General features: G+C 41.1%; 2 protein-coding genes across 2 annotated transcripts; one reads left to right on the top strand and one right to left on the bottom strand.

Annotated features, from left to right (window-relative positions):
* The first annotated feature begins 4,588 nt into the window (after positions 1–4,588).
* Positions 4,589–24,460, top strand: LOC148043457 (cytochrome P450 2J2-like). Its single transcript, XM_087726100.1, has 9 exons — positions 4,589–4,799; positions 6,203–6,365; positions 9,108–9,257; positions 12,972–13,132; positions 14,508–14,681; positions 19,952–20,093; positions 21,035–21,222; positions 22,245–22,386; positions 23,766–24,460. Exons 1-9 carry the CDS (start codon positions 4,641–4,643, stop codon positions 23,951–23,953), a joined length of 1,467 nt encoding a protein of 488 aa, XP_087582226.1. The 5' UTR covers positions 4,589–4,640; the 3' UTR covers positions 23,954–24,460.
* A 3,527-nt stretch (positions 24,461–27,987) lies between these two features.
* On the bottom strand, positions 27,988–44,273 carry LOC148043456 (cytochrome P450 2J5-like). The gene is made up of 5 exons (XM_087725104.1): positions 44,112–44,273; positions 43,160–43,301; positions 35,536–35,723; positions 30,984–31,125; positions 27,988–29,053 (listed from the first exon to the last, which is right to left on the bottom strand). The coding sequence occupies exons 1-5, from the start codon at positions 44,262–44,264 to the stop codon at positions 28,863–28,865; spliced, it is 816 nt and encodes a 271-aa protein (XP_087581230.1). The 5' UTR covers positions 44,265–44,273; the 3' UTR covers positions 27,988–28,862.
* Positions 44,274–60,948: the final 16,675 nt, after the last annotated feature.

Raw genomic sequence — 60,948 nt, 5'->3', positions numbered from 1 at the left:
TTGATTGTTGATCTAGTAGTACCAAAGGTGATTTTTTTTTCAAGAGGCAACTGGAATTTCTTTGGGGTAACCATGACCTGGATGACTGAGAATCTCCATAGACATGTTGATCTAATATTAATCATGGTCTTAATCCCTGCTTAAAACCCGCCATCCTAGGCCCAATGTTTGGGAAGCCAGGCTCTGCCTGTCACAAGCCAGGACAAAGCGTGAATGATGGAGGAGTAACACCTCCTTAAAAAACCTTGGTCCAGTGGCTCTGGCTGGTAGCACCTCCTAAGGGCCCCTTTCCAGGATTACAGGAGAAGACAGCCAATGGTTTTGAAAGCGGAAGAGGGATCTACGTCCCAACGGCAGATAAAGCAACAGAACCATCTTCTAGGAAAGGGAAACTCTAAGTGCAAATCTCCACTGCCTTGCGGCTCTATCCACTACTGGGAAAGGCTTCAGGGGTCAACCTCCAGGCAAAATCCGGAGCTGGAGTCCCGGAAGCAGTTCGTGACTGTGTACAACCACATTCTGGTAACTCTTGTGATACAGCTGGAACCAATCATATCTGCCATTCCCTTGGACTATTTCAGCGATGTGGAGAGGGGGGGAAATCTGCTGCTTGGATAACAACCTATCCCCCTTATTAATCTACCCAGGCCTCGTGCTCTGGAGAGGATACTCCAGCTTTGCATAGAGCCAGAGCACAACACAATGGTCACTTGCCAATGCAATCCCTGCTTATCTGGATGTTGTTTGCTACTAAGGAGGTGTTTTGGTGTTTTTGTTTCCTTTTTTGTTTCTCTTTTGAATGGTATATGCATGTTGTTTATCTCTATGTGGCTGTTGATGGCTGATTTGTCTGAATGCCAGGCTTCCAATAATTTTTTGATGTTTTTGGTCTTAGCTTGATCTAGAATGCTCATGGTTTCCCAATTGAAACTATCATAAACCCGATAATGACGTTACGTTCGCATATCAACAATCAAAAGAAAGAGAGAAAAAGAGCCATAGTTTAGTAAAGCAGAACTACCTAAGGGATCATTTGAACTAGAAATCAGCACCCAGTTACACTAATGCACAAATTGGTTACGAACAGCCTGGAGGCAAAGGCACATCTAACGATGGGAGAGATTGTGGCCTATTTTCATAGACACGTGCACATGAGTTGTATGGATAAACCAGCAAGATATTCAATTAGGTAAAGAGAACAGCTTGTATTCAATTGCCTCCTGTGCTAATGAGGTCAGGATTTGGGTACAAAATGATGGTGCAGGACTACAACATAATCCAAAGGGCTCCTTTGGGGAGGGAGATGGGTGGCATATAAATTTAACAAGTAAAACAAAATAAATAATTGGGGTTCTGAAAGAACAAGAAGGCAGATTTCTACAAAAGCATATATTTGAGGAATATAATTTCTATTGATTATCCAGAATTCTATTCAAGTATCTCTTACTAGCTTATTATCCTTGGCCTACTAAAAGTTTGATGGCTGAATTGAGAGTTTTAGTTTCCCTAGGATAGTGTTTTATGTAGAGGAATAGCAGAATAGCTAACCCGGTGCTCTATTCTTCATTAATAAATTACTCCATTTGGGACTGCCCAACATTAAACCATAAATTAGTCACATATACTTGCCAAAAAGGCATTAAAAGTTTTCAACCTAATCTTGTGAAGCTTCTTCTCCAGTAATATTATATTGCAAACTAGAACATACAAAACCTTTGCTAGACCAATTCTCGAATACAGCTCATCTGCCTGGAATCCGCACGGGATATTGGATAGTAATACAACTGAGAAAGTCCAGAGGTATTTCATGAGAAGAGTACTCCATTCCTCTACTCACAACAACTTCAGCAACAGAGTGGTCACTGCCTGGAATGCACTACCTGGTTTTGTTGTTACATCCCCAAACCCCCACAACTTTAACCTTAGACTGTCTACTACTTGACCTCATCCCATTCCTAAGAGGTCTGTAAGGCGTGTGCATAACCACATCAGCGTGCCTACACCTACAAGTCCATCTGTCAACTTCTAAAGCATTGCCATGACTATTATCAGGCTCGCATGGAAGGGGAAATTCCATGCATGCCTTTGGCCGGAGTCGGATCTCATGTCTACAGCCTAGTTGGAGAATATGAATAATGATGCAGGACAGAAGGGAGGGGACACAGGGGTAAAATTCAAATGCCATTAAGCGACAGAAGTTTTGGCTCCACAGGAGTCCACGCTAGAATGTCGATCCTAATAAATGATTGGATTTCTTTTGAACTTTGTCTCGAGGCTTGTAAATTAATTTGGTCATCTTCTGGGAACTTCACACTATCACATGGTCCAATCTTCCACTGCCACACTGGCAGCTTCCACCCATCCAGTCCCAACCAGGTGCAGAGACAAAGGATGGCCTTGAGTTTCTAGGAAGAGGTACTGATGACAGACTCAGTAATTCCTCTGTAGAATTTAGCACTGAAATCGGTATTTTAAGATATTTATACTTCCATCATATTTAAATGACACCTCCCTTTAATTGAATGAATGGATAAATGTGAAATCTGAATCCAATCAATTGAGTCAGTCCTGAACCCATTTGGTGCTCTTTGTCATTATCTCAATCTTCATCATTAATTGTTTTCCAATAACCAATTCCATGGCACAAGGAATGAGTATGCAGGAAGATACATCATCAAGTCATTCCTATCACAGATTTTGGATGAGTTTTGGACTTCAGGACCTCTTTATCTCAAATATTTATTTATCCACAATAATTGACACTGTCAGAAGCCAGGACAAGACACAGTTCCTTTAATAAGCTACTAACAGGTGATACACATCTTTCCTCAACAATAACACAAAAATTACAAATAAAAAATATCTTTCTATCTTTCTATCTTTCTATCTTTCTATCTTTCTATCTTTCTATCTTTCTATCTTTCTATCTTTCTATCTTTCTATCTTTCTATCTTTCTATCTTTCTATCTTTCTATCTTTCTATCTTTCTATCTTTCTATCTTTCTATCTTTCTATCTTTCTATCTTTCTATCTTTCTATCTTTCTATCTCTATCTCTCTATCATCTACTTCCTCCCCCCCAAATAAGATCCATTGGAAAATAAGCCCTAGCATGATTTTTCAGGATGCTTGTAATATAAGCCCTTCTCCAAAAATAAGCCCCAGTTAAGATTGTCATCCAGATGGACACATTCAATACCATATTTCCCTAAAATAAGACCTAACTGGATAATAAGACCTAAGGTGTCTTTTGGCGCAAAAATTAAGATAAGACGCCCATCTTATTTTTTGGGAAACATGGTCTTTATCTATTATTTATCTATCTTCAAATCATTCATTGTTGATCTACTGCACAGATTCAGAGATAATTCTGAAAGAGAACAAAAGTCTGATTGTATAGTAAATGGGTCACACCACCACTCACACACATAGCTCCACTCACATGAATTTTGCGCAAGTGGCATGTGCTTGTGGGTAAAGCTTCACAAGTGCCTGCAGCTCATGTGGGTGAAGTCACACACATGAGCAGAAGGCACCTGCATTCGCAATCCAGTCATGTGAGCAGTGGGAGCTTGCATCTTCCACTTGCACAGAACTAGCCCCCTCCCTCCCCATGCCTGGTTGCCAAGATGGAAAGGTTGAAGACCATACTATATGGATGCACTCTGTTAAGCTTGATTTAGAGTTGCCCATAACTGCATGTAGGCATCAATGCAGACCTATACAGCAAAGGGATTGATAGGTAAGGGTAGGTTGCAGATGGCAGCAGACAGACTGATGCTCACACCCCCAAATCCCATCTGTGTGTTGTACAAAGGTGTGCATCTTGCATGCTGATTGGTTGATCTAACTTCATGTTCTATGCTTTGTGGTTTGAGTGCCCTCTAGCTGGAAAAAACATTCAAAATGTATAAATGCAACAGCTATGCAACCAATTCTGACTGACAGGTGCATATGTTACCTGATGTGCAGAAAAGAGAAGTCCAATCCAGCTTTTAGTCTTCTGCCTAACCATGAACACCAACTAGCAGTCACAAGACATGATGAAAACCCCTTCTATTCACAACATGAGCAGGCTAAATCATAGTTTCAACAACAAAAAACTATGATCATCTTAGACCATGCCAAACCCCTAAATACTAGGTAATTCCTAGAAGCTGCATAGTCAAACAAATCAGCTATCAATAGCCACACAGAGATAAACAAAATATACATATCATAGAGAAACACTGGGGAAAAAAAGCTAAGAAGGAAATAAAAAGGTCAGAATACTATACTCCGAAAGAGTATCCAGCATCCAAATAAGCATCGGTTAACACATGACAAACGAACAGAAAACAATGCCTAATTATGTTACTGCCACAGAGAAAACCCAACCCCCTTCATTACCGCCATATATATATATATATACAGAGAGCTATACTCATGTTGTTGCCCAACTGGATAATGAAATATCTGCAAGCAAATATCTAAACTCAGAGGAGGTCAGGAACTCCACAGCTCAACCCTGAGCTACAGCACAGGTTGCCAAACAGAAAAAGGAAGCAGAAACAACTATAAGGCAATCAAGTAATCAGAGGGAACCCAGTTCCTCTCAGTATATTAGAAAGAATCCAGGAACCGACAAGAAGAAAAGACAGCATGATAGAAATATCAATAATTTTACTTTCTCTGCTGATTCTGCTCTCCTTGAAACAGTGGTGGTCCCGGAGACACTTCCCACCAGGTCCTCTTTCTTTTCCAATCATTGGAAATGCATGGGCTGTGAAGACAAGAAATAATGAAGACATTTTGAGGAAGGTATTTATTTCTCAGAATAGATCCAATAATTAATTAACCAAATCAATTCTACTTTATTTTCTTTCGCCTCTGATGATCTCCCAAGTTGGTTTGCTAGTAAAAGAGTCTGACACTGTATTAATATTGTAATAACTTGATGAATAAGAACGATGCTGATCAAAGTTAAGATGTACTTCTCAGCTTTTTAGAGTTGGGTTGAGATCCAGGAATGCAGAATCCATTTGAATTTTAGAAAACAGTTCCTAATTTTAAAGGTAATTTGAGAACGGATTGTGAGATGTGGTTAAGCAGAAGCCTCGACAGCCGTCTTTTGGGGAATTCCCTTAATTTGGACTTCTGAACTTAGCATTATATTCAGCGGTTCCTTTCAGTGCTACACATCTATTAGAGAGAGATAAGCATAATCTTGTTTCTATTGGCTAAAACATTCCCAAGGTTAAAAAAATAGCTTCCTTTAATAAAAATAAGAGTAAATATGTAGCAAAGCAAATTACAAACTTTATTTAGTGTCTCATGTAAAATAGGATAATAGTAACTCAAAGATAAACAAAACTGTGCTAAGGAAATAAAATAGCAATAGCAGTTAGACTTATATACCACTTCGAAGTGCTTTATAGCCCTCTCTAAGTGATTTACAGACTCAGCACATTGCCCGCAACAATCTGGGTCCACATTTTACCAATCTTGGAAGGGTGAATCATCCTTGAGCCTGGTGTGATTCCATCTGCCAAAGTGTTGGCAGCTGGTGGTCAGCAGAAATAGCCTGGAGTAGTGCACTCTAACCAATGTAGCTCAGATGAAATGAAAGGGTCTCTTTATCATGATTAAAACTGTAAGCTAATTAAAGTGATAGAGCATTCCTCTTAAGTTGGGGCAGGCAAACTTTATGGACTTACACATCTGATATTGTTCAAGAACTGCTTGTGCTTAAAGCCATATGAATATATATTATATACTTAGGTTGTGAATGTATACAGATGAAATTTGTCTCTCTAAACCAGTATCACTTAGAAGTGAGCTCTGACCTCTGTTTATGTTGAGGTACCCCATAAAATTGCATTCATCGGTGCTGAAATATATAGACTCAATCTTGTAGAAGTCACAGGTCAACTCTTCATGCTTCCCTTTATTCAAAAATTTCTTCTTATTTTCCTCCCCAAAAACTAAGGTACATCTTATACTCTGAAAAACATGGTACTTCTTTTCCCCCTAATAGTCCATATTTATTTTCTAGTAAAGTATCAGAATTTTAGGGGGGAGAAACAAAACTGTTAAGGGTGGGGAAAATTGAATATGAAAATAATTCTCTGAATTGGAGAATAGAGAAAAATAGATGGCAGCAAAGTAATATTTGTTTTATTTAATTGTGATTTTTTTCTTCCCGTTTCCGATTTACTTCACAGCTGGCCAGGAAATATGGAAATGTATACACATTTTGGTTGGGGAATCAAGCTATAATAGTGCTGTCTGGATTCAAAGCTGTAAAAGAAGGTTTGTTTAAATATGGAGGAGAATTTGGAGGTCGGGCTGAAACTGCTTTCTTTTCATCCCAAGGAAAAGGGAGAGGTAAGTTGCAGAAAGTAAGGAATGTCAGCATTCTGTTTATGCCAGCCCTACTAAAAAGATTGCAGGAATATGGTATGTATACTCTAGTAAATGAGATGTGGTGGTTCAGTGGCCAAGACAGCTTGTTTATTAGAAAGGTCAAAAGTCAGGTGGGTTTGAATCCCTAGCACCGCGTAATGGAGTGAGCTCCCGTTACTTATCCCAGCTTCTGCCAATCTAGCAGTTTGAAAGCACGTAAAAAAATTCAAGTAGAAAAATAGGGACCACTTTGGTGGGAAGGTAACAGTGTTCCGTGCACCTTTGGCATTGAGTCATGTCGGCCACATGACCACAGAGACGTCTTTGGACAGCACTGACTCTTCATCTTTGAAACGGAGATGAGCACTGCCCCTAGCACATATGTGCAAGGGGAACCTTTACATTTTCCTTTACTCTAGTAAAAAGAAGGACTAGGGTTGATATGACAGCAGTGTCCAATATTTGAGGGGCTACCACAAAGATGAGGGGGATAATCTATTTTTTAAAGCACCAGAAAGCATAACAAGAAACAATGGATGGAAATTAGCCAAGGAGAGAAGCAACCTAGAACTAAGGAGAAATTTCCTGAAAATGAGAACAATCAACCAGTGGAATGACTTGCCTTCAGAAGTTGTGGGTGCCCCATTACTGGAGGCTTTTAAGAAGAGACTGGACAGCCATTTGTCTCAAGTGGTATAAGGTCTCCTACCTGGGCAGGAGGTTGGATTAGAAGATCTCCAAGGTCCCTTCCGTTATTCTGATAGATAAATCAGTATCAACTCTACTTTAAGAGCAAATCTATAATCTATTGGAATAAATAATAGAATCTTGTAAATCTGATTATACTATACTTCCCTCTTTTTCAGTCAGTGAGGAAGGTGTTTGCCTGATCTACTTCTGAATATTATCATAATGATTCAGATTCAGATTCAGAAGTTTATTTGTATGCCGCCGACAATGATCTCATTGTCTTAGTGAATGTTTGTGTTGTTTTTGCATAGTTCTCTCAAGGTCACTTCTGCCCTGACCTAGGCTTGCTCATAAAGCATAAATCACCCACTTAGTCCCAAAACCCTCTTTTATTTAAATGACTGTGAATTATGGTCATTCACAGCCCGTAATGATTCACAACCAGTCTGTGAAGAGTCCAACAGAAATCTGCCACAGTCTTTCAGAGTAATGCTGATAAGCACCCACCTTTATCTCCCTTGAAATGCTGCCAGAGACCTAATTGCCAATTAGTTTTGCAAGGCCAAACAGAGCACAGAGTCAAACAGAGCCTCTCAGAGTTTGAACCGACCAGAATGAACAAAATTGCTTCAAAACCTTTAGAGATTGCACTATGTGTTTCTGGGAATGAAAAAGTCACACATTCAAACTGGTTATCAATGTATAAATACTGTTCATACAAATACTGCCCATTGAGTTACCTCAGACAAATATATGGAGAATGACAGCAAAGGTATCATTTTCATCTATTAATTAATTTAACATATAAACATTGCTTACATCTACTTTTTCCATATAATAAATGAAAACCAGATTATCCAAGAGCATCAACTTGATCATTTTGTTTATCAAATTGATGTTGACTTTTATGCGCATATAGATTTCCTCCAGGAAAGTATCAGCTTAGTTTGAAAAAAACCAATGTATTCTCTGTGGCCTTATTGATACCAAGAGATTAGTCAATAATGGAAAGATAAATCTATGGCTCCGAAGACTTGCTATTATTGCATCTTTTGACAGAATCGTCTGTACATGCAGATTATGCAGCGTGATTATAGCAAAATATGATTATCTTTTATTGAAATTTACATACATACATACATACATACATACATACATACATACATACATACATACCAGGGGTGGGTTCCTGCCAGTTGTAACCTTTTCTATAGAAGAGGTTTCACAAATCTACCATGCCATTTAGAACCAGTTCCAGCTTCCTTCCCCCCCCCCCCGCCCATCTGCACCACACTAGGCCTGCCTGCCGCTCACTAATTGGCTGGCTCACCAATCACCCCACCCGCCTCTAAGAGTCCTATCTAAGCCTTAAAGTCTTAAAGCTGTCAAGTTTGAACCCACCTGAGGGTTTTTTTCTAAAGGGTCTTGTAACTTGACAGCTTTAAGACTTGTGTGCTTCAAATGCCAGAGTTTCTGAGCCAACATTTTGGTTGCTAAGCAAGAGTGTTGTTAAGTGAGTTGCACCACATTTTACAAATTGGCCACGCCCATCCAGTCACATGACTGCCAAGCGACTCCCACTCGGTCACATGGCTGCCAAGTCACTCCCACTCGGTCACATGGCTGGCAAGCCACTCCCACAAAGCAGACCACACCTACAGAAAAGGTTCTAAAAAAGTTGAAACCCACCACTGATACATACATACATCTATGCAAGAGCTGTGGTGGTGCAGTGATTAGATGGAATATTGCAAGCTAATTCTGTTGATTGCCAGCAGTTCCATCTTAATCGCCTAATGGTTGTCTCAGCCTTCCATCCTTCTGAAGTCAGTAAAATGAAGACCTAGATTGTTGGGTCTATAAACCGCTTGGCTAAAAAGCCCTATGAAGGGATATTTGAGTCTAAGAGCTATTGCTATTGTACAATCATGTATGATCTGTCACAGCGATGGTTACTTCTAATATGCTAATTTGTCCTTTAAAAAAAATGAACGTAATCATTAATAATTTCTCCTTGATTTATTATGTCTTCAGGTATTGCGCTTGCAAATGGTCACATCTGGAAGAAGCAGCGACAGATTGGTAATGCTTCTTTGCGGCTGCTGGGACTAGGCAATAAAATGATTGAGCATCAGTTTAAAGAAAATGTCCAGCAACTTATAGAAATGTTTGCATGTACAGAAGGTAGGTAACATTAGCAATGAAAGAGCTCATAGGGTAACTAATTGGGTCTCTGTCAAATAAAGCAAGATTGACTCCATAAAGCATAGACACCAGGATGAAGAGCAGGTACAGAAGGCAATAATAATAGAATCAACTAAACCAAATAATTTGTTTTGTTCTGTTTTGTTCTGTTTGACTCCAAGAGAATCAGTGGTGGGATTCAAAACTTTTTACTAGCTGTTCTGTGGGTGTAGCTTTGTGGGCGTGGCTTTGTGGGCGTGGCAGGGGAAGGCTACTGCAAAATCCCCATTCCCTCCCCAGCCCACTCACCTGCTTTCCAGCTCCGTTCTCCTGTTCAGGGCAACAGAAGAAGATCAGCTGGGAGGATGAGAGGCAATGGGGGAGGGGCCAGCCTGTTTGCCGGTTCTCCAACTACTCAAAATTTCCGCTACCGGTTCTCCAGAACCTGTCAGAACTGGCTGAATACCACCTCTGAAGAGAACGAATAGTGGACAACCATAATAAGTGATAAGTGTAAGAAACCAAGCCAAATCTATAAAAATTAAACCTCTTATTATCTTCCATACAAGCAAACAGGAAATGCCATGACATCAGTTCCTCCTTCTGTTTCCTTCTTTGTTTTCTGACTGGACTGTCTCGTCTGCTAGCTAGACTGTCCCTCTTGCGTTGTATGTTATACAGACTGAGAACCAACACACTTAGTGAAACTCAGTTGTGTCAGTGACGGTGGTTCAGCAAACATCAACCTTGTCTCTGTGCAGGTAGAGGTAATGCAAGTAGAGTTATAACTAATGCCTGAACAATTGTAATTCCTGAACTAGCTCTGATGATGTTACTTAGTTTGGGGAATGAAATATCTGCAAGAAAACAACCCAGCTCAGAGAGAACCGTAAACCTTTTTATTTTGTAGGCATATAGTGATGTTTACGCTATACAGTTGCCAATCTTGCTTAGGACAAATCCATACCTCTTTGACACTAACTGTTATTTAGAATTATGCCTCCCCTTGCATTTACGTTCTCCCACTGCTGAGGTTTAAAACAGTATTTTTCCTAATATTCTGACTTAAGATACCATGTGCAAGAAATGAAGGTGGTGTTGATGTGTATTGGGGAGGAGACCTGAACTGTAGGTATTCCAGTTCCTTTAGTCTGATCCAAGAATTATTTGTCTACCCCACCTCACATTTCATATTAGAATAACAGATTTGCAAGGAACCTTGGAGGCAGCGATGAAATCCACTTACCTTCACTGCCAGGTTGCAAATGTGAGCCCGCACACATTCAAACATCATTTTTCTGCTCTTATTGCCTATGTAGAGAACTGCCTTGCAGCTCTTAAAGTGACCCACTCTTTGCTTGAAGTGATGGGTTATAGGAATGAATATCTACAGTGCTGCTCTAAAGAATATTCTAAGCATTAGTAGAGCTGTGTCCCACCTGGTTGTTTAAGATTTCCTGGGAAGCAATGTATGGTTGGATCCAGGGCAAAGGTGGCTTGCTCCTGGCATTGCTGCCAGTTTGCTTCACGCATGCCAGATTGTGTGTGCAGTTGAGTGCAAATTGTTCTGTGCATGCACAGAACATGAACTAATGATTAAAAACCTAGCCAACAACCAGGGAACCGGTTCGAGGGCGTGGCCAGCCTGCCATCTCTACCGGTTCGTCAACCCAATCCCAATTTCCACTACCGGTTTGCCTGAACCGGTGCAAACTGGTAGCAGCCCACCTCTGATCCAGGCAGTGGTAATCAGTTGTTTAAAGCTATAAAATTCAATGTCTCTCAAAACTGTTTGTGTGTGACATTTATGAAGCTTGGTTTCGTACCTCTGCAACAGAATGGGGAGCTCATTTTCCATCATAATCCACACATTCACTCATTACCATACTGTATAAACAGAGGGAGAGAATCAAGATCATGTGAAGGGTTAATACCACTTTATAACACCTTGGTAAAGCCACACTTGGAATACTGCATTCAGTTTTGGTCACCACAATGTAGGAAAGATGTGGAGACTCTAGAAAGAGTGCAGAGAAGAGCAACAAAGATAATTAGGGGACTGGAGACTAAAACATATGAAGAACAGTTGCAGGAACTGGGTATGTCTAGTTTAATGAAAAGAAGGACTAGGTGAGACATGATAGCAGTCTTCCAATATCTCAGGAGTTGCCACAAAGAAGAGGGAATCAAACTATTTTCCAAGGCACCTGAGAGTAGAACAAGAAGCAATGGGTGGAAACTAATCAAGGAGAGAAGCAACTTAGAACTGAGGAGAAATTTCCTGACAGTGAGAACAATTAATCACTGGAACAGAAGTTGCCTCCAGAAGTTGTAAATGCCCCAACACTGGAAGTCTTTAAGAAGATATTGGATAGCCATTTGTCTGGAATGGTATAGGGTTTCCTGCCTAGGCAGGAGGTTGGACTAGAAGACCTCCAAGGTCTCTTCCAACTCTGCTATTGTATTGTATTGTATTGTATCTATTCTCAGTTACTTTGAGAATTTTGGGTGTCAAAATACACTACTGAAATTGAGATTGGCTTATCTATGGGTGAATTTATCCATGAATATATATGGTAATATTTTCTAAAAGTACATGTTAAAAAGTACAGTATTTTTCGGAGTATAAGATGCACCAAGGTTTTGAAGGAGCAATTTAAAAAAAAAAAAGTTTTGGCCTTCTGCAAACCTCCCAAAAATGGCCCATTTTTCGCGAAAACAGGTCCATGAATAGCCGTTAGGAGGCTTGTAGAGTGTTCCTGGGCAAAATTGAGCAAAAAAAATGACCCTTTTTTGTGAAATCGGGCTTGTTTTCTTGTCACAAAAAGGGCATTACGAAGTTTATAGAGTGCTCCTGGGGGTTGGGGAGGGCAAACCTGAGCAAAAATGGGCCGTTTTTTCCTCATTTCTGCCCTCCCCAGCCCCCAGAAGCTCTCTGAAAGCCTCCTACAAGCTATGCACGGCTGTTTTGGTGATGGGGGCAGGGTTTCAGGAGGCAAAAAATGCTGTATTCAGTGTATAAGACGCACCCAGATTTTCAGCCTCTTTTTTGAGGGGGGGAAAGGTGCATCTTATACTCTGAACAATACGGTATGTATTCTGTATCTACTTGAGTATAAGCATATCTGAGGAGAAGGGGACCTTTATGAAAACGCCATGAAAATTGTGTCACTATGGATAAGCCAATTGTGAAAGAAATAGAAGAGGACAAGCTGTAGCAATCTGGAAAAAAAATGATATCATCATCAGTGCAATTATGCAAAAATGCAGTTATGCGTGGCAGTTGGAAGGGAGACCCTTCATATTCTGTATACAATTTGTCAGGTCTGGAATTTTAACTGAAGGAATGCCAATCACAGACCTTGGAGGGTTAAAGGTAAGAGCTGTATGGGCAGCAGCAGACTGATTTATTCCGGATTTTAATACGGGTGGGCACTATATTTACAATGGCACGATTTCCTGCCAGCTCCATGATGGGATGGGTGTGTAGCAAACACCTAGGTGGATATGATTTTAGTTACTTAGGCCCTTGTGTGATAAGTTGCTTTGCAAGTAGAAATTCTTGGTCTCTTATCTGAAAATTGATGCATTTTTTGTGACTTTCTATAAAAATGAATAAATTGTCTTGAGACTCCAGTTGTCCCTGAGTTCTCTTTACAAGTTCTCAGTATTAACAGGGGAAGCTGAATTAATGATATTTATTTTCATCTTCAGGGCAGCCATTTGATCCTTCAATTCCACTGATCAATTCAGTCGTTAATGTGATATGTGCTTTTAGCTTTGGGTACCAGTTTGCACTTCATGATCAAAGCTTCCGGAAGTTAGTTGGAAACATAACAACTATTACAAGACTAACAGGCGGAACTTTTCATATAGTAAGTGATCTTTAATACTAGAGCAACTAGATCTCTAATTCAGCTAGAACAGGGGTCCTCAAACTTTTTAAACAGAGGGCCAATTCAAGGTTGCTCAGACTGTTGGGGGGCTGGACCGGCTGGGTGGGCATGTCTAGATGGTCATGTGACTAGATGGGCATGGCCAATTTAACAGTCCATTGAACAATGCACACAAATTAAACTTTAATTTGTCTAGTTCCTGGGGGTGTTTTATTTGCTTTTGTTTGCATGTTGCTCTTTTGGTTGTCTTTTCTTTTTACTAGATCGTTTTTTCAGTTGTTTAGGCGTCTAGTGGTCCACTTCAGGAAACTCAGTTTTGCAGCAATTCTTCTCAGCCCCAAAGAGCTTGAAAAATATCCCTCCCTTCCTCCTTCCCTCCCTCCCTCTCTCCCCCCTCTCTCTGTATCTCTCTTTATCTATCTTCTGGAGACGGGGGAGGTTAGGGTGACAAACCCTAACCCATTTTTTTTTGGCTCCTGGGACATCTGTGCATCCCATTTTTCACCTCCCCAACCTCCAGAATGTCTCTGCAAGCCAAAATTGTTGGCCTTATCTTTCATTTCCAGCCTGCAGGGCTTTCGAAGTTAAGTCCTGCACTTGGCTGAAAGGTGGGCGGGGCAATATGGGCAGGGCAGCCTCATGGTCCTGCATACACCAGATTAATGGCTTCGGAGGGCCACATGTAGCCCATGGGCCATAGTTTCAGGACCCATGACCTAGAGTCACTTCTGGCAAGATGGATATCATGCAAGTTTCATAAATAAAGAGATGATAGATAGATGGATGGATGGATGGATGGATGGATGGATGGATGGATGGATGGATGGATAGATAGATAGATAGATAGATAGATAGATAGATAGATAGATAGATAGATAGAAGACAGACAGACAGACGCCTCTCTTAAGCGGTTTACAGAGTTAACATATACCCTCCCCAACAAGCTGGGTCTTCATTTTACCAACCTCCGAAGGATGGAAGGCTGAGTCAACCTTGAACCTTTTGAGTTTCGATCTGCCAAATTGCAGGCAGCTTGCAGTCAGCTGAAGTATCCTGCAGTACTGCATTCTAACCACTACACCACCATGGGCGCTTGGCAACTGACTCTCATTTACAGCAATTACAGTGCCACAGAGTCATGTAATCACATTTTGCGATCTTCTAACAAAGAAACAGAATGGGCAGCTGGATGGCTGGCTGTGCAAGCCCTTAATAAGGGCTTATTTGGGGGGGAGGGTGTAAGGCTTATATAAGGTGCATGCATAAAACATGTTAGGTTGTATTTTCAAGATGAATCTTATTTTCGGTGACACAGGATAATATGAAGTGATGGGTTTTTATTTTTTATTTTTAGCTTTATGAATCAATCCCGTGGTTGATGAAACATCTTCCAGGGCCTCATCAGAAGGCTATGGACTCTGCCAAATCGATCCTTTCATTTGCAATGCAGGAAATAGAAAGTCACAAGCAATATTCTCTGCATGAGCCACAGGATTTCATCGATTTCTATCTACTACAAATGGAAAAGGTATTTTGCCTATTTACATATACATTTATTTATTTTTTTGTTTCTCATATCAAGTTCTGCCACCCATTTTTCATTAGGATCATGATGCGATATATATTTGGAAGTTTGTATTCATAGAATGCATTCAGAATTTTCTTATTATTTGGGGACTGCGGATTGTTATGGACAACAGGTGATGGCTGTGGAATTCAAATACAGGGCATAAAAAAAATCAAGGCTCACTATAGGGTTTATTGGACATAATGGAGGGGCTCTTCTCCAGGGTCTATGACAATTCGCCACAGCCAATTCCCCTGGCTAACTCGCCACTGCTATCTCGCTGCAGGACAGCTTGCCATGGTTATCTCACCACAGAACAACTCACTGCTGGACAAGAGTTACACTAATACCAAAGAAATGGTAGAACACAATTGTCAAAGTACTGAGGATTTAATAGCTGCCAGCTGATGAAAGGTTGTAAGCTGTAATCAGCTAATGCAATGTAAGGCAAAGCTGGTTCAGTGAGGATGATTCAGCAATAGAAGCATAGCCTCTTTCAGACTCTGATGGGAGGTCCACACAAGTCCATATATAGGGGACTATTAGAGGAGAGTTTCTCTCCCTCATCTTGTATTCAGTTCTCTCCTTGGGTCTGTAGTGAATGGTAAGGAATTTATCTCCTGCATGGATATGCCTGTATACAGTTGTAAATAAACCGCTGTTAGTTGCATAAAGATTCTGTGCTGTGTTATGCTCCAGGTTTTATCTCCTAATACTAGTCACGCTGCCAAATAATCTGACAACAATCATTAAAGGATACAAAAGAAAGGACAGAGCGAAATATGAATGGCAAAAATTAAAATATTTATTTTATTTTAAATAATTAGGTAGAATTATTCAATTGTCCCACCACAAGTTGCCATGGCAAGTTGTCCTGCAGTGAGTTGGCCAGGATGAGTTGGCCAGAGCAAGTTCCCCTCCTCGAAAAGAATACAACTTACAACAGTTCTCAACTTACAACAGTTCACTTAGTGACAGTTTAAAGTTACAATGGCAGTCTAAAAATGACTTATGACTGTTTTTCACACTTACAACCTTTGCAGCATCCCCGTGGTCACGTGATCAAAATTCAGACACTTGGCAACTAGCATGTATTTATGACAGATGCGGTGTCACACCCAGGGTTATGTGATCACTTTTTTGACTTTCTTACAACCAAAGTCAGTGGGGAAGCCTGATTCTCTTAACAACTGTGTTATTAACTTAACAACTGCAGTGATTCACTTAACAAGAGTGGCAAGAAAGGTCATAAAGTGGGTCAAAATTCACTTAACAAATGTTTTGCTTTGCAACCAAAATTGTGGGCTCAATTGTGATTGTTAAGTCAAGGAAAAACACAAGTGCAGATAAAGAAATGCACTCATATGTACATTTCAGAAAGGAGGGGGAAATGGTGCACATGTGCATCAGTGGTGGGTTTCAAAATTTTTAGAACCTCTTCTATAGGTGTGGCCTGCTTTGTGGGAGTGGCTTGCTGGCCATGTGACCAGGTGGGAGTGGATTGGCAGCCATGTGACTGGGAGGGCGTGGCCAACTTGTAAAATGTGGTGAAACTCACTTAACAACACTTGCTTAGCAACTAAAATGTTGACTCAGAAATTCTGGCATTGAAGTGTGCAAGTCTTAAAGCTGTCAAGTTACAAGACCCTTGCACCCCTAACTCTTTAGGGAAAAAAACCCAGGGGTGTTCAAACTTGACAGCTTTAAGACTTGTGGACTTCAACTCCCAGAACTCTTCCTCTTGCTCTTCATCTTGATGATGTGCAGACGGGCGAGGGGAGGGAGTTGGAACCAGTTCTAAACAGCATGGTAGATTTGTGGAACCTCTTCTATAGAAGAGGTTAGACCTGACAGGAACCCACCCCTGGTGTGCATATTCCTAAGTAAGAAAGGAATAGATCTCAGATTGCTTCAGGCCCTTTTGTTTTCTACAGAGAACAATGGTCTTAGTTAGAAGAAATATCTGTATCTTAAGATTCAAGGGTTGCTAAGGGAATGTTCTGATAAAGCTTTACCACGGGGCCCTGTCAGCTGCAAGGCCACATTTTTTATGTCTCAATTCTATTAAACAGTCCCAGTCACCTGGGACTATGTCTCTTCCACATGAGACATAGGACATAGGACCATTAGATGTGTGATAGAAGATTAGAGAGAGCAAAAAAAAAACCTTTAATCAGACAATACCAGGGCTTGGAACAATAGGTGGTCCTTGTTTAAAAACACTAATTTAGCCACTGTTCAAAGTTACAATGGCACTAAAATATATGGTACTTAGTGCTAGTCCTCACATTCTGGCTGTTTCAGCATGCCTCTGATCACATGATCACCATTTGCAATTTTCTATGCTGGCTTCCAGAAAGCAAAGTCAATGGGGAAGCTGGTAGGAAGTTCCAAATGGTGACCAGGAGATGTATTTAACTGCGGCACGAGATTCACTTACAATGGGAACCCAAAGTGCTGGAACTGCCTTCCCTAAGCAGCACAGTTACATGACACTGCCCAGAGGTGGCATACAGCCAGTTCTGACAAGTTCTGGCGAACCAGTAGCAGAAACTTTAAGTAGTTCGGAGAACCGGCAAACAGGCTGGCCCCGCCCCTGCTGCCTCCCAGCTGATCTTCTTTTGTTGCCCTGAATAGTAGAACGGAGCTGGAAAGCAGGTTAGTGGGGTGGGGAGAGAATGGGGATTTTGCAATAGCCTTCCCCCAGGAGTGGGGAGGGAATGGGGATTTTGCAGTATCCTGCCCCTGCCACGCACATAAAGCCACACCCACAGAAGTGGTAGTAAAAAAATGTGAATCCCATCACTGGGCTGCATCATTTAGTGGTGAAAATTCTGGACCCAATTATTGTTCCTAATCAAGGACTACCTACAGACAAGAACAGTCACCAAGTTGTTGCCCCTCTAATGCTGACTGGCTGAGGAATTCTGGGAATTGAAGTCCACAAGTCTTACATTTGCCATGGTTGGAGACCACTGACTGCTCTAATGTATAACATCTTTTAACCGCTGTTGTGCATTCCTGTAGTTCTTGCTCTTGCTCTGCGCTTCTAGATTTGATATTTTAAACTGGTTCATGAAATTCTCCAGTGCTGAAATTCTGGATTGTTACAGCTAACTTTTTATGGCATTGTCTTTGCCATAAAAATTGTCATTGTTATAGACCTTACAAGGGAATGCATAGACTTTTTGTCTTCTTTTAAGTTTTAAGTTCTGTCTTGTTATGAAAGTTTTACAATATGCCAATAAAGTCTTACAAACTTTATTTGCAACTATTGAATAAAAATTAATGCTTGAATTACTACAAGTCAGAAACAGATGGTAGTATTCCTCTGTAGCTCTGACGTGTTCTCCAGCATTTGTTCTTTCACTTCAGGCAATCAGACATTTCTGAGAAAAGGTTGTGTTACTTTTTTTGTGAAATGGAAGCCTCTGGTGAGTACTTATCAGTGCACTAACAATGCCCCACCACTGAATTTTTGACTGCCAAAGGAGTCCCTCTATTGAAAATGCTAGTCCTTTATGATAACAACTGCACCGATGAGTACTGTGCATTGCTGGGCCAAACAGTGTAAATATGGTGAGGAGCTGCTTATGTGGACACATAGGTAAACACATGTCCAGATGTGGAACAGAAAAAAAAGTATTTTTAGATGGTCTTTGGCAGGAATGGGTTGGTGCATTTTTATGGCTGTTCTTGGTGGCTTTCAATACCATCAACCATAGCATGCTTTTGGATTGGCTTTGGAAGCTGGGAGTTGAGGGCATGATTTTGTGCTGGTTCACCACATTCAGCTGAGGCCCGTCCAAAATATTGTTGATAAGGAGTAAAAGGCCTGTCCCAATTTGTGGGAATGCCATAGGGCTCAGTGCTGTCTCGACTCCTTTTTAACATCTACATGAAGCCATCACTATGGGATGAGGTATCATCAATATGCAGATGTTACCCATGTGCACTTCTTCTGTGGATGCCCTTTGACAATGTTTGAAGACTGAGGAGGTCTGGATGGGAAACCACAGGCTTCAGGAGGGTACGGACCTGTTTTGTGCCTGGAGGTTTACCATTTTTAACCTTGGACAGAGTCAATGAATAATTTGGGGGTCCTCTTGAACTCACGATTCCTGCTTGGGAAGATGACAATTGTGCTTTGCTCAACTTCATGTTGTATTCCAGTTCTAATCTTTCCTGGATTTAGAGGTCCTTCTTTCTGACACTCATGCCCTAGTCACCTCTTGAACAGACTACTGCAACGCACATTACACTGGGTTACCCTTGAAGAGTATCCCGAAGCTCCAGTTGGGGCAAGCAGTTTTGGGCATTCTGACAATGTATATGTAACATCTCTGCTATGAGAGCTGCATTGGTTACCATGTTGCTTCCAGGTCCATCTGAGGTGTTGCTTATTGCTTTTAAAGCCCTTCATGTCATGACAAGAAGTCTGGTCCATATTCCATTGACCCATTCCACCCAGTCAAGCATGGAGTATGTGTGTCTATGAGATTCTCAGTCATCCAGGTCATGGTTGTCCCAAAGGTGTTTTTTCAAGAGGCAACTGGACTTGTTGGTTTTTCTTTGAAGACGTTTCACTTCTCATCCAAGAAAAACCAGGAAGTCCAGTTGCCTCTTGAAAAAGCATCTTTGGGACATGGAGGGTATGTTGCAAACCCCATTGGTTGCAGAATTCTGACTGGCAAAGACTAGACAAACAGCCTTCTCCATTATTGCTCCCATACTGTGAAACGTCTTGTGCCCAGAGGTGGGGTGAGCACCCCACTCTTTTGGCCTTACAGAAGAATTTCATGACCTGGTGGTGCCAAATGTCACGGGGATCTAAAGTGGTATGCTTGGGAATGGGGGTGGGCACTCCTGCCTCTTTTATCTTTTTGTAATTCTTAACCTTTTAAATCCTTTTTTTAAACTCTGTTTTAATCTTGTTTTTAATTGTGGTTTTTATTTTTTTATGGTCTTATTGCAAACCACCCACTTAGATGAAATGGGCAATGTAGATGGAAGGAAGGACGGAAGGAAGAAAGGAAAGAAGGAAGGAAGGAAGGAAAAGAAAGAAAGAAAGAAAGAAAGAAAGAAAGAAAGAAAGAAAGAAAGAAAGAAAGAAAGAAAGAGAAAGAAAGATGATAGATAGTTGGAGGGATGTTATTTGTGGCTAATAACATTAAAAATATTGAAGGAAGCCTAGAATTTATTGTAAGTTGAATTTCTCATTTTAAACATAGAGCAAGGATGACCCCAACTCTGTCTATAGTGAAGAGAACCTGGCTTGCTGTCTGCTTGAATTTTTTATTGCTGGAGTAGGATCAACCCATTCCAACCTGATGTGGGCAGTGCTTCTCATGGCAAACCATCCCAACATCCAAGGTGAGACAACTTTGAGTAGTGGGAACAATGGCCAGAATGGAAAATACACAGGAATTCTTTGACATCTCAATAATTACTGAATGATGAACTTAATCTTCACAATAATACTCTATGGAAATTTGGAACATATAATAAACATTATCAGTTTTGAAAATTAAAAAAAATCTGATTGTATAATTAAAAAAATTAAAAAAATATTGTACAGCATTGCTGTAGTAATTCTATATAGGTAGTCCTTAACCATAATTGACCCCAAAATTTATGTTGTTAAATGAAACATTTGTTAACTGAAATTTGCCCCATTTTTCAACATATCTTGCCCCAGTTGTTAAGTGAAGCATTGTTAATTTAGTAACCCAGTTGTTAAGGGAATCTGGCTTCCCCATTGGCTTTGCTTGTCAGAAGACAGTGACGATATGATCCTTGGACACAACAACCGTCATAAATATAAACCAGTTGTCCAGCATCTGAATTTTGATCCTATGACCATGGAGATGCTGCAGAGGTTGTAACTGTGAAAAATGGTCATAAGTCACTTTATTCAGTGCTGTGATAACTTTGAATGCTCCACACTCAATTGCAGAAATATGACTTCAGCAACAGAGTGGTCAATGCCTGGAATGCACTATCCAACTCTGTTGTTACATCCTCAAACTCCCATAACTTCAACCTTAAACTGTCTAGCATGGACCTCACCCCCTTTCCTAAGAGGTCTGTAGGGGGCGTGCATAAGCGCACCAGCATGCCTACCATCCCTGTCCTACAGTCCCCATTTATTCGTACATATTTCCAGTGTTCATGTCCATGTTTATACTTATACTTGTTATCTTGTACATTTTTGACAAACTAAATGAATAAATAAAAGTAAAGAGATTATTCAATTATAAATGGCATCATTCAAATGGATTTGCCTTTCTCTCTTCTCCCCCACCCCTCCTCAGAAAAAGTCCACAAGGAGATTGAAGATGTCTTTGGTGCTTCAGGATCAATCTCCTATGGTGATCGGCACAAGCTGCCCTACACCAATGCTGTGCTACATGAGATCCTACGAGCAAAATATAATGCATTTGTACCAATACCCAGACTATGCCTAAGAGATGTGAAGATGCGGGGTTTCCACATTTCAAAGGTAGAGAAAAGAGAACTGTCCACTTGGAAGCTGCAAAGTTATGTCTGCTCAGGAATTCAAACCGTATGCACAAAAATAACTTAAATATGGTTTTCTTTGAATGTTTTGAAGATATTAGCGAAAACGTCTTCAAAGAAAAACCAGAAAGTCCAGTTGCCTCTTGAAAAAGCACCTTTGGGACAACCATGACCTGCATGACTGAGAATCTCCATAGACATTTTCTTTGAATGGGTTTAAACTGACAAATTGAACCATTTCAAAAGTAAACTCCTAAAAATTTTACAGAAAAATCTCAGAGATTAAGGGCCGAACCTAAGAGACCTATGGTCAAACTGTTTGCTATTCCTCCTTTTGTCATGTCTCCCCACTGGTTGTGGAATATCACCTACTTATTCTGTTGCCACCATATGTTGCCACCAGGTGGCCAACCAATATGTTCTTTAGGTTTCAGAGATAACAGGCTGAAATGAGGCTGAAATGCCGAAAAGTAATTGAATGAGCAAATATTAGGAGAGTCCCAGAGATGAAGATATACTATTCCACGTCTCTACCACTTGCCAACAGCCACAAGAATGGCTGGAGATGGACCTCCCTTGACTTTGCAGTTGCAAAGCACTGTTCTAGGACTTTGGGTCTATGCCAAACTTCCAAGTGGCTATGGAGTTTTGCCACCTTCTTTTTTTTACAAAAAAAAATTATATATATAAAATGTCAAATCAATGCGTGAGCAGTGGGACACCTGGGTGCTATCCATTCCAGCACAAACAAAACTAGTCAAATTAAACCTTATTATACATTCAATTCAACTTGTAAAATTCCCATGATGAAGAAAAATCTCCATTCTGCAAATTAGTCTTTGCATTAAAAGGAAGTTTTTGAAACGCTGAGAGGGAGGAAGAGGGGGAGGAAGAGTCATGGTGGTCTATTGCCAACAAATGCTTCCTCGACAAATCTCTTCTACTTTTTGCACATTATGAAACCACTTAAGTTAATTTTTCCTTTCTGTTCTGTTGTTATTGAAGGGGAGCATTATTGTGACTGATATACGCTCTGCCCTTCTGGATCCTGAGGAATGGGAGATACCTGAAGAATTCAACCCAAATCACTTTTTAGACAAAGATGGGAAATTTCATGTTCCAGAAGCGTTTCTGCCATTTGGTGCAGGTAAATCCAACTATTCAAGGCAGTTTGTGATTAAGAGGCAATTTTTAATGTTTTTTTCAGGAAATTTAAAACCATTCTTTTCCTTTTCATTGATTGCCAGAACTTGAAACTATGGTCTCATCTGAAGCTCTGTTTCTTCTCATTTGAGATGTGATTGAAGTTTCTAGTAGCTTTACATTGTGGACATGTGAATAGTTTATTGCAAAGAATGACATTACCTGGACAATACATGTACCGGGTGAAATCATTGTGGCCAGAACCTAGAGCAAAGTTGGCCTGAGTCCCAAATGGAATCCAAAAACCATGATTGCTTGGTCTGAAAAAGACTTCTGGGCTGTGTTATTCCACTGTATTTGCTCTAGTTTAACCCGTGTTGCCTTAACTTGTGAGTCAGAATGTAAAGTGTTAATAGCTTTTGCATTCTAGGCCAGTACAACAGCAGAAACTGCTTGACTGGATTGCACTGGTGCTTTCGTGGCTCACAAGTGGTGGCCTGATAAACATTCTGGTTGTCTGATCCTAGAAAGAGTGCAAAGAAGAGTGCAGAGAAGAGCAACGTCATCTTTTTTTTCCCTGCCCTTCTTCCAGTTCCTCAGTATCTGCTTTGTATTGTGGCAACCAAAACTGGATATAATGGTCCAGATGTGGTCTGACCTGTTCAGTGCAGAGTGGAACTATTACTTCCCATGATTTTAACATCATACCTCTCATGATGCCCTCCAGGTTAGCACTGGCTTCTTGGCAGCTGCCGTACACAGCTGGTATATAAATCTGTGGCCAGAATACTCAGATTCTTCTTCAAAGTACTGATGCAAAATTAGTTCCTTTTCCAGTTCTTTTTTTTTCTGACAAAGTAGTCCTTTCATGTTTTGAAAGTGGTAGCACTCTCTTTTACAGGGGTTAGGTTAAAATATTAAGAAAATTATTTTTCCGCTTATATGGCTTAGATCATATAATTTTGAGGGGTTCGTATAATATTACAATAAAGTGTAAACCAACCCATTATACATTCAAAGCCAAAGTTGGCATGTTGTACAGTGCATTTGCAAAGTTTTTGAACCAGAATTTGGGCATTTCCAGACAACAAACTTTTTTGCCTTCCATCTCTTCTGTTTCCAGATTCATACAAGAGAAAATGTGTGCTTTGCTATTTGGACCATTTAAACATGCATTTTCGTATTGAGATACCATGAGCATATCTTGGAGGGGGCATGTCCTGTTTTGAAATGCTTTCTCACATTCAGCAAAACATCAGGAGTATGTCAGAATATCCTTAACAAATGCTCACCATTTGTTTGCTACAGATTCATCTGGTGCCAAAGTGTTATTTCAGTAAAGATTATAATCTCTTTTCTGTCCTTCCCATGTCTGTTCCACAGGGCAGCGTAGCTGTTTAGGAGAAAAGTTGTCAAGAATTGAGGTGTTCAACATAGTAACCAGCCTGCTGAGGACCTTCCATTTGCAGCTGCCCAAAGGAATTAAAAAGCTTAATGACAAACCTATAGTAGGCATGGGACTAGTTCCACATCCTTATAAAATCTGTGCTATTCCATATCAGATGTCATAAAATTCATTATTTGATTATTAGTATCTTTCCTTTTAATTTTTAACTTTAATGTTTTTTCTTTAATATTTGTGCCCTGTCTTGAAATTAATTCATTTTGTTATATTCTAAAACTACTTTATCCAAATGGCTGCTTGCATACAATCAACTAAGCTTCTTCAGGTTTGCCTTTGGTTATGCTTTTTGTAAAAATAAATATCTTGCTTTCAATATACACACTTTCAGTTGTGAGGGTAAATCAATTTTCAGTTGAATGGAACAGTTTAAGACAAACTGAAACAGAAAGAATTGGCCTTGCAATGTCTGTCTCACAGGGACCTATTGTAAATTTCTCTCAGAACATTTCTATGAGATTCCCTTAATCTCAAGATGTAAAGGTTTCTTTCTTCACTAAGGCTTTTAAAAAAATAGAAAAGGGTAGGAAGTAAACAGAAATATATTGTGTTTTTATGAATGTGTACTATTTGTACCAATGTACTATTACTTGTGCAAAATGTTCTCTATCTTTCTGAACTGCATAAATATGAGTGCATCTCTTTGTTGCCAAGGCATTTTTGCCTCAGAGAAGACATTCCAGTGAAGACATTCCCACCTCCCAATACATACTCTTTAATAAACATTCCAGTGAGCCTTGATCATTTTCTTGTGGTCCGTCATTTTCATTCCATGCACTTATTTGTATACTTTCTTCTTGTGCAATGACAAAACTTCACACTGTGTTTCAGGTGTGGTCTGACCATGCAGCGTAGAGCAGAAATATCACTTCCTATGATCTCACTATCATCCCTCTTTTCATCCAGCCCAAGATGAGAAATCTTTTAAAATTACAGGAATAAAGCAGTGTCATTAGCACCTCACTATGCCAATATAATGACAATATAAAAGATTTGGAAGCTCTGCCACTGAAAGTCAAGGAATTCAATGAAACAATAAGACTATGATTATGTGAGTAGGGGAGACTGAGAATAAAAATAGAGTGAAACGGACTCCATTTCATTTTAACTTCCCAGAGGCTGTTGGGAGGAGCTGCTGGCGGTGAGTGGGGGAGACTGAGAGGGAGTATAGAGGACAAAGGTAGCGGCCCATGTGCAAATCATATAACAATAAACCAAAAATAGCAATAATAATACATTCAGGGTTAGTGCGATTGATATTGTGATTTTATTTTATTTCAAAATGACTGGCTTAGTTCAGCGCAATATTTGTTTTGCGGCTGTCTTTCGCAATACTCTTTTCAAATTTGGATACTGTCTTGTTTGTAAACAAATTACTAATCTACATGAACAGGTCACCTATCTAGAATCTCTAATCTGTGCTCTCCAAGCAGAAATTAGGTGCCCAATTCAGCCATTCCACTCTATTGAGCTGCCATGCTAGCAGCCCCCCTACCATAAAGATCCTGCCATAGAAGGGCAGTATGGACAACTGTGGGATCTGGCCGGGTGAGAGCTGTGAACCACAAATACAAAGCTTTCGCTGTATCTCATCATAACAGATGCAGTGCCCCTGCTGACCTTAATAGGAACACTAAAGTGACAGGTCAAGGTAGTTGTGATAATGATAACTCAAATAAGGAGCGGATCGAGTTCCAAGATGAAGAACTTACTTTGGAAAGGGGAAAGTGTGAAACAGGTATTAACATCAGTCACACAAGAAGAGCAAGGTATCCAAAAAGAGAAGCCACCTTCTGGCTGGTGATTCAATTGTAAGGGATGTAAATTTAGGAAAGGATATGGAGGTTCTGAAAGAGGTCAGGTGTCTGCCAGGTGCTACTGCTAGCAGAGACTAAAGGCATATTCTTAAGATAGTCAGGAATGCCAGTAAGGACTATGATGTTAATGCTATTATACATCTTGGCACAAATGATCTGTCCCCAAAAGATGTACTTTCTGTGCAGAATGATTTCCAGAGCTTGGGGTATGAACTTAATAGTATAGGTTGTAGGCTTATCTTTTCAGAGATTTTACCAGTATATAAGGAACAAAAAGGGAAAGTCCAGCATGTAGCGGAATTTAATGTGAGGCTACATCTATTGATCTGGAAGGAACCACTGAGGTCATCAAGGTGAACATCCTGCTAAATTCAGGAATCCAAATCAAGGAAATTCTGCAAATTGTCTACCCACCCTCTTCATGGACACATTCTGAAAAAGGAGCCCTCTGCCTCTGATCAATTAGTTCCACTATTAAACTGCCTTTATCATTTAGATTTTTTTTTCTAAAATTCAGACAGAATCTGCATTTATAGAACTTAAGCTTATTCAGGAATGGTTTGTTTAATGATCACTCTCTATTTATTAAATTATTTTCAATATTAAAACTTTTTTAAGGTATTTTAGTATCAAAACCTATTGGTCCGTAACCATGGTACAAAGAAAATAATATATAGGTAATCACCTCCAGCTATCATCCTATTTTATAACAGACAGTAACTGAAATTTATCATTTGCTTTACATTTAGCCTTATTTTTATTGTAGCAACATAGGTCACTTATTGTTTTGGAAATATTTCAGCCAAACCATGGTATAAATGCCATCACTATAGTCGTCCCAAAGGTGCTTTTTCAGGAGGCAATTGGACTTTCATGGTTGTTGTTTTTTTAAGACAGGTTTTTTTAAAGAAAAAAAATGAAGAAAATCCAGTTGCCTCCTGAAAAAGCACATTTGGGACAACCATGACTTGGATGACTGAGAATCTCTACAGACATCACTATAGTAGCATCATCCTACTTTTACTGACCTGGAAGGAATCTCTGAGACCATTGGGGTTAACATCCTGCTGAATTTAAGAATCCCAAATCAAAAGAATACTTCTAGGATGCCTATCCAGCCCACCCAAGCATCAAATTTGGGGTGGTTGATATATATGCATTTGTCTGCAAGCAACCAAGCTCAGAAAGCACCAAGAACTCCCAGTTCAAGCCTGAGCTACAAGTATTGTCTTCTATTGTACTTGATTAGACAGGATGTTGGAAGAACATATTACAATAATCAGTAAAATGCACAATTACCATGGTTTCCTAATCTTTTTTGACTCAGACACATTTAAACAGGTGGGATACAGAATAACTGAGGCTCAGGCAGGAATAAAGGCTAACAAGTTTATTCCGTAACAGTAACAGCTAACAGTAAAACACACCCGCTTATTGTCAGGCAACAGCTGAAGCTGCCGTCCGACAGCTTGTTTTTATAGGAGCTGTCAGATGGCTCCACCAATCAGCTGTTAGCTGCGCTCCTGCCAAAACTAGAACGTGCTGAGCATGCTCAGAACACAACATGTTTCTCCTTTTCTCATCCAGGGAAATATAATATTCTGCCTTTTTAATATTTCCTAGAATATTTCATTTTTTTAGGAGAGGGGTGGGTGCTAACTTTCTACAGTTGTCAGGGAAAAATTAATGTGGGAGCAAATAGATCTTTCATTCCAGATGGCTGCTTTCTATTTCATTCCCCTGCAGTTGATTTTATGCTCAAATATTCCCCCCTCCCCCAATAGCCTTTTCTTTGTTCCCCTTTTGTAAGGGACAGAGCAGGCCAAGAGGACACAGGGTGGCCTTTCCTCCCTTTAGACTCATTTCGGTGACTAGTGAGGCTCCCAGAGAGCAGAGATGCTACATGTCAACTGCCATTCCCCAGAGGGCCTTCCCGCCATTTTCCCCTCAGCAACATCTCCAGCCATTTTCCCCTCAGTAACGTCTCCAGCCATTTTCCCCTCAGCAATGACTTTGGCTGAGGAACTGCTCCCATTTCCTCAGCTCTCTGAGAGGCAGCAGGGGCAAGATGGAGGAGGAAAGAAGCCCTCTGGCTGGAAAGGCCTCCCTCGTACAACCTGGATCCCTTTCCTGGGGTTAAAATCCAGGGGCCCTGATGTCCTCTGGCTTCTGATGCATGAGAAGCCATCTTGCTTCCTTCTTCCAGAAATCCAATAAGAGGGAAGTTTTCATGGCTCTGATGTTGCTCCCACTTTGGCCTCTGGCCAGAGATGGAGGATTAGCACTGGCATAGCTGCATTTCTCCATGAAGCACAAACACAGATGCTGCAGCATTAATTGCGTTTATTAATGTATTGCTATTCCATTCATGAAAGAACCCAAAGAAAGTAGGTGATATTGACACTCCCCATTGAAAGAAAAACACCACAAACATAAGTGCCCATTTTTTCCTCTTCAGTCAGCTTGGTTTCAAGGAGACCAAGCTTATAAAAATACCTCAACCGCAGGAAGAAGCCTCAGCCTCAGCCTTAGCATGAATGAGCTAAATTTCCCTTTATTTTCCTTTGTCAGATTTATACCTGACTTTTCTGCAAGAGCTTCCTTGGCTGAAAGTCTCCCTGGCAGTTGATGCCCCAGGTCCCTGGTTTCCCCACTCCCAGCTCAGAGAGAGGAACTGCCCCACATTTCTCCAGGGAGCTTCTGTGGCTGAGGGTGGGCTCCCCACTCCAGCAGATTCATTATCTTATGGTTCGGTGTATTTTGGAAAGCCAGAAAATGAGTCATATCAGTAATGAGCTCAGTTAGGCATTTTGTGCCCCTGTGGGCTGGCTCAGGCCATTTATCGGGTTTATTATACAAATCTATTACCTGCATTATACTACCGGAATATACTACCTGAATTATAAGATAACTGAACAGGTAGAGTTTGCAATGCATAAAATAACACAACATTCAAATTTATATACAAGATGTTAAGCTGAATAGCAACCCAGTACCCAGTTTTAACTGGGTTTTAACTGCATTTTTTTCTGGCACTTTTTCAGGGTAAGAATTTATTTCCAGAGACAATGAAAAAAAATAACCTTTTCATTATTGGTGTGACAGATCCTTGACTTTTCAATACTGGTGTGACAGATACTTGAAATAGAAAAAGGCAGTAAGATCTTTAGAATAAAATAAACATTTAGTCATTTTTCCCTTCTATGGTGTTCCAGAGCGAGGAACAGCGCAGATCTTAAAAGGGGAGGGATGCTGATTTATTCCCATTACTGGTTTTTCACTGAGTTTCTCCACTCCTTCTGGGGGTTGCAATCTAAATGCCCTCAGTAGGCTGGTGAATATAATGAAAATCTGAATCCTTGCAAAGAGTTCTCCCACGCAGCTCCGAACACCTACAGTGAAAATAAAATAAAAGCATAAAATGAATGGTAGCAACCTTTACTACCTGTTCATTGACCTTTACCACATTTAGCAACAATCCAAAAAAGGTATCTCAAACTGGTGGAGTAAGTCTTACTTCACTCACTAGTCCCATACCAATTGACAGGAATGGACTCTGCTTCACTGGATAATTATAATAAATTTCATAAAAGAAAGATGTATCCCTTCAAACCAAAGGCTTATCTAGTCCAAGCTTCTGTTTCTATTGTGGGAACTACCCTGTTTCGCTGAAAATAAGACCTCCCCGGATAATAAGCCTAATCGGACTTTTGAGCACATGCACTAAAATAAGCCCTCCCCAAAACTATTGCCACACAGTAACTGCCATGAGTTGACCATGCTCACTGCCTCCTGCACCTCAAACAATAAGGCTTTCCTGAAAATAAGGCCAAGCGCTTATTTCAGGAGTCAAAAGAAAATAAGAACTTTGCTTATTTTCAGGGAAACATAGTAGATGTTGGTGCGAAGACACCAGTAGGAACTGATTAGTGCAATTTTATTATTAGTATCCAATTTTTAGCCACTGTTCTCTTTTTTACTCATTTGCTCATTAACATTCATTAAAATAGTCCACACAACACAACTATCTTAGACTGAAACTTTTCCAGGATCTGGTTCCTCTTCCATACCCTATCTGGAGAAATCCTCAATCAAGACTACCATGTTTGCCTCAACAAAGAGTAAGGCGATTTTATTTACATTTTAACATGCTTCAACAGATGCATTGCTTTTTATTTTTCTCAAATCTCTTTTCCAACATGTTTTAGCAATCCAATATATGGTTTTTGCATCCCTACATTTTCTAACAAGGAAAAGAAGTGGCTACATTTAAAGAAGCAGTTGTAGGGGAAATCCCTTTGTAGGACAGAGTCAGCTTATAGGGGAAACGGCATCAAAATAAATAAATAAATATCTAATAATTAAGAGCAGATGGTTGGATTAGCTTCACTATAAAGCAATAATCCATATATTTTTATTGCTTTGCTTTGCAGAACTCTTTTTAATCCCCAATGGCTTGCCATTCTGCCCCACACCTCAGCATACAGGCTTTAGGGATCAAAGGATCCATCTTATATGTGCGATTTGAACAGCTTCCTCTAATTCTTTCTTGAACCTTTCCTCTGACTCATCTAATTGTCTTCTTCCAAGTCACTGTCCTTGGATGCCAGGCACTGTCAGCCCTTGATTCAGAATGGTGAGGTCTGATAGTGGTGACTGCAGTAGCTCAGAGGCTCCTTCCCCAGCTGTAGTAAATATACAAGGAAGCCCTCATTTCCTGATCCACTTATATTTTCCTCCCTTTTCTTCAAGCTGGGACCATTTTTAAAACAAGGATAGAAAGGAAGCATACAGTCGAGGGCCACTGCAGAATCACCATTTGGACCCACCATGGATGTACTGTATTTCTCCTTTTTTTTTTAACCCTGCCAGATGTTCTGGGGATGAGGGTGGAGGGTCCATAAGATACAGAGTACTGGGGCCTCATTTTTCAAACAGCCTCTCTGGGACTTTTGTCTCAACTTAGGAGAAATAAAGATTACTAAACTCAAGGTTTGATCACATACTCACTGGCTGGAGCTAACATAGCTATGTGTATGCCTGAGTTTTACTTAGATTAATTAATGTCAGGGGAAATTATATAACAAAAAGTTTCTTTCAGTTTTCTTGCATCCCCCCCCCCTCCGTTGATCCAGTTCTGATCCAATGGAAAAGAAGATTCTTAATTTACCTTTCCCCAAATCTCCAGTATATAAATGCTATTTTGCCCTTTAACACTTTCAAATGCAATCTCTTTCCTTACAAACAAAAGAAACCTAACCCTTACCAGGAAAAGAAACCTACACTTTCTTTTTACAAAAGAAAAAGAAACCTACATATTACCTGCTCCAAAGGGCATAAATGCTTCTTTTGTGACAAAATTTCCATCTTTGTCCAGAAAATGGTTGGGGTTGAATTTTTCAGGTGTCTCCCATTCTTCAGGATCAAAAAGAACAGAGCGCAGGTCTGGTAAAATCATAGCTCCCTAAAATGAAGAAAGAAACAAGTGGAAAAATCTAGACAATATCATTAGTTTCTGTATAACCCATTTCAAAATAATGTCATCTCAGAGCTGTTATTCTTTGTCTGTGTGCATATGTGGGTATGTGTTGAAACAGATTTTATTCCTGTATGCTGAATAACCATTCACTCATTACACTACTGAGCTACATGCACTAACATGGAAGGATATAGTGTTTCATCTGATGCTTCTCTTCCAGGGACGTGCAGTCACTAGAAGCAGGGGAGGCGGGGCCTCACCAGTCTTCTGAGGGAAAGGAAAGAATTTTAAAGAATTTTTTAAAATAATTAAAGCCAGGATAGTTGCTACCAGATTTCAAGTCACAGTAGCTTGGTGTCTGCTCTCAATGTTAACTATAGGAGGAGGCCAGAGAACTCGGGGCCTCCTTTGCATAAGGAATTTTTTGCCTTTTAAAAGTTAAGAAAGGGTTAAAAAGCAAAAAAAAATTGTATGCAAAGGAGGCACTGATTCTCCCGCCTCCTGATCTGGGAGCAGCGAATCATGCCTGTGCAAGGGCACTTGAGCGACTGCGCAATCTAGCAGTTTCCATCGAGGGTAATTCTGGAGAGGTTCTTCAGCAGCAATTTCTTCTCTGCCTGGCATTTTCTACTGGGCAGACCCAGGTCTTGGAGGCTCCCATGATGCAAAGTGCCCCACCGGACACTTTGCATCGCGGGAGCCACCAAGTGCCGACATTCCCGCTGCCCTGGCCTGCAGCCAGCCCAGCACCGAGCGGGGAGGAGGAGGAGGAGGAGGAGGAGGAGGAGGAGGAGGAGGAGGAGGAGGAGAGCAGTGAGTCCTTGTGCCTGCCGGCCAGCCAGGCAGAGAGCAGGTCGGGCGGGGGGTGAGGTGGCAGAGTGCGGCAGCGGTGAGAAGAAACACCCCCACCACTGTGTCCGACAGGCATCTCGCGTTTATGTCCACCATAAACGCAAGACGCCTGTCGGACACAGTGGCGGGAACGTTTCTTCTGGCCACTGCTGCGCTCTTGCCTCACCAATGGTAACACTCACCGCACATCACTGTTCTCTTCATTAATCATATTTTTGTCTTTATACTATACTAATATATTGGTAAATGATATCCTTTTCCAAAATTAAATCCTTGGGATGGAAGTATAAATCCTTCCATTCCCCACCATCCAGTCAGAGCCCAAGAAGCTTCTTGCATAAGAAGCAAAATGTCTTCAAAGAAAACCAGAAAGTCCAGTTCAAATCACCTTGAATGTTTCAGGTATATTCAAGTAGTCAGTTTTTTGTAGCGGTTAAGGTGCTAGCCTGGAAAACCAGGAGACTACGAGTTCTAGTCCCAGTTTAGGCAAGAAAGCCTGCTGGATAATCTTGGGCCAAGCACTCTCAACCCAAACCATCCCAAAGAGTGGTGGTTGTGGGGAAAATAGGAGGAAGGAATATAACGTATGTTTGTTGTCTTGAATTACTTATAATAAAGTCAATAAAATAATAAAAATTAATCTGATGTTAATAACATAAATTTTTCAAGCACTCCCTTTGCTTAATCTGCAGGCTACATCTGCACCTCCCTTTTTATTTCTTAATTTGTACCCTGCATTTATTATTTTTAGAAATGACTTATCTGCCTTTTTGCTTTGACTCCCATCTCTTCATAGAAGCAACTGAGAGGCAAATGTGGAGGTCCTCCATTGAGAGAATTTGTCTCCTCAAAGTCTTGGGTGGGTAGTGCTAATTTTCCCAATGAAAGACCTAACGTAAGGTCTACAGCGTGGAAATTAGCCCAGTTTACAGCAAATACAAGTGGTCATCTCTGAACTGTACGTTTGTGGGTCAAAACAAAAGAGAGCCAACTCAGTTGAAGAAGAAAGAAGCCTTAATGGTTTGATACAATAGTGAAAGAAGTGAATAGCAATCAGACAATGTAAGTTTAAAAAGGAATCCTCATTCACACCTAGACATCAGATAGAAATAATAACCAGAAGGGTAAACCGAGACCCAGACAATGGTTTCCACCGTGAATGCTGTTTTATATTACCAAGAGGGAGCAATCTTGGATGTGAATGGATGAATGTCAGTCACTGTATCATGCAAATGAAAAAAAAAACTTCAAAGGAGAAGACATAAGCATTTAACAAAAATAGGACAGGCTGCCTACAAAATGGCCAGCACCTAGATATTTTTCTCAAAACAGTTAATTCCCTTAATGCACCTTAATGTTAATTACTGATATTTGTCTTCATTTCTTCAATTTCTATGTCACAAAGTATACACATACATCCATGCATACATATACATATATACACACACACATATGCATACACAGACAGACACATACATACATACATACATATATACATACATACATACATACGAATGAAAAATATCTAGACACGATTTTGCTTATTAAACAGCCTTTGTTTGATCATCTTACGCAATCAAAAGCACATCTTTATTTCAAACATAGGCCTGCATAAGATAACATGAGAGTGTAAAAATTAGATTATGCAAGCACAGGGAATTAAGGTCACAGTGATTAGGGAATTGGTAATTTGATATGTATGACTTTAAAAAGGTGTAACCCATGCTTATGTATGTTTATGGCCAGAGCTGCAAATGCTGCAACAATGTTGCCCGCACATGTCTGCCTGACATGTGGCAGAACATTTTGTGCTTGGATAGGTCTTACCAGCCACCTGCGGACACATCGTAGACAGCCCACAACCTGTTAGATGTCAAGGTCCTCTTCGAACACAATGGACAAACATCATGTTTACAGCAAATAGCAATAGCAATAAGACTTATATACCGCTTCACAGGGCTTTCAGCCCTCTCTAAGCGGTTTACAGAGTCAGCATATCGCCTCCACAGTCTGGGTCCTCATTTCACCCACCTCGGAAGGATGGAAGGCTGAGTCAACCCTGAGCCGAACAGCCGAACTGCAGATAGCAGTCAGCTGAAGTGGCTGCAGTACAGCACTCTAACCACTGCACCACCTCGGCTCTATCCAATGAATGAGCAAATGCCATTTAAGCCACCAGCAATGATAAAGGGGGAATTTTCTTGGAATATTTTATTTGAATTAGCTGGACATGTGCTTAAAACATTGTTTAATGTTTAATTTCATATTAAATGTAAAATTTCAAAAATGGCTTTAGGTTGTAGATAAACAGATAAACAGGATTTAATTTTAAACACGATTGTTTAGAATGTTTCCCTATGCAGGAAATGCTCAAGCAGTGCAGTTATTAATTTTTTTTTTTTTAAGGCCAGCATCTGTGCCGCTGCTGTTCCTTTAAGGTCTTTCCCTAGTCTAATAGCAACGGCTATAAAAGTTGAGCAGAGAGGCAGGTGGGGGTGCTATGTTTGTCTGTGGAACTGAAACGGCATGAAGTAGCCTAAAACAGGCAGAAATATATTATTCTCCAGCAGTAGGACTCACAAGAAGTAAGGTGGAGAAGCAGTAGGAGGAGGTGTAATGGATAAGAGTGGAGTAGTGAGCAGTGAGTGCAGGCATGTGAGTGCTTCTATGTGTGTTGCCTAAGGTCTTGTGTTGTTGGGTTGACTCTCTTGTGTTGCGGAGCCAACTGAGTGGGGTATACTTAAAAGAAGAATGACAATAAGGCATTGAAACTTCTCAGGTGAGCTACTGGAAGAAAGCTTTGGGTTGGAAGTTGGCCTAGTGTGATAAACGAGAAGTCTGACAAAACCAGCATTCATACATTCTTCCTTAAAAGACACCATTAGCATATCAGCAAGTGGATCACTTTGATCGAAAGATTGCATTCCAACAAAATATTAGCTAACAGTGGAAGTTCAAAAGAACTCTTAAAAGATTATTAGAGGCTGGGGGCTAAAATAGATAAGGAACAATTGCAGAACTGGGTATGTCTAGTCCAGGGGTGTCAAACTCACTGCCTGTGAGCCAGATGTGTCATGCGCTGACCACTCCCACCCCCATTTTAGGGAAGGAGGAAAAGGTTATGATACGTCATGTGATGACAAAGTGTCATTGTGAGTTTGACACCCCTGGCTTAGTCTAACAAAGAGAACGGCTGGGGTAACATGGTAGCAATCTTCCAATATTTGAGGGACTATCACAAAGAAGAGGGAGTCAACCTGAGGGCAGGACAAGAAGCAATGGATGGAAAATTACCAAAGAGAGATTCAACCTAGAACTAATGAGAAATGTATTGACAGAAAGAATAATCAATCAGTGGAATGGTTTGCCTCTGGGAGTTGGGAGTGATCCATCACTGGAGATTTTAAAGAAGAGATGGATAATCATTTGTCTGGATTGGTACAGTCTTTTGCTTGAGGAGGGGATTGGAACATAAGACCTCTAATGTCCCTTCCAACTCTGTTATTCTCTTCTGTTATACTTGGAATTCAGAAAGATTCATACCTTGGGAATGAGAAACCCATTGAAGTAAAAATCCTTCACACATTTTCTTGGTGCTCCAAAGCATGTGATGAATTTGCTTCGTATAATCTCATGAATCACAGCATTGGTGTAAGGCAGATTCTTCCGATCTCCATAACAGATGGAGTGAGATGGATCCAAAACGTTTTCTATCTCCTTGTAGACCTTGTCTGAGAAAAAGGGTGAAAAAGTATCTTTTATTGAAGACCTTATAAATTATCTCAGAAAATAAGTAAGTTGGTGAGGTTCGGGGGTGGGGATCCCAAATCATTGAGATTCTTTCTAGCTCAAGTCTGGAATTAAATCCATGGAGTCTGGTTTTTTTTTTCTTCTTAGCATTAGAAAGAGGCAGACCTCACATCACATAGATCTTTTGCTTCTAAAGAAGTCTGTTCTGTTTTTGCAGACTTTACCTGCTGCCGTTCCTGGAATCCAAAGCAATATATTCAGTCCTTCATGCAAACAGTAATACAAGGATGTCTTGAGGTTCTGGATTGCTTGTCTTTCAGATTTCTTTTCCTTGTTCGGGAGAGTACATTATTCTTACTGTCCCTTTAAAAACAAGGTATTGAAAGAACTGCTTCTGTCTTAGATCACTGCATCCAGCATAACTAATCTATTCAAATTCGGTTATCTACATCAGGGATTATTTCTCCTGGATGTTTCTTGGACTTTGTAGGTAAATTGGAGAAAGGAAAAAAAAAATGCAGAAATGAGAGTACTACTATTCTTCCTTGCAGCTACACCAGCACTTCCCAATACGTGATAAGTCCAGAAAGCAGATGCAAGAGGTTAACTGCACCCAGTGCTCACAGTGGCTTTCACTCCATAACAACTGTGACTTCAGGAAGCGTTAAAGCTGAGAAGACAAGGCAAAGAACACTGGGAAGCCACTATTTCTAAGATCTCCTATTATTCCCTACATCTGTTGGAAAAGTCATTGAACACGAGCCCTGGAGGATCACATCAGTGGTCCAAATCACTCAAGCAGGGCACATGATTCCCCACCTAGAACACTGTGTTCACTTCTGTGTGCAACAACCTAAAGAGGGCTGATGGGAGCGAGTTTCAATGATAAGGAGACTAATATCAAGGCTGTAAGAACAGACAAAGGAACAAGCTCTATTTAGCCAGTAGAACATGTGTATCTTCAGGCTGCATATGATCCCCCGCCTTTAAGGATAATCCAGACAGAGCTGCTAAGTTTGCAGTCTTTTTTTTTTTTTACTGTCAAAGTCAAACCTTTGACTGATTGATTGATTCAGTTATTTATTTCAGAGGAGGATGAAAAAATAACAATTCTTCTAACAAGAGTGGCATTCCTTTTCCCCTCCCCAAAATTATATCCAGTTTGAGGAATGAGTTAGAACTTATTATCCTCCCAGGACATCAGTGATTTAGATGGGGGATTAGACTCATCAAATTTGCAGATGTCACCAAGCTGGCAGGAATAGCCAGCACTCCAGAAGAAAAACTTAAGATACAGAAGGATCTTGACAGACTTGAACACTGGGTCCCATCTAACAAAATGAAATTCAATGGTGAAAAAATTAAGAATCTACATTTAGGCAAGAGAAACAAAATGCACAGTTGTAGCGTAGGTGATACCTGAGTCAATAGTAGTAATTGAGAGGATCTTGGAATCCTAGTGGATAACCACTTAAATTTGAGTCAGCAGTGTGCTGCAGATGCCAAAAAGGCCAATGCAGTCCTAGCTGCATTAATAGAATCAATATGAAATGTTACCCAAATTTATAATGCCTTGGTAAGACCACACTTGAAATAGTGCATCCAGTTTTGGTCGCCACAGTGTAGAAAAGATGTGGAGACTCTAGAAAGAGTACAGAGTAGAGCAACAAAGATGATTAGGGGACTGGAGGCTAAAACATAAAGACCATTTGGTGAAATTGGATATGTCTAGTTTGATGAAAAGAACGACTAGAGGTGATATGATAGCAGTCTTCCACTATCTAAGGCAGGGGTTTCAAACTCAATCACATCACAGGCTGGATCGTAATATATCATAATGTGTTTTTTTTGCCTTTGCAGAGCCAGGGTAGGTGTGGCCTGCACAGGCCATATCTGACTTGCGGGCTGCCAGTTAGAAAGGTCTGATTTAAGGGTTTGGCACAAAGAAGAGGGAGGCAACCTGTTCTTGGAAACCTTCTGTTGTAATATAGTTCCTTGTGCAGGTGTGTATCCTCCATGGCCTAGTTCATACTAGGGCCTGCAGAGTCACGCTGAATCACACAGGAGAAAACAAACTCCTAGAAAGCCATAACATCCTGATAGTGAATAACATAACATTCTGAGATGTGCCCTACCATTGACATCCAGGATTTGACCATATATAGACAGAACTTCCCTGAGCAGTAGATTAGAAATTGTACTTTTACAGGCTGTTTTTAAGCACATGCTATTGCTCCTCCTGCCTTTGTCCTATCTCAATAAAAGGGGCTCTCAGACCCCCAATCTGGGTCGCTCCATCTCGAGAAAGTTCGTGTCCTGTCTTTTCTCAACATTGGCCTCATGGTCGACCCACGGGAACATCACATTTGGTAGCAGAGGATGGTTACGTCACATTTGGTGACCCCGACATGATAGATGTGACGTGATAACCTGTGTCGCCAGCCTTTCACTCACCCCCGACTGGACAAAGTCTTGCAACCAGGGCCGGCCGTCAGTGAACGGAGAACCCTCCCAAAATCGTGAGTATGGGCTCGGGCTTCTCGAAGGCTCAGACTGCACACCTGCAGGAGCTTCGGGATATAGTCAAATTCTCCATTGCAATCTCTCAAGCAGCAGTTCGCTCGTTCCCTTTTCCCCAAGAAAACATTTCCTCTCTCTATTGGTTTACATCTAAGAATTGTCCCATTTACCCTGAGAAGGGCTCTCTTAAAGTCTCCTTATGGATCAAATTGGGTATTTACTTCCATGAGGAACCTCGAGCCCCGCCAGAAGTTCTCACTACTTGGAGACTTCTTGTCAGATGCCTTCAAATTCATGAGGAAAATATGCAGGGGGCTGCTTTTAAGCCCTCAGCAACATCTCCCCGCGCTACAAGGAAGTCGCCCCTCCTGCTGGCCAGGCAATGGCCCTCTCCGAGACCCCTCCAACTCCCCCGGCCCCTCCGGAAGAGAAGGTTTCCCCTCTCCCTTCCGCCCCTTCCCCCGCCCCGCAAGTGTGGCATAGCGCTCTCCAAGACGCTCTGCGCGATGCTTTCAATCAAGGGGACATGGAATTGGTACAGGATTGTTTCCCCGTTTCCTTTCAAACCAATGCGGCTGGGGGGGAGGGTTGTGCCCACTCATAACTCAATCCCCTATAGGGTTGTTAAGGATCTTAAGCAGGCCGTTTCCACCTATGGGGTGCAATCCCCATACTGCAAGGGACTGTTCCAAACCCTTTTGTCAGGCATGATTCTTACCCCCTCTCAGTTTGCCATTTGGACCTCCAAATACCTTAGAGAGATTAACAAGGCGATTGCCAAGGGTCTGTCCAACAATGTTACCGCCCCTCAGCTAAGGGGAGGGGATGGGTTTGATACGGGGCCTCTGCAGGCCACGCCCCTCCGGGAAGCCCTTGGAATTCTTTTCACAGATGTTTCACAGAGCAATTGATTTATAGGATCCGAATTGGAATGGAGAAAAGTGGTTTTGTGCATGTGTAAGTTTGTGTGTGCGTGTTTGAGTGAGCGAGGGATCCAGTAAGGGAAAGTAGGTAAATTATGGGGACAGGTTGGGCAGTAGAGAGTAAAGAGAAAGTGATGAAAGAGTGGGAGAGAGGAAGAAAGAAAAAGAGTGAAAGAGACAGAAAGACAAAGAGGAGAGAGAAGGGAGAAGGAGAAAGTGACAGAAGAATGGAAAAGAGGGAAAGAGAATGTGAAGAGAGGGACAGAGAGAGAAGAGAGAGAAGAGAGGAATAGGAAAGAGATATCCCACAGACCTTATAACACCCCTGTGTTTGTTATAGAAAAGAAATCTGGTAAATGGCGTTTTTTGCATGATTTGCGGGCTGTTAATAAAATTCTCCAACCCATGGGAGCGCTGCAGTGTGGCCTCCCCAATCCAAATTTGATTCCCCAAGAATGTGATCTCATGACACTTGTCCACTATTTCTCAGAAACCCGCCCTTTTTGCAGCCCTAATTACAAAAGCCCTTCCACTCCAGTGGAAGCCTCCTTCAACAGCTTTTTTCTATCAAAGACGCTATAACTGTCTCTGCCGATGGGAGCAAACATCGGGGAGCATGTGCCTGGCAGGAGGATGGTACATGGCACACCCAGCTCACAGAGCCACAAAAATCTGCTCAAAGAGATGAATTGGCCACTTCCATCTTGGCCTTTCAGTTATTTGACAAACAACCTTTAACTTAATTCTTGCTAGTCTTTATGTGACTCAGATTATAACCTGTTTGTATGAGTCTTATCTCTCTTCTTCTATTGATTCACAACTTTTGTCTCTGTTTCTCACTTTACAAGGTCTTGTCTCCTCTCGCTGTTATTTTTTCCATGTCTCCCATATCAGCCTTTCCCTGGGTCTCTCCAGGAGGGCAATGAGGCTGCGGCATCAGCCCCCCCCCCCATGTCAATGTTTGTTCTGCTATCACACCTTGGGATAGCCACTCTTACTTTCACCAGAATAAAAAAGCGCTCATAAAACAATTTGGCATTACTGCAAATGAGGCCTCTGCCATTGTTCAGCAGTGCCCCACCTGTAGCCAGCAGGCAAACCCTCTCCCTATGGGGGTAAACCCCAGGGGGACAGAGTGTTGCCAAATTTGGCAAATGCATGTTACCCAATATCCTCCATTTGCCCCTTGGAAATATTTACATGTTTCCATTGATACGTATTCAGGTTACATTATGGCATCCCCCCAAAGGGGTGAAGCCACCAAACATGTTATTAATCATTGTATTCGGACCTTTGCATCGCTGGGACGCCCAAAAGAATTAAAAACAGACAATGGCCCCGCTTACACGGGTGCAGCCTTTGCTGCCTTTTGTAACCAATGGGGCATTGTGCATAAATTTGGCATTCCTTATAACAGCCAGGTTCAGGCGTTGGCTGAGTGCGCCAACCAGACATTAAAACATGCCCTGGACAGATATATTGGCAATAGGGGAAAATGCTCCCTGGCCTCCCAGCAGTGCAACACACCGGCAGCCCACCATCCTCGGCAGCGACTCGTCATTTTGCAGCTCCACCTACCGCAGACACCTCCCGTCCACCTGTCTGCTATCACTGCTTGCCTGACTTGGACCTACTGACCTGCTGACCTGGGAAAGGAACTACGCTGCAATCCAACTAAAAGACAAGGTTCTTTGGATTCCAGGACGGCACGTAAGACCATATTTGCCAAAACCACCTATACAACCACCTACACAAACACAGAAGAAGCCTGACCATGACCAACCAACAGGAACCACAGCTTGAGGCTGTCTCTGTCTCTGACCTGGAAAACAGAGCAGAGCACCCTTTACCCTCCACTCCCCCGACCGGCTGCCCCGTCTTTCGCCGCAGATCCCCCTACTATGTGCTTGGTTGAATGCTACCTGTTGTCATTATTTGAACCAGTCCGGACAAATTGAAACCAGTGTGGACATATTACATGATACCGTTCAAACAGTTGGACAAACATACAAAGCCTTGGACTCCTGGTGGGATTGGATGACCTCTTGGTTACCAAATTTTAGCTGGTTGGGAAATACTGTCAAGACCATTATAACCCTTGTTGCTAGCTTGGCTCCACAGAAGAATATTCACATTGTCAACCACATGGAGTTACATGAACAGTCAACCCCTTGCATGGGGAAAGCTCCCTTCCGCATGCCCAGCGATGAAGAGGGAGACGCTGCCTTTTAAAACAAAAACAGTGTTGGAAAACATTCCGGGTGTGTGTGTGCAGGGCAGTTTCTGCTGTCTGAAACACACATACACAGGGATGCAAAAACATCACACCAGAAACATCTTTCCGGCCTAAATGGGCCAGGACTCACTATGCAGCCTCATGTAACATGAACTATGTGAGCCAGCTACTCCCACACATGCCCTTTCCCCCCCCCCCAATGCCATGCAGCTTGTAACCTTCTGTTCCCCCTTTGCCCACCCTTTGCCATGATGTGATTTTCTATTGGTTTATGTGTAGAATGCTGTGATTAGCCCTGTCAGATGAAGAGGAAAAGTCTTATTGACAAAAAGAAAATAAAAAAGTAGGAGATGTTGTAATATAGTTCCTTGTGCAAGTGTGTATCCTCCATTGCCTAGTTCATACTAGGGCCTGCAGAGTCACGCTGAATCACACAGGAGAAAACAAACTCCTAGAAAGCCATAACATCCTGATAGTGAATAACATAACGTTCTGAGATGTGCCCTACCATTGACGTCCAGGATTTGACCATATATAGACAGAACTTCCCTGAGCAGTAGATTAGAAATTGTACTTTTACAGGCTGTTTTTAAGCACATGCTATTGCTCCTCCTGCCTTTGTCCTATCTCAATAAAAGGGGCTCTCAGACCCCCAATCTGGGTCGCTCCATCTCGAGAAAGTTCGTGTCCTGTCTTTTCTCAACATTGGCCTCATGGTCGACCCACGGGAACATCACAACCTTCAAGCAACGGATGGAAATTAATCAAGGAGAGAGCCAACCTGGAACTAGTGTAAGTAGAAAATTTCCTGAAAGTTAAAACAGTTAATCAGTAGAATGACTTTTCTGCAGAAGTTGTGAATGCTCCAACACTTATAGTATTGGACAACAATTTGTCTGAAAGGGTATAAGGCCGTGATGGCGAACCTGTGGCACATGTGCCACAGTTGGCACATGCAACCATATCTGAGGGCACGTGAGGCATTGCCCTATGCCAGCTCCAGCGGGCATGTGTGCACTGGCCAGCTAACATTCGGCCTTCAAGATGATATGGGACGCTGTTTTCGCCCTCCCCAGGATTCAGGAAAGCTTCCAGAACCTGTGGATGGTGAAAATCAGGCCCTACGGAAGTTAGGAAACAAACCTCTAGTAGGCCTGTGGGGCAATTTTTCTCCCTCCCCAGGCTTTAGGAGACTTGACTGAAGCTTGGGGAGGGTGGAAAATGGCCCAACAGGCCTACCAGAACTCTGGAGGCTTGAGTGAGGCCTGCACACATGCGTGGGAGAGTTGTGCGTGCATGCGCCTAGGGGGAGGGCATTGCATTATGGGTGTGGGCACACAGGCACATGCTTTCGTGCACACGCACGCCCTTTTGGCACCTGAGCAGAAAACTGTTCCCCATCACTGATATAGGGTTTCCTGCCACAGCAGTGGATGGACTAGAAAACTTCCAAGGTCCCTTCCAGTACATACAGTACATACATACATATTCTATTTAGTGTGACATCATAGAGCAGCGGTTCTCAACCTGTGGATCACAACCCCTTTGAGGGGTCGAACGACCCTTTCACAGGGGTCGCCTAAGATCATCGGAAAATTGCCAAATTACAGTTATGAAGTAGCAACGAAAATAATTTTATGGTTGGGGGTCATCACATGGGCCGTGGCATTGGGAAGGTTGAGAACCACTGTCAAAGAGGAATTGCCGTTCCCTACTAAAAATTCTACTTTATTGTCACCTTGGATATCCAGATGAGTTGCCATAAGTAGCAATGCCCATTGCAGAGCACTACTAGTTGCGTCTGTCCCAGCAATAAAGAGTTCACCAGCACAATGTAGCAAGTTGTCTTCATCATAAGTAGAATTTGGATCATCCTTGCTCTAAAGTTAACAGTGAGAAAGATGAAATGTCATTTCTAGATATTTTCCTTATTATTACCACTTCTTACCCAAACTAGTGTTTCCCCTCTCTAGTTCATGGTCCATTTTCTCTGTAGAGATTGAAGCTGTAATCAAACCATCAGGATGAAACAAGGTGAGAGACTGTTTATAAAAGTGGGGCATATTTGAGAAATATAGACCCAATTTAGACAAATTCCAGTAGAATTAAACATGAAGAATAATTCAGACACATTGTTGAGCTTGCACTGACATGGAAGGATGTAGTGTTTCATTTGATGCTTCTTTTTATTAGTCATATTTTGTCTTTATACTATACTAATATAGTAGTAAAAATTAATTTTCAAAATTAAATCCTTGAAATAAAAGTATAAATCCTTCCATTCCCCACCATCCAGTCAGAGTCAAAGAAGCTCCTTAGATAAGAAGCAAAACGTCTTCAAAGAAAAACCAGAGAGTCCAGTTGCCTCTTGAGAGAGAGAGAGAAAAAAAAATCACCTTTGGGACTTATGACCACTGTAGCATCCCCATGATCACGATTTACATTCAGGTGCTTGACATTTAGAATGGTTGGCGTGTCCCATGGTCATGAGATCACTCTTGGCAACCTTCTGCCAAGCAATTCCAAACCAGATTCACTTAACCTTGTTACTAATTTAAAAAATGCAGTGATTCACTTGGCAAAAAAAGTCATAAATTAATTCAATTAACATTCAATTGACATATTTCTCACTTGGCAACATAAATTTTTGGCTCAGTTGGGGTGGTAAGTTGAGGATTAGCTGTACTTACTTTTTCCATTTGAAGCAAATAATAATCAATGAAATCCTGTGGTTCATGCAGGTTCTGGTATTCCTTGTGGTGTGTGATCTCCTTCTTTATAATAGCATGCATATGCTCCACAGCAGAGAAGGCTTTCTGCTGAGGCCCTGGGAGATATTTCATGATAAATGGAAATATTTCATAAATCTACCAGAAAGAGAAATCAAGTCCTGTTACAAAACAGGTCACATGATCCATAAAACAATTCCTATAAATTACCAGTTCAGCCTCATGATCTGTCCCATATCTGACACCGAACACATTTCTTTGAAATGAATACTTAAATGTATAGAATTTCTGTCCTAGGTTAGTTCTCTAAATACATATTGCCACCCAACAGCCCAATTTATAATCCCAAAACATTTGAGGAGCTAAAGTGCCTGCCACCCTGCAATATTAACTGCTCTCAATGGTCCTCATGTGCATTTCAAATTGTTCAACTTTAAGTTTAGTGATCAGGTAGCTTAAAAATAACAATATACATATTACAATTTGAGAATAAAAAAGAAAAAATAATTAAGTGAAATACAATTCTGGTAATTCTCATGGGTCCATTGTTCTGGCTAATTCTGTGCCACTCAGGGAAGAAGGTCAAGGACAGCAATACTTACGATGTGGGAGAAGCACATTAAAAATTTTGAAAAAATGTCCATGGATTCAAGCAATTCCAGAAACTCCTTATCATTAGCAGAAAAACCATGTCCAAAAACCATAGCAGAGATCACATTGCCAACAAAATGTGTAATGTACATTGACGGGTCAAATGGCTGTCCTGATGACAGAAAACTTTTATTAATATTCACATTAGTTCTGGCTTTCGTGTTAGTAATAAAAGCAATTTGGTTTAATAGAGCTTATTAAAAATAAATACCGTATTTTTCGGATTATAAGACTCACCTTTTTTCCTCTAAAAAGAGGCTGAAAATCTGGGTGCATCTTAAACACCAAATACAGAATTTTTTGCCTCCTGAGGCCCCACCCCTTCACCAAAATGGCCGTGCATACCCTTATGGAGGCTTTCAGAGAGCTCCTGGGGGCTGGGGAGGGCAGAAATGAGTGAAAAAAGAGCCACTTTCTGCCCCCACCAGCCCCCAGCAGCACTCTATAAGTCTCCATAGGGCTATACATGCAATTCTTTTGACAAAAAACGGGCCATTTTTGCAAAAAACAGGCTGCATTTTGCTCATTTTTGACCCTCCCCACCCCCCAGGAGCACTCTGCAAGCCCCCCACCCAAGACCATTCATGCCTTTTGGGGGCGGAAACAGGCCAGTTTTTGTGGAAAATTGGCTGTTTTGGGGAGGTTTGCAGAGTGCAAAAACATTTTTCTCTCTTTTGGAAAGCTGTTTAGTTACTGTGGTTGATGAGAATTACATTGGTAAAGTGCTGTGCCAGCAGAAACAAAGTTTTAGGTGCTACAGGTTGTCAGCTATTTCCTTCTCCAGCACATGGATAAATATACCTGGAAACATCTACCTACCTACTTACTCTCTCTCTCCCCCTACCTACCTAGTGTATTTCTCTCTCTCTCACCCCCCTCTATCTACCTATATACCTACCTACCTACTCACTCTCTCTCCCCCTACCTAACTACTGTATTTCTCTCTATTTTTCTCTATATATACCTCTATCTACCAACCGATCTTCTCTCTCTCTCTCCCTACGGATCTACTGTATTTCTCTCTCTCTCTATTTCTCTCTCTCAATCCCTCTACCTACCTATTTATCTACACACACTCTCAATGCAAGCTCAATCTGTACAGAAAAATCAAGCCTTGGACTTCAAAAGAGCTGATTTCAATAAATAGAGCTTGAAAAGATAGAACTTGAGAAGGATTCCATGGATGAGAATCCTCAGGGGGAAAACAACACAAGAAGCTTGGGAAACTTTGAAAAATGAGATTACAAAACCCCAGTCTAGCACAATTCCAATGAAGCAGAAAAATAAGAGATTTCAAAAGAAACTGGCATGGCTGGAGAAAGAACTCTCTGTCTGATCAATTGAAAGACAAAAAGGAAAAATATAAAAAATGGAAAGAGGGGCTTATAACTAAGGCAGAATATCAACAAATAGCCCGAACCTTGAAAGATGAAGTCAGGAAAGCTGAAGCCCAAAATGAACTAAGGCTTGCTACAAAAGTTTTTTTTAAAAAAAGTATCCCTCCCCAAAAAAGTTTCTTTCAACATGTTATAAAGCAAGAAAATGCCAAGGAAATGTTTGGTCCATTAATGGGAGAAAATGGCAAGTAAGTGAGTAACAAAAGGGAGAAACTGCTTAACTCATTTTTATTTCATTTGCCTTTTTAGAAAAGGAAAAAAAAACAGTCTATAAAAATACTGTAAAATGTAGATTAGTAAGAGAATACCTATCCACTCTAGATGACTCCAAATCACCAGCACCAGAGGGATTACACCCCAGGGTTCTGAAGGAACTGGCAGACGGGATCTCAAAACCACTCAACCATATCTTTCAAAGATCCTGGATATATCCAGGAAACTACAGACCTATCAGCCTGATATCAATACCTGGAAAGATTCTAGAAAAAATAATCAAGCAATAAATCTGCTTGATAAGCTAGAAAAATGTGGGTTATACAGCATCACCACCTGATGGATTGGTAACTGATGAGAACCACTCTTAATGCGTAGTCCTCAATGGAACTCCATCTACATGGAGGGAGGTATGCAGTGGGGTACCCCAAGTCTCTGTCTTAGGCCCAGTTCTCTTTGACATCTTCATCACTGATTTGGATAAAAGGGTAGATGGGAAACTCAGCAAATTTGCATAAGACACCAAACTGCCAGGAATAGCCAATGCTTCAGAAGATAAGCTCAAGATACAGAATGATCTTGACAGACCTGAACACTGGGCCCTATCTAACCAAATGAAATTCAATGTAGAGAAAAATAAGGGTTTACATTTAAGCAAGAGAAACCAAATGCACAAGTATAGAATAGGTAGGTACCTGGCTCTACTACTAAAACTACTAAGCTACTTTTTTTTTTTTTGCAGATTTAGACTCAAGATAGTATCACTTGAGGTTATCGGATACCTTTTTTACTTCCAAGATCCTCCAAAAATCTCTCAACCTCTGTTTGTATTTGGGATTCCAGGCCTGTTTTCCCCAGGCCTAACTTCCTCATGGTAACAACACTCAACCGCTTTTGCTGCAACCAGGTGTGGCCATTTGAAAATACAATACCTGAATAATCAAAGATTAAAAGGAAAGAATAGCTCACACCAATAATAATATTAAAATCATTTGTGGCTTAGAAAGGAGCTCTAATTTCTGATTCTGTACTTAAGTACGCATAAGTGAGATTGGCAATATATAACTTTAATAAGTAAATAAATAAGAATCCAATCTCTGCCTGTGCAGTTTTGACACTCCACTGCAGCATATACTTCAGAAAATGGAAATGGGGGAGAAATAAGATCTCACTGTTAAAACATGGAAAATTTGGATTCATAATAATATAGAAAACCTTGATTTATATAGAGAGGACATCACTAAAGAATTCCTTCTGATTATGCAAAATATTTCCATGCCCTTTTGTCTTAATAGACGGGTTAGTGCAAACCGCTATCTTAATGTTTTTCAAGTTCGAGGATTCAAGTCTTTCAGATTCCATAGGGCCAGTATAATAAATTTCTTATAATACCTCTAATAACCTAAAGAAACTGTAGGTCTCAGAAATCCATCACGGCAGGTGATGTCTGAAATGTCTGTCTGCCTTACGTAGAGTTTATTTGGCTTTTATACAGTTTTAACAAGCAAAGCAAAAGCAGGGGTAGCAACAGCATCTTATTGGTGCATTGTCGTTGTCAATCTCTAAGACCATCCTAGCCAAGGTTGAATCTCACATAACTCCCTGGTATGGCCTGTCTCTGCTAGCTGAGCCAGGGACGTGCAGTCAGGGGAGGTAGGGGAGGCATGGCCTCACCACTCATCATGAAAAGAAAAGAAAAATGTAAAAGAAAAAAGGTTGAGGTAGTTGCTTCCAGAGTCACAGTGGATGACTCTGCTTAGTGCTTAACTGTTTTAAAAAGCCTCTAAAAAAGCGCCCTCTACAGGAGGAGGCGGGAGAACCACGTGCCTCATTTAGTCTACCTTTATGATCACTCGAGCAGAGCTAAGCAAGGGTTAAGAGCCGAAAAATTCCTTATGTAGATGAGGCACATGGTTCTCTTGCCTCCTCCTGCAGAGGGCACTTTTTTAAGAGGCTTTTTTTAAACAGTTAAGCAGAGTCATCTATTGGAGACTCTGGCAGCAGCTAACCCAGCCTGACCTCAACAGCTCTTGCCTTTTTCCTTTTACATTTTTACATTTTCATCATGGCAGACAAGAGCAGAGTTGAAATTCCCTGTGAAACAGCTGGAAAAGGTATGTGGGTCGGAGGGAGGAGGAGGAATTCAAAATTAATACAATTTGTAAGCAATAGTATTATTGTAAGTAATGTGTGTGTGTTTGTGTGTGTGTGTGTGTTTTTTACCCGCCTCTGCTGGCGCGCGGGCTGGCACTTTTTTTTAATGTTTCGGAACCATTGCCATAAATAAATGCATTTATTGGGCAGTAGGAAATCCCTCAGCTGGGAAGTGTCTGAGTTGAATTTGGCAACCCAAAACTGTTAAAGCGAGAAGGCTGACCATTCAGCAGGCACGTTTATAATCATTTTCCGTTTCCTGTCTAAGGGGAACCACTTTAAGTGTGGAGTGTCTTCATTAATATAACCTGCCCCTTTCTCCTTCTGATGCTGTTTTCTAGGAGAGGGGAGAAAGACGGGTTCTCCCTTGGTGTGGTAAAGCCCTTCCGAAAGCCCTTCTGCTGTGTCCGACATAGAGGCGTCCCGCATCTATGGTGGACACAGCACCGGGGCTTTAGGACGCCCCGGCGCTGTGTCTGACATAAAGGCATCCCGCAAGCCCCAGCGCTGTGTCTGCCATAGATGCGGGATGCCTCTATGTCGGACACAGTGGCGAGGCGTCCGAAAGTCCCGGCAGTGTGTCCGCCATAGATGCGGGACGCCTCTATGTCGGACACAGTGGTGGGGCATCCAAACGCCTTGCCTCTGTGTCTGACATAGGGCAGCTTTTGCCCGCTTGTCTCACCAGCCATCAACCTCATCGCACGTCACTGAGGTGAGCTCATAGGTTAAAAGGTAAACAGCCACTGAAATCATGGCAGTTTGCTGCGCATGTCTTTACGTGACCTTTCCTCTTATTCCTACAAGAAATCATTCTAATCTAAATAGAGCCAAATATTGGCCTTACATTCCTTATCAGTTTCCTTCTGCTTTTTGTTGATTTGGTTTATTAAACACTGCCTATTTCGGGATCCTGCTCCTTTTCAAGAATAAATTCTATCTATGTGATAGTACAAAAAGAACTGTCAAAGCAAAAATGGAGCAATCACCTTGTTTTATGACATGTTTGACAAATACAGTGCAATAAGTTATTTCAGATTGGTCACTGAAGATCTCTGTTTCCTTTCTTTTCACATTTCTCTTCAACAGACTTCTCTAATATTCAACATCTTAATCTAAAACCTGAGTCTTGGCCATGGATATGGAGAAGCTAAATCTGGAGAGTACAGTAAATCCACAAAGTTGGACAAAACTTACCCCTTTTTTTCAGTATAGTCAACATGAATGGTGTAACCGGACGATCAACAAAGGCTTCTGCATGTTTAGTTAATGCTTCTTTCACAGTTTGGTATCCAGAGAAGACTATAATAGAATAATTTCCTCCCCACAGAGAATAAATGTTCCCATATTGCTTTGCCAGCTGCATTTTGTACAAAGTGGAAAAGATAAATCTTCTGTGTTATTATGCATGTTACATACTGATAGCCAAATGGTAGGTTCCACCAAGGTCCTCTGATCTGGCGGGAAAATACTGGAAGCCGATTGGCCGAGCCGTTTGACAGCTCCCTATAAAAGGGCTAGCTGTCAAAAAGGCCAGTGCTCGATTTGTAAATAGTTGTCGAATAAAGAGCTGTTGTCTGTCACTGAAGCCTGAGTCTGTCTCATCCATTCACCTGATCCAACAATGCATATTGCAGATTAATATGTGACCTTCTGTTCCAGTTTCCTGCCTCTTGCTTTCTCAACTTCCTGCCTTTTTTCCCTCCAGAACTCAGTGAATTTCCATTAAATGTGACTTCCAATATTGTATCTGTACCATATATACCAATGACTCTAAGGATCTTCCCGCATCAAGCCAGGCTGCCTCAAGAGCTGTTGATAAAGTTCTACAGAGGAATTATGGAGTCTGTCGCTTGTACTTCTGTAACTGCCTAGTTTGGTACAGCAACCAAGGTAGGTAGGCAGGTACAGAATTCAATGGATAGTTAGGATTGCAGGAATAAAACAATTGGCACCTGCCTGCTTTCCATCGAGGACTTTTATATTGCACAAGTCAGAAGGAGGGCTGAGAAAGTGTCTACAGACCTCTCATATCTTGGACACAAACTGGTTTAACTCCTTTAATTTAATTAATTTTATTTGATTCTCTGTTTACATATCTTTGTTAACATTTTTATCTTCTGATTATAAATTTAATACCTGTTAGCACAGTGGTTACCAAACTTTTTCAGTCCACCACCGCCTTGGTGCTACAAAGTGATCCTCTGTGCCCCCACCCACCCAGGGGTGGAATTCATTTTTTTTTACTACCGGTTCTGTGTGTGTGGCTTGGTGGGCATGGCGGGGGGGGGGGGGTCATGTGACTGTGCAGTTTGCACAACGGAAGAAAGAGAAAGATAGTAACAGTAAAATTCAAAACTGTAACAATTAATTGCATATTTATTCAAAATCCAATTAAAAAACCCTTTTAGTTAATGTTAATTCAACAAAATTGTTGAACATGATCCAGTGATACCAAGTTTTCAAAGTCTGATAGTTGTTTTTCAAGAACCTTAGTAACTAGTAATTTAGTAAACTCAGTAAAATTTAGTAACTACTTCACTGTTCAGTAAATTCTTAATGTGATGGATGGGCTTGATGAAGTGATACCAGTTTCCCAATGTCTGGTTTTAAGCCACTTGGCAGGAGTCTTAAATCACCACGTTCAGTAATCTGGAGTTGATGTTTTGCTTGGAGAGAAGTTGAATGACCACACTGAAGCCACGTTCCACCAAATATGATGTTGGAAATGCAACAAGGAGCTTCTTAACAACTGTCCATAGTGCAGGATAGCGATCAGAAATTTCTTTCTGTAACCAAAACTCTTGGTACGATTTCTTAAACTTTGGCTTCAGCTCAATGTCATTTTGCAGCACTATGAGTTGTTCCTCCACTACCCCATCTTCCTCAGTATCTGAAAATGGATTTATCACCCAATCTGGAATTTCCATCAAAAGAAGATCCTGAATAGTTGACCCACATCACACATCTAAGCAAAACTGAAATACAATCTATTTTTCCTTTTTTTAAAAAAAATCTCAATTTTAAGATATGTATTACTGTTTTCATCCAGTCCCCATCCAAAAATGGCAAGAAACTCTGGTGTCATTTTTTTAAGCAACCATGAACAGATAATTGGTCATACTTGCCGTAATATTATTGGCCAAGTTTCTTATTGACAATGCTAACCAAGAGCTGCTCTGGTCATTGTTAACCCTACTGCAAAATTTATGTATGCACATATCCACACATACAAAGGCATGCAATATAATCTTATCTCCTTCAGATTGCCAATTATTTTGCACGACACAGACATTCTGCCTTTAAATGCTTACGTGGTTTCAATGGCTAAACTTCTGCTCACCGAACCAACTATTCAAAACCAGTAATTCCACAAGAAGAGAGGATGGAAATGGGGATAGTTCAAAAACAAAACACATAGTATATTGCCTTTGTCCATTTCAAAAGTATCACTGCTTAACCAGGTACTACCTATACTATTCCCATGTATTTGCCTAAATAAACATATTTTATCTTTCTCACCATTGAGCAAATTTTGTTGGTTAGTGTTCAATCTGTCAAACTCCCCTTATTTCAATTGTTATTTGATTAAGCATTTAAAAAGACATACCTCAATTAATGTCTTATTTGTCAAGAACGCCCCTTCCAACAGTCTTCCTGCTATCAAGGAAATTGGAGAAGGTCCCGGGGGATGGTCGTTGTGTTTATTGAACTGTTTCAGAAAGAAAAGTATCACGCACAAAATCACAGTGATAAAGAACAATGCTAGCATTGTGCTTCCTCAGCAGTATCTAGTGAGTGTAGGGATTAAGAGCTGTCTCCTTTAAGAAACCTTTAAGTCCTGGGAAATATAGGCAGAGGCTGCTTTAAGGGAAATGTAATTCCATGATATATGATCATATCTGTGTTTCTGATTGGCCACTGGGACATTCTGCCTGCAGCTATGTTCCTCCCCCTCTCTCAAGAATTTGAGTAAAGTAATTATTAACTACACCCAACACTTCCCGCCTGAGGCATCTCAATAGGGACCTCGTGCCAACTGCCAGAGCCAGATCTTCTGAATATTTCTGAAGGCCAAAAGGTGGGACCATGTTGAAAAAGGCTCTTGGTGTAATTAAGCCTTGCCAGGTGGAATTCCTTAGCTGCTGAGATCCGCAGTAGATTTCATCTGCCAGATTGTGTGGCATTTGATATCAGCTCACCTGCATCTTCTCTATGAAGCATTTTTCTCTGCGAACCTGAACTAATAACCACTCTTAATAGGGGAGGGGGGGGATTCTACCAGTTTGGAGCAGTCTGGAAAAACAGGTAGCTCTGACGATCAGCTGGGAGCAAACTGGTTCACTCCGAAGATCAGGTGGGCCCGCCTGTCCCTGCGCTTCACTGACCTATATCTTCTCAGCTGATTCACATGGCCTAGCGGATTGCTGTGCCTCAGCTGTGTTACTTCCCAGCAGTAACACAGAAGGTAAGTTTTTTCTTAAAACTGTGCACGTGCATGCATGCGAAGGCACAATGACTGAACCGGTTGTTAAACCGGCAGGATCTCACCACTGCCCTTAATCCCCATCAAAAACATAAATACAATATATTTTTCTGAGTCTCTGTATGGATATGCACCTAAACATACAACGAGAGTCTAGGCCTGCTGTATTTGTTAAAAACCTATACCGTGTACGGGCTCTGGGAAGTCGGGGGGGGGGAAGGGAGGTGGGGTGTTAGGAGGGAGGGGGGAGGGGGGGTATATAGTATGTGTTAGATTTTATAGTAACGTGATTGCACTTGTATACTGTTGCTCTTTAATTTCACTAAAAATAGGACAACCTGAATATATTAATAGATAGTAGAAATACACCGAAGGGAGGAGTAGAGGGTTAGAAGAAAGAGGGGTAGAGAGGGTGGGAGAGAGGACAGGAGGGAGGGTGAGAAGGAAGGGAGGGAGTGTACTGGGAGAGAGGAGTGATAGAGGGGGAGGGGAAGTAGGGTAGAGGGGAATGTTGGAGGGAAGAAGGAAAGTTGGAGGGGGGGGCGAAAGAAAGGGTGTATGGACGGTCGAAGTGGTATATTGGGTCTGTATTTTGGGGGGTATTGTTGACAAGAGGAATGGCTGTGTTTATTGTTTAATGTTATATGGCCCCGGTTATGCACAGTATATATGTGACTGTACGAAATGAAAAAATAAAAACACATTTACAGAGAGTCTAGGCCTGAAAGTAGATTTATCAAACTCTCTTTTTCTCTCTTTCATGGAATCATTTGCTTTCTTTGTGCTCAGCCAATAACTCTATTGAGGAATTGTTAGTTAAAGGATGCTTTATAACATTAAGAGAAAGACGTTTTATCTGTAGGAAAACCATGAAGTCTGTAAAAATAATTAGCACCAAGGTTCCTGGGGGCGTGGCCTGTTGCCAAGGAGGGCTCAACCGAGCTCCTCTCATAGTTCTGGTCTGTATATCTAAATAAGATCATAGATATCACCCCTTTTTGGCTAAGAAAGGGGCAGGGAGTAGCTCTGTATGCTAGGGTTTATTCGTAATCCACAGCCTTTTCTTTTTTTTTGGCTGTGGACAGAGATTAGATCCAGCGGGAGCGGAGCTTTTATCTCCAGCCAGTTCTTTTCAGCTGCCTTTTTTGGCAGCCCCAGACAGGCTAGCCCCCCCCCCAGGACAAAGCAAAGTTTTTTTTCAAGCTAGGTTAATACGGGCGGGTCCCACTCCTGTGAGATTTATGCTTTTATTACTATCTCAAATACCAGCACCATTCGTCTTAGAGACTTCTTTGTTTAAACAGATTTCAAAATGGCGATTTCTCTCCGTTGGTGATTGATAGCGGATGTACTTAGCCGGTTTTAGCTTCCTGCAGATTGCTCCTTAACAAAATAAACTCTTTTTCTTTGGAAACAGAGGGGAGCAAAAGCGCTGCTTATTTGTTTATTTATTATGGCACCCAGGTCAAAGAAGCGTCTTGCTACAAATGTGCCTAAAGAATTTAAAGAATTTATATTGGAACCACAGCCTTTGTCTCCTATGCCCTCTACTGGAGAATTTCTAACACAGGAATATTTCTTTAAAATGTTTAATGATTTTAAACAAGAAATCAAGGAATTTGTATTGGAACTATATGATGATTTAAAGTCTAAAATTAATCTAATGAAGGCGAATACGTTCACAGCCGTGTCTGCCTTGTCAGATTATTCTGCTGAAATAGAGAATAAATTGGAAAGCTTGGAGAAGGCTAATTTTAATTTGACTACTAATATTCAAATATTACAACAAAAAATTAGAGACACTGAAGAACAGCTCGTGATGATAAATTTTAATAGGAAGGCATTTGCAATAAGAGTTAGAGGATTCCGTGAAAAGGAGCAAGAGAATTTGAAACAGACCTTTGCTGAAGCCTTCAGCCATGCGGTGGGAAGCCCGGGACTTAACTTTGATTGGCAGATTCGGAAAATCTATCGCCAGAACTCATTGGTAGCGGAACAGCGACAGCTCCCAAGGGACATAATTATATATTTCTCCACAAAAGAATCCAGAAATGCGATTGTGCAAAAGTTTCATAATAACAGTCTCCGAGTTGATGACCAGGACCTGATTGTCTTCAAAGATATACCTTTCCAGATGTTGAGAGCAAGAAGGGATTATGCCTTTTTAACTAAAGAGCTTAGGAGTCAACAGATTCGATACAGATGGGAGGCCCCTGCCGGCATTACGGTCACATTTGAGAATCAAAGATTTCGTCTTAACTCTGTTTCGGAGGCCCGAGATTTCTATTGTAGGACTTTGAAGGCGGGACTTCCTGACTCACTTGGAAGAGAGGAGAGACAAGCGGAAGGAGAAGGCAAGCGGCAGGCCGCGTGGCTGCAAGATGGAGGGGGTAGCCTTTCCTCCCTCGGAGAAGCAGAAAAAAGGAGATCGAGAACTTAGACATTTTAAAATATTTGCCAAAGTTGTGGACTGAATGGGGGTTTGCGACCTCTCTCCGGTAGAAAAAGCGGATTAATTCTTATTAGAAGGGAAAGTTGGGTGAAATTACTTTGAGCTAGATCTTAAACTAATGTCAGCATAAATTTGATAGTGGTAAACATCAGACAAGCAAGGGATGAGGGTAAAATATATGCGGAATGATTTACGTTGTTTAAAGCTTATTAGAAGAGAAAAAGCCGGTTGGGATTATCTTAAGATAGATGTAAAATGAATGCGGAATGAATTATGTTGTTTAAATTTTGTTAGAAGGGACTACTTTAAAACAGAAGGTTAACTGACTTTTGCTGAAAGTATTATTTGAATATGTGGAATGATCTATGCTATTTAATTCTTATTAGAAGGGAAAGTTGGTTGAAATTACTTTGAGCTAGATTTTAAACAAATGTCTGCATAAATTTGATAGTGGTAAATATCAGACAAGCAAGAGATGAGGGTAAAATGCATGTGGAATGTTTTACGTTATTTAAATCCTATTAGAAGAGAAAGTCGGTTGGGATTATCTTAAGATTGAAATTGATTTTTGTGTAAAGTAATACTTGATCTACGCTGCTTAAACTTTACTAAGAAGGGGAAGCTTGGTTAGACTATTTTGAATTATTGTTTGAAAAGGAGGTTAATTATTTACGCTGTTTAAATTTTATTAGAAGGGAAAGTTTGATTATTCTTCTGTAAAGTAATATTTGAATATGTGGCATGAACCACGTTGCTTAAATTTTATCGGAAGGGATCAATTTTGGTTAGATTGTATATTGATGCTTACACAAATTTGTATAAATGTTTACCTGAATATAAGGTTTAGGAAGAGGAACGGGAGAGTCTACAGAAGGTTGGGGTAAATAACAAAGAAGTAAGAGACGAGAATAAAATATAGATAGAATGACTTATACTATTTAAGCATAGATAAAGATGGGGGGCTGAGATCAACACAAAGAGTGGTTTCTTTTTTTTTTTCTTTTCTCTTTTCTTTTCTTTCTTTTTTTCTTGTTTTCCTTTCTTTTGATATATTACTTTTATTTTTAATCCATATGTATACAAGATACTTTAGACAGAAGGTAGTGCCAGGTGTGGGCCCTGGGAAGTCGGGAGGATTAGGGATGGGGATTTGTGGGGGGGGGTGGGGGGGCGTTAACATAGTCTCAATAAGAACAAGAATGTATTTATATACGGTGGTTTTTTTTTCTCTCTCTTTTTTCTTTCTTTATATATTTTTTCTTTTTTTTCCTTGGTTTATTTTACTTTTATCAGATTAAACAACACTCGAATAAAGGCATACACCAAGGAGGGAGGTAGAGGGAAAGAAGAGGGAGGAGTAAGGAAGGAGTAAGGGGAATGTAAGGAGGGCGTGTGGGGAGTAAGGGGAGAAGGAAAGTTTGAGGGGAAAGGGAAGTAGGAAGGGAGTGTTAGAGGGAGAAAGGAAAGTTGGAGGGGGTAGATGGGGTGTATGGAGGATGGAAGTGTTAGGTGGGGTTGTGAATGATGAGTTGTGTTCTTTTTTATTTTATTTGTTTTATTTCTTTTTTTTATATATAGCAAATACCCTGTATATAAGTGATTGCAAATGGAATGTGAAAATGAATAAAATATATTTTTTTTAAAAAAGAGAGAGAAAGACGTTTTATCTGTAGGAAAACCATGAAGTCTGTAAAAATAATTAGCACCAAGGTAGCTATACATGACCAGGAAATGTGTCAAGAGAAAGTTGTCAAAAGGTTATATGGTACTGAGAGACAGTACTTCTGAAGTCACACATTATCTAAAAAGGTTGCATTAAGAAACTTTTATTTTAAACTAGCTGAAAACCTGACATTGTCTGGGTGTTTATAGATGTTGAAGCGTTTGTCTGACAAGGAGCCATTGAGAGGGGCCTTTCTCCCCCATACTACCATGCCCATCATCCCTGTGTCAGGCCTGCAGTTATATACTCCTTTTAGGATCTTTGGCTGGCCACACTCTCTATTATTTTCTATGCTGTTTCATTAGTGGGGTAATAGTAAGGAGCAGAATGTGTTATTGTCAAAATAAAACTTTCCTTTCTAGAAGCCCAAGGTCATCTTTTGTCTCCGCACCTCCGCACCTGACCGAAACTAGATGGGTGGAAATGCCAGCATGGCAGAGGAAGATTGGACTTGTGGTGTGATGGACTTGTGGGTGTGGGGGCAAGGTCTTGAAGTTTCAACTGGGTGGAAAGCCCAGGAAGCTTTCAGATTTGGGTTTTCCACAGTTTGTACCAACATGTCTCTCTTATTAAATTGGAACTTTAATGGAAGCTATGCCTTGAACTCTGATTTAATTCTGGATCATATTTGGAATGCTGACAGCCTGCGTCCCCCCTTCCCCATCCCATGAGTTAGGGAGGTGTTTAGGTATTTTTGACCCCCTTTTTGGCTTGTTGGTTGTCTCTTTTGCATAATATATTGATATTGTTTATGTTAATGTGTCTATCGATGGCTAATTTCTCAGAGTTCTTGGCTTCTAGAAATCCCCTAGAGTTTTTGGACTTGGCTTGGTCTAGAATGGTCACAGTTTTCCAAGTCTGTCCATCTGTTGTGAAATTAAAGAGTTTTCACCATGTCTTCTCATTGCTAAGTGGTGTTCATGGATGTGTTCTGCCAGTCTTCTATCTGATTGTCCTACATAGTGTCTGTTGCAATCATGACACTGTAGATTGTAGATGACTCCTGTTTTTTTCTTCTGGGGCTGCTGAGTCCTTTGATTTGCTTGGTATGTTTTGAAGGGCTTTAGTTGATTTGTGTGTTTGATTGATTCCATGTCATTGTAACAGCCTGTTGGTGGTTTCTGAAAAGCTTTTGAAATATGACAGTCTTATTTTTATTTTTAGGGTTTGCATGGCCCATGCTATATTGTGTTGAGTGGTCAGGCATTTTTGATGAAGTTGTGTCGATATGTTGGAATATGTTGTAGAGATGCTCTGTTTCCTTATTCCGCTATTCAGGATTGCTGCAGTAAATTTGTTCTCGTTTAAATCAAGTTTCTTGATTTCTTACACAGTTTCTCTTGTGGAGGTTGGGTTGTTGCTGCAGTAGTTTGAGCACTTAGTTTGTGTGGAGGATTTTTCTGGTCAGTTGTGTTTCTAGCTAGAATTCAAAAAAAAGTATAGCTCTCTGATCTGCAAAGGCTGTTTGGATTGATATTCAATTTTATTTCTTCTCATTTGACCAAGGTTGCCTTGTCTTTCGATTGGAACATTAAGCTGTAGTAGCTTTTGAATGAAGTCGTCTGTGCCAGAAAAGGACAGGAGAAAAGGCTGGACTGTCCCAGAGGGTTGAGCTGATTATTCTGAGGCTCATATGAACTGATAAATAATTTAGTCATGTAATTGCCTACCTTTGATACTATCCGCAATCCTTAAGATTCCATGTTATTTTAGTTGATTACTTTTAAACTGTCAGATTGATTCAATATACCGTATTTTTCAGAGTATAAGACGCACCTTTTTCCCTCAAAAAAGAGGCTGAAAATCTGGGTGCGTCTTATACACTGAAAAAGCATTTTTTTGCCTCCTGAAATTCCACCCCCATTGCAAAAATGGCCGTGCATAGCCTCTAGGAAGTTTTTAAAGAGCTCCTGGGGGTTGGGAAGGGCAGAAATGAGGAAAAAATGGCCCAATTTTTGCACAATTTTACCCTCACCCAGCCCCTGGAAGCACTCTATAAGCTTCCTAAAGGCTATCCATGCCCTTTTTTAATGAAAAATGGGCCATTTTTTGCTCATTTCCCCACCCCCATCCCCTCATGAGAACTCTGCAAGCCCCATATAGGCTATTCATGACATTTTTGGGGGGGGAAACGGGCCCATTTTTTTCAAAAAACAGGCTATTTTGGGGAGGTTTGCAAAGTGCAAAAACGTTTTTTATTTGTCTCTTCAAAACCTTGGTGCGTCTTATACTTCAAAAAATACGGGTAGTTGCGTAGTCTTAATTTGACAGAGAAATGAGTTTTCCCACCCTTCCCCTTTGTATTCCCTTGCTTTTAAAAGAGTTTCTTTTCAGGTTAATATAAAATTTCCTCATTACTGTAAAAAGTCCCCCCCCCCCCAAAAAAAAATCAGGCCCAACCTTGCTTTACTTTTCAGTCCAGATAAAACCCAATTATAAATAAAAGGTTAGATCAATTGTTTGCTGATAGTTTATACAACTACAAAAGTTACAGTTGGTTTCGTTCTCTGATAACGACAAGCAGAGCTAAAGGTGGAGCTTTTTAGCTAACTCTTAAAATAGAGTTTTTCTAAAATATTCCAGAATCTGTAGCCCTCCATCAGAAATGAGGTAAGAATGTGAGTCGGAGACTCCTGTTGGACAAATAGACAAGCTGTTTCAGTGTGGAGGGGGGTGGAATGAATGGCTGGCTTGAGCCCAGAATCCATGGGGACAAAGTAAGGCAGTGGTCCCCAACCCCCGGTCCACGGACCGGTGCCGGGCCGTGGAGTACCTGGCACCGGGCCGCGCAGTGGCCGGGGGCCATGATCGCTGCAGCAGCCGGGGGCCATGATCGCTGCAGCAGCCGGGGGCCATGATCGCTGCAGCGGCTGGGGGCCATGATCGCTGCAGCGGCCAGGGGCCATGATCGCTGCAGCGGCCGGGGGCCACGATCGCTGCAGCGGCCAGGGGCCACAATCGCTGCAGCGCAAAGGCTCCTGGGCCGTACGCAAAAGCTCCTGGGCCGTGCGCAAAGGCTCCAGGGAAGAGAGTCCCACACAGGTACGCACGTGTGGCCCAAAGTTGATGTGTACCTGGTCCCCCACCCCTGCGCGCGCTCAGCGGGCCACGGTAAAATTATTAAAGGCTGACTGGTCTGCGGCGATAAAAAGGTTGGGGACCACTGAAGTAAGGCATCAGTGGTAGAATGAACCATCCTTCAGTTGCAATATTGCACTATTAGAAGTGAACCTCTCTTCAAGGTTCATTTGATACAAGCTGTTCATTTCCAGCAGCCTCTGTAGTCTCAGCTACTTCTATCGTTAAACAAAGCAATTGACATAAAGAGTTTGTAGCAAAAATGCTACACATCTGTGGTGGGATTTAAAGATTTTTACTACCGGTTCTGTGGGCATGGCTTGGTGGGCATGACAGGAGAAGGATACTATAAAATCTCCATTCCCACCCCACTCCAGGGGAAGATTACTGCAAAATCCCCATTTCCTCTCAATCAGCTGGGACTTGGGAAGCAAAGAATAGATGTGGGCCAGGCCAGTCAGAGGTGGTATTTACCGGTTCTCCAAACTACTCCAAATTTCTGCTACCGTTTCTACAGAACTGATCAGAACCTGCTGAATACCACCTCTGCTACACGTCATGTGGCTTTCCTTCTAGTTCAGGGGCATCAAAGTCATGTCATCAAGGTGGCGTCACATGACGTATCAGGACTTTCCCCTCTTCGC

Source organism: Thamnophis sirtalis, unplaced genomic scaffold (assembly GCF_051295495.1).
Source record: "Thamnophis sirtalis isolate CommonGarterSnake01/CBP01778 unplaced genomic scaffold, rThaSir2_p1.2 scaffold_11, whole genome shotgun sequence".
Classification (NCBI taxonomy): Eukaryota; Metazoa; Chordata; class Lepidosauria; order Squamata; family Natricidae; genus Thamnophis; species Thamnophis sirtalis.
Note: the sequence above shows the minus strand (reverse complement) of the source record. Positions and strands in the feature narration are given on the sequence as shown.

What these genes read in the sequence shown, in the direction of transcription:
- LOC148043457 (XM_087726100.1), top strand. Translation starts at nt 4,641, where the DNA reads ATGATAGAAATATCAATAATTTTACTTTCTCTGCTGATTCTGCTCTCC. An exon ending in ATCCCAAGGAAAAGGGAGAG is followed by an intron (nt 6,366 to 9,107) that starts GTAAGTTGCAGA and finishes TTATGTCTTCAG; the next exon opens with GTATTGCGCTTGCAAATGGT. An exon ending in AATGTTTGCATGTACAGAAG is followed by an intron (nt 9,258 to 12,971) that starts GTAGGTAACATT and finishes TTTCATCTTCAG; the next exon opens with GGCAGCCATTTGATCCTTCA.
- LOC148043456 (XM_087725104.1), bottom strand. Translation starts at nt 44,264, where the DNA reads ATGAAATATCTCCCAGGGCCTCAGCAGAAAGCCTTCTCTGCTGTGGAG. An exon ending in AACTCATCTGGATATCCAAG is followed by an intron (nt 35,724 to 43,159) that starts GTGACAATAAAG and finishes CCTTTTTCTCAG; the next exon opens with ACAAGGTCTACAAGGAGATA. An exon ending in ATGGGTTTCTCATTCCCAAG is followed by an intron (nt 31,126 to 35,535) that starts GTATGAATCTTT and finishes TCTTCATTTTAG; the next exon opens with GGAGCTATGATTTTACCAGA.